Source organism: Thamnophis sirtalis, unplaced genomic scaffold (genome assembly GCF_051295495.1).
Source record: "Thamnophis sirtalis isolate CommonGarterSnake01/CBP01778 unplaced genomic scaffold, rThaSir2_p1.2 scaffold_4, whole genome shotgun sequence".
In the NCBI taxonomy this organism is placed as follows: Eukaryota; Metazoa; Chordata; class Lepidosauria; order Squamata; family Natricidae; genus Thamnophis; species Thamnophis sirtalis.
The window spans coordinates 89,151,037-89,223,125 of NW_028261384.1; the positions used below are offsets into that span (position 1 = coordinate 89,151,037).

A 72,089-nucleotide genomic window follows, 5' to 3' on the forward strand; every position below is an offset into this window, starting at 1 on the left:
TTGAGACATCCCTGTAGCCATAACATACAGTCAGGATTGAGACAACTAATATGAGATCTCTCCTTTACCAATTGTATCAAACAGTTGGTACTATGAGGCCAGGGTACTGTTGAAAGAAATGTCTATCTGGGTTCAGTTCCAAGTGGGGAAAAAGACACTGGAAATATGGAGGCTGTTTGGGAAGATGGTTTAACGGTGGACAGGATCACATGCCTTGGTGCTCCTGGGTGAAAAGGGGAGAGATGATGAGAGTCCCTGGGTTTTATGCCCTCTCTGGGCTTTGAACTTCCTGGGGGACAGGAAGAATATGCTGTCAGAGGTCATAGCTAGCTTTGTAGGTTGTCTGTGTGCCAAGTTTGGTTGAAATTTGGTGGGTGGTGCAATGAAATGGCTCTGCCTGAAGGGGGTAGATCTTTTTTATGTAGAATAAACTGGCTCAGGCCTTAATGACACATCGACCAAGGTGGGGGGCTATTAAGAGTAAGTCTGTTTCCTGCCTAAAAACATTTTTCTCCATTTCTCCAGGGAAATATAACATTCTGCCTTTTAATATTTCCTAGGATATTCCATTCGTCTAGGAGAGGGGTGGGTGCTAACTTCCTACAGTACTTGGGGCAATTCCTTGTGCTCTTCATCCACCATGGCATACAAGTTTAATAAACTGAAACTGAACTCTTAAAAAGCAACCCAGGGATATTATCCAGTAGTACACCCACCTCAGGATATCTCCAAAAGCATGATGGCTAGCTAATTACAGTGCAGCAGAATATTGACCACTATTATAACATTCTTTTTGTTATTCTACATGATAACCTTCATGAATTGATTTTCATGATTTTCAGCTTGTCGGCCTCCAATTGCCAAATTAGTAGAAAGCTTTCTCATACATTTTTTTCGTATGGTCCAAGTTGCAGCATGGATTTCTGGCTAGGAAATTCGGGGAGTTGAAGTCCACAAGTTTTAAAGTTGCCAAATTTGGAAACTCCAGAGGTAGATAATTACAATCTCCCAAGTCTTCTGCCATTTCTTATGTGCATGGACTTGGATTGGAAGAAGTATGTACTCCATTCTTCATGGTGCTATAGGGTGAATGGGGTAGAGTTAGTATTGTGCTATGAGATTTGATAGCAAGAAGACTATTTACTGGTTGTTTCCCTTGCCTCATTTATGGGGAAGGCAGTTATAACTATTATGGGGCAGAGTGATCTTGCAACAGAAGAAAGCTTTTATTTTATATTTGGGGTTTTGAGTGCCATGATTGTATCCATATTCCAATATTCTTTAGTTAAATTTGGAAGTATGTGAGATTCAGTCTCACATTTAGTTAGTGATGCTACTCTAAGTTTATTGTTTTTTCCTCCTTCATTTGCTTTCTCATTACTGCATGTGCTTTCAAGCATCTGATAGAAAAGATTGGTTCTTATGCAAGCATACAGGATGTATTCAGTGCCTTTTGGGTTCTACTGCTGTCTGATAAAATGTTTACCATGGCTTTTCTATCTTTTTCTATCTCTTTGCATCAACTCATTTTCAAATGGGCCAATGCATAACTAGGCATTTGGGAGTCAACTGGGAGTCAGCGGGTGTTAGTTTACCTTGTGTATGACTGGATTTTGGTGTGTGTGTTAAATCTACTGGATCAAGTGATAGTTTACAACAGACATATATCTGCACACCTTCCCAATCTATTTATGTGTGTCATGAGAATAAGGCTAAAGAGTAATATTTCCTGGTGGTTTTTTTTAAAAGCTTTTAGAAGAAAAACCCAAATCTGCCACCTTTTCTTTTACTTTTGATAGAATTTAATAAAACACCAAGGCAAGAATTACATTTCTTTCCCACTGTCTAGTAATCATCAGATTTTTGCAGTTCTGATCTGGTAGGCTTAGATTAACTCCAGAAATGATATAAGGCCTGAGTAACCTGGGGATTTAATGATTGGTGCCAGAGGTGGTATTCAGCCGGTTCTGACTGGTTCTAACGAACCGGTAGCGGAAATTTTGAGTAGTTCAGAGAACCAGCAAATACCACCTCTGGTTGACTAGGGTAGTTAAAGTCCCGCATTACTACTGTGGTGTGTTTCCTACATATTGGTTAGCAAAATTTCATCTTTTTCTTCTATTTGGTTGGGTGGCCTATAGTATTCTACCTACAACAATAATGTTTCCTTTTATATTGACAAATATGCATTCTAGGTTTTCATTCTTGTTTTGTGCATTTTTATAGATTTCTTATACATAATGCAACTGCATTTTCTCTTTTGTTAGATCTGTTTCTTTTGAACATTTATATCCTTCCAACAGTACATTCCAGTCATGAGTTTCATCCTATCAAGGTTCGGTAATAGCAACTATATCATAAATGTTTGACAAAATATTTATATTCCTAAATATTTAGCAAAATAGAAATGCCTGTTCCACAAAGACAACAATTTGAGATTTGTTTTCAAAGTGTTCTAGATAAGTAACCCAACACCATTACTAGATAAAAATTACAACTGATAATTGGGAAAAATGTTAACTACTGCTTGAATAACAGCTCCATTCCTTCCAAAATCTTATTCAGCAACAAAACCCACATCAAAGAGATGGTGAGTGAAGCTTCTGCTCCTGAAGTTTATAATTACTCAGACTGCTACAATCTTGAACCTGCTCCCTAATATACCTCCTGCATTTATATTGGAAACACACTACAGAAAGAACAGATTAATTCATGGATAGCTCATGTAGTTGTCTTTGCTAATAGTTTTGGTTCAAGTAACCCAACATTCATTCTATTCCTGGGCAAAGCTGGATTTGACTGTCTCAATTCTAGCTGCATCTTGGAGAAATGGATACTCCAAATGAGCATATCTGTCAGCCAGCATTTAGTTGTACATCTTCTATTGATCCTTGAATTACAATACTTACTTGGTTCTGCAAGCTGAATGTCCAGACTGTTCCCCCCTCCGCCCCCCGGAGGAAAGTGGAAAGCAATGGTAAGAGGAAAGAATGTCCCAAGGTGGAACACTCAAGCATTCCTTTCCACTGCTTCCATTATGGGACTGGAGGAAAGGGATCAAAATGAAAAATAGGAAACTGTTCTCCTAAGAAACCTTTGACTTTATATGCACTGATTAAATCTACTGATTGAAACCACTGCCTTGGTTTCAATGAATCATGTGAAGCAAACTGTCGATAACGGGATTAAGAACTATGAGTTGAAAGAGTAATGATACAATAATGTTTGTTTCAAACAATCAGGAATGCTATGTAATAGTTCCAGTCTAATAGATCTTTTTGATTTTCATATTCACTTTTATAATAGTCAAAGATTACTGAGGCTGAAATTAATCATTTAAAAAATGCTATAGCTTTTCCAAACATATGAGATCAAGCAGTGTTTTTAACTGCATATTTCATTCTTTGGGAAATAATATATTTTTCCATGAAACCAGGAAAAGGTGCCTCTGTTGAAGCTATATTAATGCATAATAAGGATCATTCATTGATATTTTTTTTGTCCTCTGTATTGTTGAAGGTGTGCAATAATGTTCTTTTCCTGATTTCCTTCAAGGTTCAGATAAATGGAGGTTGAAAGCTGGTTATAGATCCAGCTTCCTTATTAAATGCTGATACTAATACATTTAGATATATAGATTTATAGAAAATATGACTTTTGATTGACCATAGAGTGAAATCCAATTTTATAAAATGGTCAATAATTTTAGACTATTAATTGATATTTAGTAGAATTCAGGCCTCTGATTTCATCCTGAAATCAAGTTGATGCAATTATCTTATGAGATGGCATTTATGTATATGTGTGTGTGATGTTTTAAAGGATTAGCTATCACTTGTGCTGGAATTATAAAATGATGGAGTATATGTTTCTTATGGGCTTGCCTCACAATTTGATTTAATATCAATGTTATCAAATATTGCTCTAGGAAGAGAAATGTAGTTTAAGTTGATACTTAGGAACAATATTGAGTAGAAAGATCTTCCAAGGTAAAAGTCTCCTTCCACTCCCATTTGATTGCAGTCTCCATTGCTAATTTGGTTGGCTAAAAAATGGTACAGCAAGAAACATTTACAACTGAAGCCATTTTCAACCTTTCAGTTTGCTTATACAAAGACTAAAGCAGAAAGATGCATGTGGATGCCGAGACACATATTTAAATGAGTAACAAAGATCTGTAAGAATATTAAGTGACTGATAACTTGAAACAGGCACATACATCAGAAGATACGTATTTTCAGGGCAGACCTGTCCAGGTATTAGTAAATGCCCCAATCAAGGATGGGAAATGGTGATACTTCCCTACATAGAGAAAAGGAATTGTTCCCTCAGAATCCTGATTTACCCAATTTTGAATTCACTTTGTGAGCCTTTACAAATGGCCATTAGGGGGAGCAGGCTAGTGGATGAAGGGGCCCACTTATTTCAGCTCTTTCCCCGATTAAATGCAGATGCTCCCCACTTTTAGTCATATTAAGGAAAAGTAGGTCCTGTGGAATTATTGTCTGGGAAACCTAAAAAGCTGGCACAATGCTGCTTCTCACTTATTTCAAGGTATTAACTCACCCTCTTAAGTCACTTGTTTCTGCTTTACTATCACTGATTTTTAATCTCTGTTCAAACACGAGATAGACATTTAATTAACATTTTAACTACACAATGAGAAATACAGGTTTGAACATTGCAAAGCCACAGAGTTTAGAAATTATAGGTTAGTTAAATGTTGAAATCAGAATGGTATTTTGTGGTAGCGTAAAAGAGAGGTCAGTATTTGGATAAAAATGATAGCATTTATGTTTTTGTTCATCTGAAATCAAGCATAAATATTAGCCTACACACTACCCAATAATGACAGTTTTTTTCAAAGGCCAGTTATTTCTTCTACAAACATAATTATGTTCATGTGCCATAAACTGTAGCAGCAAAATCACATATACAAAGTTCACATATGAAAAAATGCCTTCAGCAAATTAATTAAAACTAGATAGAAAAATGTCTCTGGACAGCAGATGCACTTTAATATAGATATATATTTTCTAATCTCTGAATTGTTTTATTCACATCATTTAACAAATAATCAGTCACATGCATCAATGAAAAGTTATTTCAACAGTAAACGATAATATTTCTATTTGATACAGGAGATAAGACTGAAGATAATAATTAAGTATTTCCTCTTATGCAAAAAATAAGTCATATAAAAGTCAATTAGGGAAAAAAAAACCATGCAATTAAATCTCCATTAATTAATTACATCCTCCTTTTGAATTCAAGGGATATACTCTTAAGAAAACCAAAGTATGTATCTTTTCGCATATTAGCCATTGGGTTGAGCATTCCTAATTTAAATACTAGGGTATAAGAAGAGAAAGGAAAGGTCTGGGGGGAAATTAGAGACAGGGAATTGCAATCAAGGGATGAAATGAATAATAAGGATGAGCAAAAGAGGAGAAAATAGGAAATATGTAGAAATTGTACACTTTGGGCTCTTAACACCTATTTGTTTTTCTGGAAACTTTCCCTCTCTTGATCACCAACTTGCCATACCTCTCCAGTCCAAATTATATCCCAATGTCCTCACTATAGATCCGTGTCAGGTAGTAGATCATTGAGTTGATGTCTCATTCACTCTTAGCATACAACTTGATGTAATTTATGTAGATGAAGTAACTGATAATAGTTCCACTCTTGAACTTGAATCTATATCCAGTCCCTGTGATTATCTGGCTAAAGAAGTTCAAGTCTCTGCCGAACAGCAGTGGAAACAGTACATCACCTTGGTAAGTTCTGCATTTGATGATCACTTATGTGAACTGTCTTGAGCTGATTTCCAATATTGTCTTCCATTGTCCCATTGAGTTTTTGAGGGAAGTCCTTGGTGTCCTGTTGATTTGATGTATCCCCAAGTATTCACATATCCATGTGGGTGGCATTAAGTCGTAGGTTTTCCTGTTTACTGTTTACTGTTTATTAAATTTATAGGCCGCCCAATCCCGGAGGACTCCGGGCGGCTTACAGAAACAAAAATTAAGAAAGATTAAAAACAGATAAAACACGACAAATTTAAAAAAGACACAACATGCACCCAATCTAAGCGGGGCTGGACCTCAATCCAGAGGTCAACAGCCCCAGGCCTGCCGGAATAGCCAGGTTTTAATAGCTTTTCGGAAGGCCATGAGAGTGGGTAGAGTCTGGATCTCTGGGGGTAGCTCATTCCATAGGGCCGGAGCGGCAACAGAAAAGGCCCTACTCCGAGGCATCGGCAGCCGGCATTGTCCAGCTGATGGTACCTGGAGAAGGCCCATCCTGTGTGATCTTATTGGTCTTAGGGAGGTGTGCGGCAGAAGACGGTCTCATAGATATTCGTGTCCTAGGCCATGTAGGGCTTTAAAGGTAATAACCAGCACCTTGAATCATTCTCGGAGACCAATAGGAAGCCAGTGCAGCTCACGGAGGTTAGGTGTAGTGTGGGTGTACTTAGGTACACCCAGTATTGCTCACGCGGCTGCATTCTGGACTAATTGTAGTCTCCAAACACTTTTCAGGGGCAGCCCCATGTAGAGGGCATTACAATAATCCAGTCTTGAGGTGACGAGGGCGTGAGTGACTGTTTGCAGTGCCTCCCGGTCCAAATAGGGCCGCAACTGGTGCACCAGGTGAACCTGGGCAAAGCCCCCCCCCCCTGGTCACAATCAGTCAGGCTGTACTTGGTCTGTCTAGATTTGATTCTTGGGCAACTGCTCTACCTAGGAGCATCAGATGTTTGGAGCATCTGATGTTGTTCTCAATGCTCTTCTGAGCTGAGCTCATATATTGGCCCATATGGTTCTGTAGTTTGGTGGCCATAATGTATGATAGAACTTTATATGTTGTGTGGAGGCAGGTTATTGGCAAGTGGCCTTTGCTGTTCCCTGGTGGGGATCTTTCAAGATCAACATTGTCTTCCTGCCAGTCTGGGTGGGAATCCGCTGCTAGCTGATACATTTGTGATGCTAGGCATTCATGCCCTGCTGTTACTTTCCTTAGTCAGTTGGTGTGGATCATATCTGGACCCGGTGCTATTCAGTTCTTCATGTTCTTAACCTGCTGCTGAATGTCTGCAATTGTGATGGTGTCTGGTTCTTGTTCTGGAAGACTGCTTTGGTATGCTGCAGATCCTGCAACCACTTTACACTGATGTTTTATGTCTTCTCTTTCTCCCATGTTCTTCCAGTACTGTTCAGTTTCTGCTAATGGTAGCTCTGTTGTTACTATTATTGCACTTCAGTTGGGAGCACTTTGTATAGTTCTTTGGAGAACGAGTTTTCTTGACCTCTGCTTCTCTATCTTTTAGGCCTGGTAGCCAGTATTGTAAGCCGTTGTTTATCCATCTGAAGGACTTCAGATAGAGTCACGCTTTGTATGTTTTCAGAAGCCTAATCTTATCCCTAATCTTTATACCTTTCTGTAATTCCACCAGTTAACTAGCCTCTTTCAGAGTTATCTTAATTTTAGCCTCTAACCTCATTTTCCAGAGAGTATGTATTACTGTTTTTCTAGTTGTGAAGCCAAATATAGGATTACAATAACTGTAGAATATACCAATTCATTCGATTTATTGTGATGTCAGGGATTGTTGTGAAGGCTTCTAATAGATTATCTGATGGTATTTCTCTACTGAGCTTTGGTAACAACTCTCAGGAGGTGATTGTAGCTAGTTTATCTGTGATCTTATGAGGGGGTGAAAATGACATTCCACTTCAGGTGTTGGCTATATGTCCAGTTCTTCTTCCAAGTCTTCTTGAATTTGGGATGTAATGCATAGCTGATATATCTCAAATTGTGAGATAGATCAGCTACATGCTTCACAATATGTTGAAGTGTTCGGTAACTAGCTTTTCTGTGTAGTTGAAGTTCCCTCATGCATTTCATATACTCCCTCTCATTAGGTCTATGTTATGGTAGCATTCCATCAATTCCAGGTTCTCTTGTCATCTCCATTAATGGTTTGTTTCAGTAGCCCAACTGTTATCACATTCTCCTATTCCTCAATAACTAATGTGGACCATGTGAATCCAGATAACATCCATGCCAGCATGACTCTTCTAGTTTATATAACTCTTATTTTGAGATAGACAGATGAAGCATTAGGGTTTATTTTTCCAAGGACTCCTACTGGTAAGAAGGTACCAGCCAGGATTGGAACACCAGTCTCTCATATCAACAATGGTTTTCTACTAAGCTATCCAGCTGTTATAAAGAGCTCTTTCATCACTGATCTGGCTATGATTCAATATACCGGTTTTTAATTAATAAACAATTGTATCCATGGGGGGGGGGCATGATGGCTCAACAGTTAAAGAATCTGAGCTTGTCAGCTGGAAAGCTGACAGCACAGGCTCAAGACCTGGGCGGTGATCAACAAGGTGAACTCCTTGCCCCAGTTCTTAGCAGTTAGAAAGCCTGCAAATGCAAATGAATAAATAGGTATCACTTCGGTAGGAAGGTAACACTGTTCCATGCGCCTCGGCATATAGTCATGCTGGCTACATGACCATGGAAATGTCTTTGGACAATGAAAGCTCCCTCAGCTAGGAAATGCAGATGAGCACTGTCCCTAGAATATAATATCCATCCATATTTTAATAGAATTGATTTGTTTTCATTAAAATGCTGAAGACAAAATAGATAATACTTTCTCATAAAAATTTCATCCAAACATCAAGTCCTTTGCTGTAGTTGCAGAACGCCACTTACTTCATTACGTTTTACAAAGCTTTTAGTGGCAAGTAAGAGAAACATCATATTGCCAAATCAGTATATTCAATATCACATAAAATAAATCTGTATTTCTTATGATGCCTTTACAATTAAAGTAGCAAACACAAAGGACACATCTACAAATCAAATTTAAGTGCCTTTTTAAAAATTCTAGCTTGTGGAGTGCTAAATATACAGCAATGTAGTGAATCCGTTTTTGGTATTTCCTAGAAAGAAGGAATCAGTATTAACTTACTGCAAGTTTATGTTGCAGACTAGATTTGGTATTATTTTTTGGCTTGCTGGGAGTTTCAGGAGATACAACCAGTAATATATATCTTCTTTAGTGAAAGGTTAAGACTTGGATTGTGATCTTAAGTTTGTGAAGACCATTTCTGTACAAAGTTATGTATGCATGGGGAGGAGAGATACAGGCGTTTTTAAGCAATGTAGTTGGTACTACAAAACATTGGATTTGTTTTAAAATTTACATATATCACCAAAATGGAAGAATGTTGGGACTGTAATGTTCAATTTTGTTCAAGCTGGAAAGGCGATCAATGGAAATTAGTGTGTGAGTGTAGGTGTATAGGCAACCCACATAGTGCTCAGATTGCCCACTATTGCTGTAGATATGAAATATCACTGGTATTCTAATAATTACAATTACTACAATTTTATTATTATCTGGAAGCTAAAAATGTTAGATATCTGTTTAGTCAAAACAGTAACAATACTCAGCATTTCCAAATGCGTTGGAGCATTATAAGAGCAAATACATACAAACACTGATATTCACAACACACTTTTTAAGCATCTTTAATAACATGTCTTATAAAGAATGCTTTAAAATGATCAATTCATATTATTTGGGTGCAATGATAGAAAAAAGTACTACTCAAATAACATTAACTTCAATTTCATACAAGGCTCATGGTATTAAAGAATTGGGAACATATAATTTAGTGAGATCTACGACCCAAGGGTAATTAAAGTGTAAATGGAGATCAAGGGTAGTTTATAGAGACCCAATTTTCAAACATAATGTTTAGGAGTGCTGATTTTCCTTGAATGCATGCTTGTAAATACATGAAGATAATTCAGTGAAAATGAATAGAGAGACATAGAGCTATGAATAACTGCAAGCATTCTCTCAATCTTGATAGAAAGCTTATACAAAGAAAAGCATCCCTTGAATTGAGTTTGACTTCCGGTGACTTCAATGCTGAGCGCTTGACTGGTGATTTTTTTTTTCTTTTCAAATTTCCAGGATCTACAAACTTGAAATGTCTTGATCTTTTATCCAAGAACTAATCAGGTCATATCATGTTAGTATTTTTCTAATTCATCCAAGTTAATTTATTATGGGAGGAAAGTGTTTGTCATAGACATTGCAAATACAAGCTGTAACTCATGAATTTTAACCAAAAGCATAAAAATAATATTAAACAATAGTTTATCTTTTACCAAAGTGTTGTTTTCTCTTTTTCTTAAAATACTATTACTAGGTCTGTTTGTGTACTGTTTCTACTTACAGTTAACATAACCATGCTCTCTTGAATAAACCACAACTGCCAGGGTTCATACAAAATGCTAATATTATGGCTATATATATCGAGGGCTGCATCAGGGTTGTGTTTGAAATCTGGGGGGTGGGGGGGGCAGAAGGGGAATGGCCAGGGTGTGTGTGGCCAGCTCGATATCACTTGTGTCAGGGGCACCTGTGGTGGCACGAGTGCTCTGCCAGCAAAAACAGGCTCTCGAGCTCCATTTTCGATTGCAACAGCCTCCTGCAACCCTCTGCCAATGAAACGGATGCGGCCAGATGCAGACCTTTCAAACTCCATTTTCGTTGGCAGAGGCACCGTGGCCCAGTCCTCCAAGTTCCCTGTGGGCCAGATCTAAGCGTGTTCTGGATCCTGCCCATGGGCCTTGAGTTTGACACACCTGATTGTCAGAATCAACCTATAGTTTCACTGATATGAATTCACAGATTTATGTCAATGAAAAGTATACTAATTTTGTTTTGCTTTAGGAGTTTATAAAAGATTTTATTTACTTATATTTTGCACTTCTATACCACCACCTCCCTCTCCCTGCTAGATCAGAGTTAAGGCTTTTAAGCCCAAAATTCTGGTTTTCACAGGACTGAATTTGATACTCAAAAGAAAGTTAAAGAATAAGATATCAAAGTCAATGGTCTTCCCCTGGTTTCTTTATGACTTCAATTCAATTTGCAACTTGCATAGCAAGGAATTTGAAATAAAAAGGAAAAAAATGTACCTATTAGAGTAAGACAATTTTGTAAAATATGCCTTCTCTGTCTAAATTTCTTACATGCTTGAATTCATACTTAGTGCTAAGTCATACACAATTTCACAGGCATGTACGAATAGCAATGAAGATGCCAAAATTATGAAATATGTGTTGAGATCTCTGCCCTTTCATATTTATCTTGCAATGGTGAATGAAAGTATGTAAGGGCTGAAGTTTGTGTTGCAATATTTTGATATATGTTTCATCACTGGTTCTGTTTTGGCCCCATGGATACCTGCGTCTGTTTGCCATTTTTCATAATATGTGAACAGTCAGTAAGATAGATTCTTTCAAAGCCTGACTTACTGTATAATGATGGACAGCTTTTCTATAGAAAATGTGAATCAGCATTGAGGAAATGGAGAATTTCCTTTAAATGGTTAAATCTGTTTAATTGTTATCTTCAACTGTTAGAGATATGCAAGATCACTGAAATGATTAATTGTAGATTATTTTCTTCATGCACAACACATTATAAAAGAAATAGCAGCCTTAGTACCATAGTGCTAATTAACATAAAATCATTTTTGCCTTTTATTGCCATTATGTTAGCTACAGCAAAATACTATCAACTGCCTCTCCTTCCCCAATTTCAAAGTACCTCCATAAGGGTGTAAAAGTGATGCAGATGTGTGATCAATGGGAATCACGTAAGAGTTGACAATTCCGCTTGTTACTAAAGCTCCACCTTGGGGAAGGTGGCTTCTGAGGTATCTTGCAAGGAGCTTCCAGATATCTGCAAATCAAGTAAATTTTGACTGAATTTCAAGCATGCTGATGCTTGAGCAGCAGTCAGTGTTACCAAAAACATCAGTAAGAAATAACAATAACTAGAATCTATTATCATGTTTGATCGTATTAAGATAATTTTTAAAACTTTTATTATGTTCCCCTAAGTCATCTTTTTACATATTAAAAATTCCAGCTTCATAAATATTTCTGTTACCTTTCTCTAAAGATTCTCTCTCATATTTCTTCTCAGATAATATTGATATAATGGTATTCTAACTGAGCTGTATGAAATATACTTATGATATTCTCTGCTTTATTTCAATACATTTATTAATAAATACGAAGATGAAAAGCAATAAGTTTTTTCTTCTTAAGGAACACCCTACATACTTCACAGGTAATAATGATAAGAAAAATAAATGCCATAAATTGTGTATGCATTTTTTTTACACCCCAAATAAAAGGAACTGAATACCTGATACAGAGCCAGATTTGGATTCTGAAGATCTATTGTGGCAAGAGATGGCATGCGAGACTCTGGAACAATTTTGTTTTCTTTCTTTAGAAATCTGGAATTCCAAACTATTTATGAAGGAAACATTTGATTTTTGTTTAACAGAAGTTACTCTTTGCAAAAGTACCAGACTCCCTAAAATGTACAATGCAACATAGGACTTTTTATTTTGATTTGACTGTTTCAACTATTATTTTCTAGCCACTGATTTATAATAAGGTGAAAAACATGTGGCCCTCCTCGATTGTTTGACTACAGTTCACATTATCATTGCATTTGGTCATGCTGGCTTGGTAGGAAGATAATTGAAGCTTAACAGAATCTAGGCAGCTACACGGTATCTTTTAAATGAGGTTTTTTTTCAAGTTTGCTTGCTTAGAAATATTTAGCTCAAATATTTTCCATTCCCTTAATTAAAAAATTAATAAGGACTAAAATAATTCCAGACAAATGGGCAGGTTAATATCAACTACAGTCATCCACATCTGCAGCAAAGACAGAACGCATGTTTATTATGGGCTGAACATCTGTGCACAACATATGCATAATGAATTTTAGGATATATCATGTACAGAACTTGCATGCATAGAAATGAATTGAAAAAACACTAAAAATACAAAACATTAATGTTTCTAGTTTAGATAGAGTAGTTAAAATTTCATCAATATTTCGATTTTGCTTAGAATTATCACATTTCAGAAAAATGTAATGGGCAATGATACATTGAGCTGTACTTTTTAGCTTTGAATGTTATCATTATTCAATAAATTCTGAACTATAAAATGTAAAAGACTGACTTCTTTTATAAACTTTTTGCTGAAAGTGGTTAAAAATGAACAAATGATTTAAAAGGTTTGTTTATTAGAAGGAACTATAATATGCAATATGAGATGGTAGAGATGTAATTGCTATGCTAACTGCTACAAAGGAGACCAGAAACTGCTTCTTCAGGTATCTTTCTTTTTCTTATTCTCTTGATAGTCTTTATCTTTTCTTTATTTATTAAATAGGTTTATATGGCCGCACAATGACTTTCTCCTTCTATGTTTCTGTAGGTTTTAAAAAATCTTTTAATAAAAATTGGCCATAAACATTCTAAAACCATACACAAATCCTTACCATCCACGCCTTTGAGTTCAGGGAGATGGCTGTAATTAAGCTCTGGCAAATGGACCTCTGCTTTAGAAAACTCCCACTTTTTCTTGAGGGACTGAAGAGCATTGTTTTCTTTTGGCATCTATTACCAAGCAAATAAAATGTGAAGGTTTTGCAAAAAATAAAGTCTAAATTGAAACACTGTATGCAGAAATTATATAAGCAGTAGTAAATATTTACTATATCGTATACAAATAGCAAGCCCACTCTCAAACACCAAAAGAACTTTCACCCACAAAATAGAGAGAGTTGGGGTATCTCCAGAAAGAAGTGATAGCTATTGAAAATATAATGTTGGGATATTGGCTGGGAAATAATGCTATGGTGAAATCAGTTAAAGTTAAGTTAAATCAGGCTCTTCTTTATTAAGAAAAGTTGAAAGCTTGAGCAGCATCTAATAGTAGGAGATAAGACTTTCTAGGTAAAAATAAAGTCTCTCCCTGTTAAGAAGACACAAAAAGAAAAAAGCATTAATTACAAATTTGTAACTGAAAGGGATTATAAAAACTCTTCTCTCCCGCCCCCACTACAAATGTTTTGTACTTGAAAAAATGCTTATTTTTTTCCCTTCTTTCTTCCTTGTGTTTTTTTCTTCTACTTGGTACTGTGTATGTTTCACTATAGGTTTGCTGGTAGGATTCCTTTATTTTTATTGATTTTATTTAAATCATCGGAACATTTTTGGCTGATGAGTATAGTAGAATATTTTAACTGAACAACAGGATATCAAAATAGCAAGGAGATATAACATGTTAAGAGAAAGGCCCTACTTTCTTGTGCATGTGGAAGAAGTATAGGGAACTTCACTTCTAACGCTTCTGCCCACTTTCCAAGATATATATTTTCTAAATAGAAATGGGTAAAGTGTAAAATGAGTAAAGTGTAAAGCTCATCCTATGTTATCCCAAATTCTCACAAGATGCGGCTACATAAATGCCAAATGTCAGGAACGCTCAAATATTTTCGAAGAGAGCTTACCGATGCTGTTAAGTTCATATTATAGTGACCTGCTGGTGATTTTTTCCCTTGCTTGATACAAGGATTCAAATATGTTTTGGTTTTCTCATCAATTCTAGAAATAAACACACAGAGAATGGGCATCCTTAAATTTAAAAGCCAGCTCCAAGACTATATTATTGAAAAATACAATTGTCCCAGACTGATCTACAGGCAGAATAGGTTGAGACTTTGCAGAAATTAATTAGATCTACATCTGTGTTCTGGACCCGGTGTGTAACCATGCCAGGGGCCCAGTAAGTTTTCAACTTCACGCTTTAGGATTAATGTCTCTCAGATCAATTTATTAATAGGAATTCTTAGAAGCAAACATAAAGTTCAATATTAAGATACTTCTGACCTTAGATCTGTCCATTGTGCGATGTGAAAAAACTATACTTTTCCATTTTTCTGATGAAGCGGGGGTGAGGAAACATGCGTTTATCCCATTGTTCTCAATTAACACCAAAAACTCTTCACAGAGCATCTGGTCATAAATCAATTTTCCCGGGAGGAGAGAGGCCCAGCATCCAATTAGGGAACACAGATGTGGTCACATGTCATGGAACTACATTTCCCACAAGGCATCCCTGCCTATATTTCCCATAAAGGATTTGTATCTCCCATGAGGTACTTTCTTAAAGAAGACATTCTTACAATAGTTATATACTGTTTAACCTGAGTCAGCACACTCCCGACCTGGAATTATAAATTCCACTACTTACTAACTTTTAACTAAAGGCAAACAAAAATATGGCATAAAAAATGCAAACTTGACTATCTAATTAACTGAGTTACACAAGGCATAGCATGACTAGCTAATTAACTGAGATAAACAAAGGCATAACATCAAACATGTAACTAATTGACTAATTATCCGAGCATGCAAACCTAACTAACTGATTAACTGGGTTACACAAGGCATAGCATCAAACAGTGCAAACAGTCACCTAAACACAAAGCATGCAAAGCTTGAAGTTCAATCTTCTAGTTCAGTCTTCCATAACAGGTCGCAGGTCGCAGATTGATCTGGTGTAGAGCTTCTTGGTGGAAGTCTGCTTTGCAACCTGAGCTTCCATTTGGCAAACTAGTTCATCATTACTAGGTAGGGCTTGGTGCACAAGTCCGTGAGTTCCAGTGGACACAAGTCCCTTAGGCCATAAGTTCCAATACATGTCTTTGGGAACGAAGTTCCCTGCTGGTTCCCAGTCACTTGTCTTCTGGGTCAGTAAGGTGGCTGGGATGAGGACAGTTGGTTTTTCAGGATCCAAAAACTCTGGAACCAAGACTTGAGAGTTGATGACAGCTGCCCCCTCTGCCACGAGGGTGGTGAAGACGATCACTGCTAAGCCCAACATGAGAGGCTTCCGGCTGGAGAGGTGTTTGAAACGAGTTGGTTCTTGGGACTGGTTGATGGGTATTTGTGGTGCTAGTTTCACCATTCCCCTGATGAGACTGATTGTTCTCCCTGCCGTAGATGATGTGAACATTTTTCTCCCCGCCGTGGACGATGTGAACGCTGTTCTCCCCGCCATAGACCTTGATGTATCCTACGGCTGCTATTGCCTTCGTTGTGGCAGTAGGCAAGATGGGGACGTACTTGGACAGGAACTCTTTGGACAACTCAGGAAGGCATACCACATTTGCCATTCTTGCTTCCGTTGGTTGTGCTGTTTGTCACTGGACCACATGAAATATAGATAGCTTTGATGGTCTTCTCTGACAAGGAATAAGTAGAACATCTGCTGGATGTTGTACAGGATGGCTTTTGTTTCCTTTCTGAAGTGATTAAGCATGATGAACAGACTGTTGGTGAGGTCAGGACCTTTGAGAAGCACTTTGTTCAGAGAGGGGCCTTGGGATTGCACGCTGGTATTGAAAACTGCTCGAATCTGGCCTGGCTCTTGTGGTTGGTACTTTCTAAAGGATAGCAGGTGCCAGCATTCCTCATCAATTCTCAGAGGTGAAGCAAGTTCTGCATGTCCGTTCTAGACTATTTTGTTTCGGAACTCCATTAAATGAGCTTTCATGTTTATGATTTGTCTCAGATTGAAGAGGCGAGAGAAAGGTTGCTCATAGTTATTTGGAAACCGCTGTCTTGGTATGCGAAAGGGTATTGGAGCCATCCAATTCTTGGTGGCCTCCTGTTGGAATTCCTTGACCATGAGCCTCAGAAATTCTTTGTTCTCTATCAACAAAGTCAAGTCATTGTCTTCTTTGCTGGTCTGGAACACTGTTGCCCCTAAAACTGGTTTGATTGAGGAAGTCGTGAAGTGTTCTTGGCATGGTTTCAACTGAGATGCTCTCCCATTACTAACAATGGAGGCCGTGAAGACAGTCGCCTGGGTTGGGACTCCTAGCCTATCTACACACACTGTTCCAAAGATGACCCAACCGAGTCTTGTCTTCTGGGCAAATGGGGCATCCATTGGGCCTTCAACTACTTCCTGCAGAAGAAAGGCTGCGGAGGGGTCTGCTCCCAGCAGGAGCAGGATTTTGGCTTCAGGATCTGGGGGGGGGGGAGTGATTGGCTATGTGTTTCAGGTGAGGTCTGTTATTTGCTAACTCTGATGTCGCAATCTGGTTGTGATCATTTGGTAGGTCGTCCCATTCTAGTAATGGCGGCAATGAGAACTGTGCGCTTCCGTCTAATGCTTCTATGTAGAATACTTTGACTTCTCTCCCCACCGTGCACTGGGACCCAGTGCACCCTGATATTGTGAATTCTATCTCTTCACTTTGGACGTCGAAGAGATCAAAAAATGCTGACCTTGCTCACGACCTGGTGCTTTGCCTATCCAGAATTATGTACATCTTTACGGCCTGTTCTGGGTGTGTCGCAAGATAGACTTTGGCTAGGCAGATCTTATGGCATGTGCGAGGCGTGGAGGAATCACCACATACTGTGGTACACCTGACATACCTGTGTTAGCTTCTGGGTGCGTTTTAGCGTCTTGTGGAGGGTCAGTCATTGGTCGATGCATCACCATGGAGTTTTGATGGAGGGCGCCAGGGTGTCTGTTACTCTTGCAAAGGTGACATTGCACTTTGGCTGTGCACATTTTGGGTATGTGCTCTGTGGAATCACAACATTTAAAGCAGATTTGGTAAGCCGATTAGAGCTTTCCTCTCTTCCATGGGCTTTATTCTGAACACTCTACATACGTTCAAAGAGTGGGAAGTTTTGTGGAATGGACAGAATGGGACTTCGTTGTTGATAGTTTAATTGGAACTGCCCTTGGTAGTAGCACATCTGTCATGTTCCTGGTGGAGTTGAAGACTTGGGTTTTGCAGGCAGTCGCAAAGGTTCTTTCCCTTGTGTCTTGTATGGGATTGTTAATCGGTCCGTGGTTCAGAACATGTTTTTTGCTCCCTGGGGACTCTGGACTTCTAAAAGCTTGCGCTTGGGAATTGGTATATGTCATTGTCTGCTGGTGGACAAAATCTGCAAGAAAAGCAAAGGGGGGGATCTTGTCTTTGATTGTTCGCCTTGTAATGCGAATAAACTTTGATCCATTTTTCAATTAACAGTTCTGGTAACTTTCAAACGATATGTAGCTGCATTGCGTATTGGTCGAGGCATGACATACCATTTAGTTTGGGGGCCTGTTGAGCTACCCATAGTTGCTTAATGAGTATGGAGAATGACCACAATATCATGGTCGTGCCGACCGATATTAGGGAAATTGTTGATCTGCTTCAAGAGTGTGTCTTCGGTCATCGCAGATGTGCCATACCGCCGATTAAGTTCTTCCCAAGCCTCTTTACAGGCTGTGACTGGATCCTTCAGATAGGTGTGGTAGATACCTGTAACCATTTGTGCAGACTTTGGGCCTAGCCAGGCCATCATATGTATGATCTCTCCATCTGGCTGTACGTTCTCGGCACGAACAGCCCTTAGGAAGATATGCTTCCATATTTGATAGGGTTGGCCTGGCGTGTCAGAGAACTTCTGTGTTCCTTGAGATCCCAAGTCCACCTTCCTCCAGCAGGACTGCCATTCTACTCTGGTCTTGCATGCTGGGGGAAATGGTACAGTGTGCTCCAAGACTTTGGTGGGTTCAGGCCAGCGGTCTCCTGTTGGTTCAGGCCATTGCGATCTGTGGGTGTAAACACGGTTGCCGACAACAGCTGATATTTTCCTGTGGAAAGATACTGTGTGGCTTCATCTTGCCACAGCGTGGGCATAGGTTGCTTTCGATGTTGCTCTGTCAGTTGTTCATGTTGATTACTCTGTTCGTTGATGTTCAAGTTGCCTTGCCATATTGACTGGAAATCTTTTGCTTTGGCATTGAGGTTGCTACTTGTGGCTACTTGTGTTCCTACTGGTTGAGGATTATTCACCATCACTGGAAAATTGTTGTGGGCACCTCATGTGGCTGGATTTGTCGGGGTAAATTCTCCCATTCCAAGGGAGGGGTCAAGTGATACAACTTGAACGATGTGATCCACCTCATTAGTTTGTTGGTTTGGTGATTGTCTCTGTTGTACCACGCATTAGTCGTCTATGTAAGCTTTCACATGTGCATCAGGGGTTTCTTCTTCTAGATTTCCAGGATCAAAGTCAGGGAAGCCGCCATCAGCCTCAGCATGTACAGCTTTGGCCCGTATTAGTCTTCCTTTCGCTTCCCGCTAGAATTGAAGATATTCTAATCGAACCTGAACTTTAACTTTCTTAGTTGCCCTCTCTGCTTCCGCAGATGCTCTCTCTCCTTGAGCTCTGGCTTCTGCAGCTGCTCTCTCTGCTTGAGCTCTGGCTTCCAAGATTGCCATCTCTGCTTGAGCTGTGGCTCCCAAGGTTGCCATCTCTTCCTTCAGCAGCTGCTCTTCTTTAGCTGTCTGTAGATCTGCTTTGGCCATCTCAGTTTCCATTTGTGCTTTTGCAACTAGAGATGCCCGTGACCTTTGACTGTAATGGGAAGATTGTTGCGAGATGCTGCTACCCGCTCGAGATTGGATTGATTTTGGTTGGAAAGATAAGGCTATTCTGGAGATGTGGAGGAAGCTGCTTGAGACTGCCATAGTAACCTGTGTGAACGATGAGATACCACAGATGTGGCCTCTCCTCCTTGTGTATCCTTGGGACTAGATGAGGACGCTTTCTTAGAAGCGTGAGAGGAGGCTTTGTGTGGCCGCTGAGATGATGCATGCGAAGGATGAGGCACATCGGACTCAGCCTTCTTGCCCAGGGCGGTCTCCCTCCTCAGGCTGGTTTGGATAAGACCTTTGCCATAACGAAACTGCTCTACGCGTTCCTCTTTTAATGTCTGAATGAACAGTATTTTATCCTGGATTTCTTCATCATCCTTTAGTTGTCTCTGGGTGTTGCAGAGGCATTCTCCATATAGTGCCCCTTGTGCATAGAATACATCCATGTCCTCACTTAAGGTTTGGAGACGTTCAGGTGGTAAATTGTCTTTGAGTTCATCGCAGAAGTGTTGCAACCACTCCCAACAACTCTCGTACCTTTGATAGATGCTGTCCCATTCCTCCAAGAGGTTTGACTGCTTAATCTGTGTAGGCTTTCTGTACTGCCTAAAGTCATAGGATATCTGAGGTGCCTCTAACCCTTCTGCTAGCTGGACATCTAAATCTGAGCTTTGGTCAACTAATACCGAATCTGTATTGGGTTCAAGCATGGGGTTCGGCAAGTCTGATCCTTCTGTCATCATCACTAGAAAGATTCAATAATTCTATGACCAGGATTAATTCAGAGAATTTCTTTAAATTCTTTGAGTTCAATTCACTTGTCGGCCACTAGGGGGTGCATTGGTGTTCTTGCAAACTCAGGTTATTCACGTGTCAGCCGTTAGAATGCGTTCCGATACTTTGCAAACACAGGCTCTTTTGTTGACCACCAGGCTGCGTTGCAATACTTTGCAGATGCAGGTGCAATTCACTTATTAACCACTAGGGTGCGTTGTGGTACTGTTTGGAGTTATTGGCAATGGCGTTATCCCTTCTGAGCTCACCCAGTTCCTCTTCAGCTTTGTCATTCCTAAGGAATTTTCACCCAAACTCGGAATCCGTCTGGTAACCTGGCTGGACGTGGAATTTCTCAAAGGGCTTGACCGTCTTTCAATAACTTATAAACAAAAGGTAGCGAAATAGTAAGTTGCACTTGCTTACGGCTTGTACTCAAAGATAAGCTGTATTTTTGGCTGGACTGCAATTTGCAGATGGCCCACTGGAGATCACTGCTTGCACACACAGATTGAATTGTCTTGGGGGTGATGGGCCCTTTATGGCTTTCATTGCCTTGACAACATGCAATAAAATTTCATAGGAATTTGGTCTGGCTGACTCTCACTCATTCAAATACCGTTTCTATGGAAACTTTTCTAAATGCTATGAAGCTGAATTACACGGAGGGAAACTTGAGTTTTCAAATAAGGAGAGAGAAAAACACGCTGTTCTTAATTCTGTAGGAAACCCTCAGTAAGACATACAGGCCTTTCAGGGTAAATTGATCTTGTTTTGTCATGCAAACTAACTCATTAAAGTCTCTTGTCTCACTGTTCAGGTTCAATCTGGGTCATTGTTTGTATAGAAGACTGCTAACATGAATTAATATTGAAGTTGTCATGCTATATAGTGATTATGTGGTAACATTTGCTAATAGCTAGGTAAGAGTTTTCTTTTCCTACCTCTTCAACCTTCACTCTATAATGTATATACAGTTATAGGTCTTTTTTTCCCCACTACTTCACAATTGAGTGTGTATTTTTAAACGAATACTAACTATGAGGCGTAAACTTAAGAAAAAATACTGTTGGAGCAATTTCCAAGTAGGATCTTCATCCTATTTGGAAATTGGTTTGGTTTGGTTTGGTTTGGTTTTATTAGAATTTGTAGGCCGCCCTTTTCCCTGAGGGGACTCAGGGCGGCTCACATAAAACTGGGAATGGGGGGATACAAACATCAAGATAGAGACATATAATAAAATGGTAGGCAACATACATTCATCATTCGGGAGGGGTAACTATCCTTATCCCCAGGCCTGACGGGCGAGCCAGTTCTTCAAGGCTATGCGGAAGGCTTGGACGGTGGAGAGGGTACGAATCTCCACAGGGAGCTCGTTCCAAAGGGCCGGGGCTACTGCTGAGAAGGCCCTCCTCCTTGTGGTTGCCAGCCGACACTGGCTGGCCGATGGAATACGGAGGAGGCCTAGTCTATGGGATCTTATTGGTCGCAGGGATGTAAGGGAAATAAGTACATTATACAATAGAATACAATACAATAGAAATAATGTAATACTACTAATGTATGAATTGGTCCTTAAGTAACATTAGATAATATGCAACAATATATATTTTCTAAATACTGATACCAATTGGATAGTTTACTCTGACTGTGTACCTGTAATTATGGCTTGCCAATGTTGTCCCCATTGTGGGGGTCCCATCGATGCTGGATTGTGTGGTGGAATAATTCTGTGCAATGGGAGGAATTACTATGCTTGGATTCTTCACATATTCTAGGCTACTGCTTGAATCCTTTAGATATATTGGAATTGTATTAAATTGTCCAACACTGTTATCATACAGGAAACTCATACATGATGATCTTTCAGATTTCAGTATGTCAGCCTTAGATACTTTCATTCTGAATAGCTTGGAGTTTTTGAGCTTTGAATTAACACCTAGATCCTGTTATAAGACACAAACCAAATACCACAAATGAACTGAACACAAGTGAAAATTAAAAGGCAGTGTTATATGAAGGTTACAGAAAACTGTAATTCTGTCAACATTTGCACCTGTCAAACCGGCCTTCCTCAGCAACCAAGAAAGAAATCACTTAACTCCATTTTGCAGAATTAAGAGTACTTTTACTGGTTATGAAAAGATAGAGGGCTAAGCAAAGCAAGGTCTGAGGCAAAAGTGCGCAAAATCATACATATCAATATTTGTCCAACCCCCTCCCCCTCCCAGTAACCCCCATCCCATTGTCCAATCTGCAAATCCCTCAGGCATCATGTGGGTTTCATCTCCAAGGAGCATCATCAGGTTGGTATGCAGGATGGTTGGCTTTGACCAACTCTAAACACCAGTCTTCAGCATGCGCAGTAGAGGGTGAGAACAAAACTCCCTTTTAACAATCTCTCCTGTACCAAATATTCCCCTCCCAAATACCACCACCCACTTTCAATGGCAGCCGAAAGCAAATAGCGAAACAGAGGCTGACATCACCATTTAGTGACACTAGGAGAACTACATGGGGAAAAATATTATTTCTATCTGCAAGAGGCAACCAATCACATCCAAATCCACAGTACTGTTATATATATACAATTATCCTGATTCAACTATGGAAGAATTCAGCTTCTATATTATCTCAATGAAACACAGAAAAAGTCACATTTATAATAAGAATTTGACAGAGATGGCAATAAATCAAGTCTGTTGTCAAGTGTACACTAGACAAACAGCTAACGCCAATCATGGTTCTCGAATGAGTTTTCCTGCATGATAAATACATAAATTTCCAATTATTTCTGTATTCAAATTGTCCATCATCATCTGAGTCAAACTTGACAGCGAAAATGACAGCAAAAAAGTTATTTCATTTTTGAAATGCAATTTCTAAACACTTCTGTATGCAGGAGTTTCTATGGTATACATATATATTTTAAAAAGTCTTATATTACTCTGGAAGAACAATTATTAAGAATTTCTCAGTAACAAAAAAATCTTAATACAGTGTCTGATTTACTACAAGAATTATTCTGTTTATTTTTTAATGACATTACTTTCTTTTGTCTACTTTTCAAATGTGCTGAATACATTTGGGGTGGGGGACTTTGAGGCAACAAATATTACCCCTGAGAGGAAAGCTATATCCCATTCTGATGAGAAAGTAGTTAGCTTTGATGTTACCTCGGACTGGAGGAGATTGGAAAAGTTAACATTCATAAATCAGCAGGCCTGGATAAATATCCCTGGGTGTTTTCTTAGCAAGTATCCAGATGAATTGATTTGTATTCTTACAAATATTTTTACTTTTTCATTGCAGCAGCCAGTGTTTCATCATGTTTTAAAATTTTGCAAGTGCCAAAAAAGTATTTAATCACGTTTGATGGTTATTATCCAGTTGCAATTTTGTCAATCATTATGAAATGTTTTGAAAGACTGATAAAATACTTTATTGTATTCAACCTCCTTCCAGCATTTGAGTCACTTCAGTTTGCTTATCATCCAAATCATTTCACTACTTCTCCATCTGAGCTTGATGCACTTAGAGTAGTGATGGCGAACCTTTTAGGGACCAAGTGCCCAAACGGCAATCCAAAACCCAGTTATTTATCGCAAAATACCAACATGGCAATTTAACCTGAATAAGGTTTTGCTACCAAATAATTTAACAACCAGTTCTTCCTAATGACTGGGTGGGCATGGCTTGGAGGAGTGTCGTGTCACTGAGTAGGCATGGCCTACTCATGTGAGTGGTGCCTCTATGAGACAGGCAGGGTTGGGGAGGGAATCCAGGTGTTTCTGGTGGTGCGGTAGAGGAAAGAAAGGTAGGTGTGTGTGAGAGAGAGAGGGAGGGAGGAAGGGAGGGAGAGAGACAGACAAACAGACAGACAGAAAACTGCTGCCCCCTTCTCCCTCTCTGTTCATGCTGCTGAGCGATCCCATGTGAAGAAGGCGGGTAGCAGAGAAGGGAGGCTGCAAAATTGCTGCTTCTGGAACGAGAGGACCCGGGATATGTCTGGGAGGGCTCTGCGTGCCATGTCTGGCATACGTGCCATAGATTTGCCATCACGGACTTAGGGGAAAGAAATATTCATGTGCGAATACTGTTTGTCAATTTTAGTTCAGCATTTAATATGATTATTTCTCAGCATTTAGTAGATAAATTTAGCCCTTTTAGGCTTAAATACTCCTTTGTTCAACTGAGTTCTTGATTTTTTTCATTGATAGGCCCCAGTGTGTGTGAGTTGGGACTAATATTTTTAACCCCATGTTCTTGAGCACATGTTCTCCTCAGAGCTGTGTTCTAATTCTGCTATTACCCTGTTGACCCATGATTGTTGTGCAAGGTTTGCTATCAGCCATATTGTCAACAGTGAAGAGCCATTTCTCATAGGACAGATTAAACGTGGCTTTAAAATAATTTTTATACATATATTCATATACAATTGTAAAGAAGAAAAAATCTAGAATTCCACAAACCTGGATTAAAAGCATTTTTCTTTCATCACCTATATCATCTTTGTCCTTTTTATTTATTTTTGGTTTCTTGGGTACAGAATGTTCTTTTTCTTTTTGAATCTTGACTTTAAGTTCTTGAACAAATCTTATGTTCCATGTTAAAATGAGAATATAAAAATGAAACTTTTATTAATAAGCAAAAGCATTTATCCATCACATTCACATTTAAACCCCCTTCTCTTATGTTTCTATTTTTATTAAACATTCTTAAAAAACATAAATTAAAAACAATCTTTATCATATTAGTAAGTAAAGACATTTCAATATAGTTCTGGAAATACTGGCCTTTTATTTATCATTTCTTAAAGTAGCTAGAAATACAATAACAAATAAAACTGCTACTTAAACAAGTCTAAAGAAAAATATAGGACAATATATGTGACTCACGGCTGAACTATGGCGTCCTTGATGCTCTCTGAGCTTGTGTGTACCAATGATTGTTATTCATTCAGGTAATGAAACTGCAAGCAAACAACTAAGCTTAGAGGGCATAAAGGACTTCACAAAACTCTGTAAAGCTATAAACTTTGACACAGACCTAGTGCTGAGTGCTCTATACAATGGCCATCTTGGGGTTTCTCTGCTGTCATTCTGTGGGGGTTTCTGATAGCTGAACAGATATTTGTTATCATCTTGCTTAGTATATTATGTTTTTGTGTTTCTCTTTAAATCTATCTGATAAAGTTAATAAAGCTTATTTTTTATCATGTATAAATTATACTATTATTTCAACAGGATGATTGCAATCCTATGTTGCGAAGTTTTGATTTGCTGGTCAAAAATGAAATAAATAAATCAACTAGAATACAAAAAACAGATTAAAAATTATAAGTAGTCCTCAAGATACAACTGATCACTTAGCAACCATTCTCTCAAAAGCTACTCATTTCAAAGTTACAGTTGCTGAAGCATTCCAGTAGTTATTCATCCTTACAACTGCAGGAAGCGTCTTCATCATTTGAGCTAGTGCCTGAGGGAATCATCATACTTGGGGCAAGTCAAGTGGACCTGTGCTAGGCCTTTCAGAGCCTCTCCTATTCAAGACACCCTTGATCCTCTTATTGATCTGCACCTTCAAGTCTGCACCAGGAAGAGCAAGGGTAATTAAGCAAGGTCATCTGTCTTAATGACCATAATGACATGCAAGATTCATTATGGCTATATCTCAAGGACTATCTATATGGATTTAATACCATGTCTTTTTTGCTCGTCCCCAAATTCCATTTGTTTTTTAGTTAATGTTAGTTATATACTCACATGAATAACATAAAGATTTTCGCATATAGATTTCCACTGAAACTACATTCCAAGAAATCAGCAGGAACATTTAAAAAAATTCTCTCTGTAGAGAGAAACACTGAGCACTGAATACTGTTTTATATTGTTTAATTGTTCATAAACTCCATGTTTATGAACAATTGAACACATATGTGATTATCAAAGATGTGCAAGAGACAGTCTCTAATATGAATTAAGAATCATTTGAAAGGTCACTTCCTGTTAAAAAGAAATTATGGGTATTATTCCGGTTAGTCATATAGAACTAGCACTAAACATTTGGTAGCAAACAAAGAGCAACTAGTTTGCATTTGATACAGAAATGGGAAGAAATAAAATTCTTCTGCAATGAAGAATTAGCTGGTCAGATCATGTCCTTTGCCACTTTGTCTTCCCGAGTTGTACTTAGACTAAATCTGTTATCAGTTTTCTGAGTTTAAAGCTAAAGGTTCCCTTTGCACATGTGTGCTAGTCGTTTCCGACTCTAGAACAGTGCTCATCTCTGTTTCAAAGCTGAAGAGCCAGTACTGTCTGAAGACATCTCCGTGGTCATGTGGCTGGCATGACTAAATGCCAAAGGTGCACAGAGCACTGTTACCTTCCCACCTTCCTATTTTTCTACTTGCATTTTTACATGCTTTCAAACTGCTAGGTTGGCAGAAGCTGCGACAAGTAACAGGAACTCATTCCGTTACGCAGCACTAGGGACTCCAACAGCCGATTTTCTGATCAACAAACTCAGAATCTTAGCCACTGAGTCACCGCATCCTCTTTTCTAAGATTAGAATGTAGCAAAGAAAAGGAAGCAGATAAGAAGTGTCATTATTCCAATCCATGATTTTCACTTACTGACTGTGTAAGTCTTTTGCAGCTCCAGAAGCAACCAATATCTTGTATATGCTAAAGGGAGAATTTATTATATACACAGAACTTCTCATTATTCTTTCTTTTTAACAGATACTTTGATAAAACCAGAAAACTTACCTTTCAGCAAACCCATCTCTAGTGAAGAGGTTGCATTGCAGCAGTTCATTACAAGATGGCCTCTTTTCTGGATTAGTTTGCAGGCATTGCTGAAGTAAGATTAAAACTTCATCTTGTTAAACAATGGAATCATACAAAATGATTCAAGCTCTATTGAACAAGACACAATATCAGTACATCCAATCTACATACTTTAGAAGAATATAGCCTGGATTTTATGAAATCCCTTTCATATTATTTATATTATATATATATATATATATATATATATATATATATATATATATATATATATATATATATATATATATATATATATATATATATGTTTTTATTTGTGCTGATAACACAAATATAACAAAGGCAACAGTAAAAATATTGGGTTTCTGTATATATATATATATATATATATATATATATATATATATATATATATATATATATATATATATATATATATATATATATATATATATATATATATATATATATATATATATATATATATATATATATATATATATAATGGCAAACCATTTCTGAAGCAGATGGACTTTAAAAAAAAGGTATACAATACAGTGGATATTGGGAGGAGAGCAATGATAGAAGCTAAAATGTCAAAAATTCCATTGAGCACTCCAGTCTTTTAAATCTAAACTAGCTTTTTGTACTTTTGTAGTTAAATGAAGCAAAGCAATCTAGCATTTTACAGAATATGTTCAAAGGGTAATCACACAAACCTAATCACACTATTGCCAGGAAGAAGTTCTATATCTGAAACTAGGACACCACATCACAAAATATAAAGTAGATTTTGGAAACAGTACAAAAAATTGAGAAAATTCTACTCCCACTTGAGGCATGAAACTGGGCTGGGTATCTTTGTCTCAGTTACTCTTCCTTCAGCCCAACCACATCACAGGGCTGTTATAGAGGAAATAGGAGGAGGAAGAAATATTAGGTATGTTCATCACTTTGAATGCGTCCCATCAGATCGCATAAAGTTGGCCTCCTCCGTATTCCATCCGCCAGTCAGTGCCGACTGGCGACTACTCGGAGGAGAGCCTTCTCTGTTGCGGCTCCGACGCTATGGAATAATCTCCCCGTGGAGATTCGTACCCTCACCACCGTCCAGGCCTTCCGCACAGCCCTCAAGAACTGGCTAGCCCGTCAGGCCTGGGGATAAGTCTACTTTCGCCCCTCCCGAATGCCGAGTGAATGTTGTGTTTTACTGTTTAATTTACTTTTGTTCACATCTCTTTTTGTATTTGTCCTACACTCCCTTTCCCCTTTGATTGTAAGCCGCCCTGAGTCCCCTCAGGGAAAAGGGCGGCCTATAAATGTGCAATAAATACAAATACAAATACAAAAAATAATAAAAGCAGGATAAAAATCTAATAACCCTAATAAATCCTCTATAAAAGTCATTCAGAACGCACATTAGCATCTTAAAAAAAAAAAGAAAATAGAGATGTTTCTCTAAAAATATACAGGTAGCCCTAAACTTACAACTATAATGGAATCTGCTCACTAAGGTTACAAGCCATTGTTAAGCGAGACTATTTCGTTCAAAGACTCCAAAATCAACCATATACCAATTGTAGTCACTAACTTAGTGTATGGGTCATTAAGCAATGTCCAGCATGAGACGCCATGGGGATGCAGGGGAGGGTCGGCACAGGACTTAAGCGAGTTGGACAGGATGTTGAAGTACAGCTCAAATGCAAGGAGACTGGGAAAGAAGCCCAGTCTGCCCTGGAATGGGAACCCCAGCTCTCCAGCCCAGCCTCACTCAGGAAGGGGAAATCAGAGACAGGAAGATAGAAAGCAGGCAGATCCCAGGAAAGGAACAGCCATTAAAGCCATTTCAATCTAAGTCTTTCCTCATACACGGTAACAACAATCAAACTGTCCCAATGATGGCTTCTGTCTTACTGGTGGCTCTCCATAGCATACAGCACTTATCACAGTCTTTGTTCACCCCCCTACCACTGCCAAAGTTGGGTTTAGCTCCCCAGCTCTACCATGTAGGCCCCAATCCTACCTGTTTACAGTTGAAAGGACTATGGCTGAGGGAGCTCCCTCTCTGTTGTGTGGCCTAGCTTTCTAAAGGGCTACCAGTTCAAAGAATTGGGGCTGCCCAGCAGAGAGAGTGCCCTCTCTGGGAGGGAAACAGTGGTGGTGGGGGGGCAGTAATCAACTAAGTTGCTGTTTCATAATGGCACTTGGAAAATGGCACACACTTCTGGAATGGAGCCAAGTAGTCCAGAGTCACTGAGTAGCACAATCAATGTTGGGTGGGTTCTGGGCCAGGTGAGGTAGAAAACAGATTCAAGGGCTGCAGCAATCTAGTGGGAGGGATATGAGAGAGAAATAGGCGGCGGGGAGGGAGCGCTGCAGCATCCCTGCATTTGGTTGTAAGGGCAAAGAAGAGCCGAGGTGGCGCAGTGGTTAGGGTGCAGTACTGCAGGCCACTTCAGCTGACTGCTAGATCAGCAGTTCAGCGGTTCAAATCTCACCGGCTCAGGGTTGACTCAGCCTTCCATCCTTCCGAGGTGGGTAAAATGAGGACCCGGATTGTTGTTGGGGGCAATATGCTGACTCTGTAAACTGCTTAGAGAGGGCTGAAAGCCCTATGAAGCGGTATATAAAAATCTGCTATTGCTATTGCTATTGCTATTAAATGACTGTAAGAATGCCGTAGCAGCCCTAATTTTGAAACTGGGGCGTAAGTAGCTTTTGAAGGGTTTGTAATATATCTGGATGGTCACTAAATTGAGGACTAGACATCTGTCTTGCAATTGTTTTCATAGGCATATATAAATACAGAGTCTTCATTCTGTTTTTTTCTCCCTGAAAAGCAAAATATGGCGTGTGCATACATACTAAGATAGTTAGAAAAAGTTTCTAAAGCAGTCATGTGAATTTGGGAAAAGATCACTGATATTGAAATAATTGATTTTCTTATCACCACTTAAGTTTCACAGAAACTTGAAGATTCCCCAAGGCATGATTCTGTTAATAGAAACAGACTAGAAAGGTAAGAGACCTCAAAATTACCTTTGCAAATTCTATGACTGCAATGGAGAGCTTTGAGTATCGTTTTTCAAGAGGTTCTAACTCTTTGATTTCAGGCAATCTCACTCCAGCAAAGAGAGGATTTTTGTAGAACAACTCCTGGTGCTTTGGAATTAAGTTACCTAAAATTTATAATTGTTTATATCAATAACAAGACTTTAAAAGTATAACCTTGCATAAAAAATGAATAACTGGTTAGCCAGACAGATAAAAGCATAAACAAAAAGGCAGGATGCATTCTTACCTAGACTTTTCATAATATGGAATAATTGATCAATATCAGAGTCTCCAGGGAAAAGGGGCTCTCCTGTAAGCATTTCAGTTACCAGGCAGCCAATGGCCCACACATCAACCGCCCTGCAAATAAAACATACTTATGAAGAATTAGCTCTGCTCTAATATTCTATTTATGACAATAGAAAAAGAAGTTTATTCTTTTGATTTTCTCCAAACAGAGTATATTACAACAATAATAATACTTTCTAAATTCTGCTTAGGCTACAATTCATCATAATGCTTATCCATTAATTTCCTTTTTCTTGTAAATGTATTTTAAAAATCTTTTAAAAAAAAAAAGGTCCTCCTTTTCAAGCTGGCTGCTGCTTGCTATGGTTTTATTTTTTCTTTTATCGATGATCTGCTGAATTCACTACTAAAGTTGGTTTTTTTGTAGTGCTGCTTCCTGGTTTTGAATGGAAACACTTAGGACGATCGGTGACCCGGCGTGGAAGGGGGTCTTAAAGATGCCAATTCCATCTGGAAATGATTGAAAAGTCACTGGGCATATCCATCTTCTTGTCAAGCAGTTTCATTTTCTAGGCATGCAGGAATTATAACTTTCACTTTTTGACTTTGTTTTATTTTGTTTTTTGTTTAAAAGTTGATCAGTGATTGAATGCTAATTTATTTTAACTCCTTGCCAGAATATAATTGCTTTTTCTCTTTTTTCCTTCTGATAACTAATTTCGTTGTATTTATTTTGTACCATGACAATAAAGACTATACTATAAAGTTCTGGATAACCTCAGTCCCTTCCACTCAATCCACCACTGGATTCTGTATTTTTTGAATTTGCAAAATACCTGGGGTTAATTTCTGTTGAAATTTTCTTATAATTATGGATTGAAATATAGAGGGAAATATTTCTTTGTTCATTTGTTCCCTGAGTTAAGTTCCACTGATTAAAATGGCTGAACAGTGTCTGAAAACTATGAATGGTGGGGAAATGTGCAGTTTATACCTGGTTTTCTCTTACATATACATAATCATACTTTAATGATTCTTCAAAGAACGTTACCACTTGAAGTTTTATCTTTCGATAAAGATACACAAAAAGACTTTGATCCAGTTCTAGAACACAGAGATAGTCTCATGCCTGAAGAACCAGAAAAGTGGCTGTTGTTCAGAAGTCTGTCTGAAGTCTTATGGCCTCAGCTAGAAGAGAGGGAGACAACTTCCTTTCTTCTATGAAAGAATCCCTTTCCTATATGAAAACAGAGGAATACTGGATGATTTTATTACAGTTTAGTGATAACTACTTCTGCTTGCACGCTGGCTCAAAGACAGACATATTCTGGAGACTGAATTTACTACATTTAATTAAACAACAGTTGACAAGAGAGGATATTAAGTAACAGACATATGACTCAGGACAATCTTTTGGGATGATCCGGGATAGTTAAGATACTGTGGTAAATTTTCTACGAGTGGATTTCAATAACAGCTTGTTAACAGAAAGATTTGGAACTTTAATTTTGTTCTGTTTTACTGTTAGTTTTTCCAGTTAACTACTTTATCACTAATATAACATATAGAAGACAGATTAACGTTGCTAATGGATTTAGTAGTTTAAAAATTTGGGAGAGCCTGTTTTGCAAGGGATAGGAAGTAATTGTAGTAATATATTAATCAGTATTCAGCTAGAGGGGAATAATGTGTGTATAATGTGTGTTGTTGATACACCCTTTTTAATGTTCTGTTTTATGTTTTCTTCTCTTTTATGTCTTGTATTTTATTGAGTTTTGTATTTTAATGTTGTTCTGAATAAAATAAAAATATTTTTAAAAATCTAAGAATATTTTAATAATAAATTCTAAATTTCCTTACTTGCCATATTTGATATCACCAACTAACAGCTCAGGAGCTCGATACCAACGTGTTGCTACATAATCTGTATAAACTTCACCAGGAGCTGCCAGCGTTCGAGCAAATCCAAAATCACAGAGTTTGATAATTCCCGAACAGGAGACCAATATGTTTTCAGGTTTAATATCCCTGTGTATGATCTAAAAATATATATTCATAGATATGTTAGCAAAGTCACTATAAACCCATCATGGAAAACCTTCCATAGAAAACATGTAGTTCTGCCAGCTAACCTAGAGGACAGCCTACTTCACATTATTTGACAAATGGACTATTTGCAAAAAGTCCATCACAGATGGTCTGTGATGTTATATATCCACACACTGAATAATTTTTTTAAAAAAAGTTATTTTTCTAGAAGTACAAAAAAATCATACAACAAAATGTCTGCTAAAGAACTGTCTCTCTATTCCCATAACTGTAAAATATTGTGCTATCTCAAAGGAAGAATATGTAAATTTACTCACTTTATATGAGCCTACAAGTGATAAACATGCAGGATGTTCAGAAAATATTCACACAAGTATAATAATCTATCCTTGTCTTTGAAAGAATAGCTTTGTATACTAACCCTGAAGCAACTATTACATCACCAACTAATGAGGAAAAATATGACACTAATGTGTCATGTTTTCCACTTTCCACAAAGAATAGAAATCGAAAAAGGCACTTTTTTCATTTCATTATTAGCTTATAGTTTCATACCTATATGTAAGAAACATGAAAATACAATTATCGGAACATTTTAAATCCTTGAAAATGTACATTTATTCTGAGATATAGAACTAGCATTTTTCTCAAAAATCCTATCAAGAAAATGGACAAACACAATTAAATAGATGCAGCAATTTACTTACATTATGACTATGACAAAATCCTACCCCTTTTATAATTTGAAATAAGTATTTTCGAACTCTATTATAATCCAAGCCGTTGGGAAACATCTCAAGATCATCAAGGATTGTGTGATCTACAAATTCAAACACCAGATACCATCGTTTTTTCTTCTTACAGACTTCCAGCAAGTTCACCAAGTTCTCATGCCTTAATTGCTATCAGGAGACAGAGAGTGCGTCATAAAATTACAGTAACAGGCAGTATGTTGAGTGGGAACATTCACAATAATTGTCTATTGAAGAATATGTACATGAATATATAAATCATATAAATACTTCCAAATACTGTTCTGTGCATGTTTACTAGGTAATGGTACTAATGATTACTAATATTCACAAGTTATTATAGTCTCAATATTTACACAATCTCTTTTCCCTATCACTTTATAAATAATTTAACTAAGCAATCCATTACAACCAAAGTACATTTCCCCCCCAGAGATGATTCCCTAAAGGTAGAAATTTACTCCATTTATTTATTCAGCAAAATCTAACTGATAGAACAAACTTAAATACTTCTTTAATTCTGTGCCCTATTTATATTAGGCTATGACAATAAAATAAAATTATACAATATAATATAAAATAATATGCATTTTAAAATGTTTTCATTTTCCAAATATTAGATTTCTCCAAATATTAGAACTAGATCTTGAAATCTATAGATAGTTTGGTACTATACAGTTATAATAAATAAAAGAGAAATGTTTTTTTTTCTCTAACTAGCTAATAACTCTACAGCAACAAAATCATATCTCAGTAATTATTTAAAGACCAAACAAAACCCAGCTTTTTAAAATTTATGCTTTCTAGTTGAATAAATAGCGTATTTTCTATTAACTAGTTCTTTCTTACTAGCTCATTCTTACTGTTATGCTTGTAATTCCCTTTAGTAATACTAATCTCCTTTCTCTAAAACAGTTTTCTATATACCTTTGTTTAATATTTCACCTGCTGGAGACCTATTCACACTACATATTAATCATATTAATCATCATGTAGTTTGGATTTTGGTTTTAACAATTATGGTTAATAAACTATTATGACTTTTTTTGTTCTGGGAATCTAGCCAATGGAAATCAGACAAATGATGTATGAAACCAATCTAAACTAAACATAAGTAATAGCATTTGCATACATCCTTTTGGTGTTACTTTACCTCTGCTATCTTCTGTATTTTTAATTTTAAATAAACATCACGAATGACATTATAACAAAGACAAAAGGTCTGTAAGATTACATAAATTGATATAAGTTGAAAGGCACTACAGATTTAAAAATATGAACTTATCATACATTATCTTACCTTGAGAAATTTTATTTCTCTCAGGGCAATTTTTTTAACCATTTTATCATCTTCACTTTCCAAAAATTTTTTGATGGCAACAACTCTGCCATTCTCCTTGTTTCTGCATTTCATCACCATTCCATAACTTCCTTCTCCCACAAGTCCAAGGATCTCATATTTTTCCATCTGTATTCAAACAAATGGGTAGTCTATAGCATACAATCAATACTCAGGGTACATTAGTTAATATAGCAATTATCACTGCAAGTTTCTCATCGTGGTGGCTTCAAAAAGTACATTATATCCTTATAAGAAGGTAATTAATATTATAAGGAAAAGCCAAGGATTAAATATAAAATCCTGTAAGACTCCAAGGAATGAGGACTGCCTGATTTTGTGGCCTATTGCTTGGTTTGGATAAAGAAGTGGGTACTGTTGAGAAATAAAAAAAATTTAGAACTAGAAGAGCACAACCTTTCTGTTACAGTAAAATATAAAATGTACTTGTAACTCCTATTTAAGAAGACCTGAAACCACTTCTTTATAACTTTTTCTTTTCTTTTTCCTTTCTATTTCTTTTCTACTTATTACTTTCCTTTATATTCCTTATTTTTATCTTTCAAACTTTATATTGTCTATTGTGCTTATTTTTTAAAAAAAGTACTTATTTAATAAAAAAATATATTTAAAAGAGAAAATAATTAACATTGTTAGCTAGGACTCAAATTTTTATACTTAGTATCTAATAAAGGTAAAGGTTCCCCTGGCACATATGTGCTAGTCATCGACTTTAGAGGGTAGTACTTATCTCCGTTTCAAAACTGAAGAGCCAGTGCTGTCCGAAGACATCTCTATGGTCATGTGGCTGGCATAACTAAATGCCAAAGGCGCACGGAACGCTGTTACCTTCCCACCAAAGGTGGTCCCTATTTTTCTACTTGCATTTTTACGTGCTTTCTAACTGCTAGGTTGGCAGAAACTGAGACAAGTAATGGGAGCTCACACCGTTACATGGCACTAAGGATTTGAACCACCAAACTGCCCACCTTTCTGATCAACAAGCTTAGCATCTTAGCCACTGAGCCACTCTTACAGTATCTAATAAGAAAAGCAATTATTTTAAAAGTCACTAGAAACACAAATATACATCCTTGGTTAAATAAAGTTGATTTTAGAAACATACAAAGGTAATACATATCATTAATCTTCACTTTGCAAGAAAAAAAGAGAAGTAATCAAACAATGAGTATATGAGGAAAACATAATGGTATAATTATAGACACTTGCCAATAGATGTTGAACATTTAATGAACTAAACTAGAATTGAAATATGTTTTAAGATTTCTACCAAAGGGGGGAACTGTTTTTACCTTGTTCACTTCAGTAGACTGATCTGAACACAATGAAATAAATGGAACAAATCATAATGTCTCCTTGACTTTATCTGGTTCAGCTTCATTAGTTTTACAAACACCGTGTGTTCACAGTGCAAATATTATGTCACATTTTGTATTTATATTCAATATTTCTATTTTTTGTTTAATTAAAATAATGCTGAGGACAATTTACAACAAAAAAATTAGGGACACATTAAAAAAATCCTAATTAAAAAAACAAATAGATGAAAGTCTGAAATTTCATCATAAAATCATACTATTAAGGGGGGGGGAGGGAGCAAGTAAACTATGCTTCATATATACTACAAAGATATGAGTGAAAAATGTGTGAATCCATATGAAATTTATTTTGTCATTCCCATAAATTCTGATTTAGCCTGACTGTACTCTCACAGGGCAGCAGCTACAATACAAATTGTAATACAAATGTTTTACCTATGTTTAAAAGTATGTCATTTCAAAGGCACTTCCAATAAAAATATGCAGTCCAAAATGTCTAGCAATGTGTTTTTTAACCAATATTGAATGGAATGCAAAAGTACAGTTTTAGCAGAGTTTTCATCGGAAGGGAGTCTTTCCTACTATCTCCCTTAATAAAACCCAATCGCCATTGAAAATAAGCATTATACAAACAAGATATGTATCTTTGGTTTAGATGTTTTTATCCCACCTATTTTTTAATAAATAAACTTAAGAGGGGGAACATACCAAATACTACTCATTCTTCTTCCTATTTGCTCCACAAAAATACCCTGCAATGTGAGTGGGACAGAGAGATATTGGCCATGAGGCAGCCAGCCAGTTTTCTTGCCTATGTTGAGCTAAAGCTCGGTTTCTTTGTTTTTTACCCAGGTGCCTTAACTGAATCAAATTGACTCAAGCCATGGTTTTATGTCCAAGAAAGCTGGATCACTACTATGAAAGGCTGTATGAAAAAAAAATGTTCCTTTGAATTAGGAATCTAGATAGTGGAATTTAGAAAGTGGGGAGAGTAAACAATCAGCAAGATGATGGATGGAGTGAGATTTGCCGTTTGGAGCATTCATGAAATGGCACACCTACGAAGGCGGCAACAGGAAGTGTTATGATGCAAGCCCCATTTTACTGATTATAACTTCACCCCCTCCCCGCACGTATCTAATTGCAGCTCCTGAAGAAAACTGAAAAATGACTTCGAAAAATAGTTTAATATCCGGAGAAGTAAAATTAAGCGATCTGGAAGCATATTATAGTGCCTGTCGCAATCACTGCAGTACTGTGATAGGTTTAGAAGATACACAAAATACAAAACAAAATGACAAACTAGCCTCTAGTATTTTTTTTAAAAAAGTCCATTTCTATCTTGAGCCACCAATAGGAGGTCCTAAAATACCAGCCTTAGTAGGACTTCCAAAACAGCAAAGCTATTGTTTAAATCACATGCCATCTTGGTTACTTGCTGTCAGCCAGACTCACCATCCACGTAGGGTACGATTTTCAAGTGGACATTCCACGTTTGATTTGAGAGACTGGAGAACCGCAATCTCCTAATTAAACTACAAAACTGAAAGGATCTCATCCCATATTTTCACGTAGATATTTAAAGCGGGGAGCGGTATAAATTCCTACAGGATTACCACTCTATTAGAGCTCCGTCTAGAGCCCGCTCTTCCGGAGCCACTCTCCGAGTTGCCTTTCTGGCAGGACTGGGGTGTCCGGGATAGGAAGGTCAGTGAGGAGTTAAGAGTACGCTGTCGAAAAGACCTACACCATAAATCTTACTGCAGGCCTTGTTACATCACTGTCCTAAAGCCGCCTTCCTCTTGGCAAAACAGTAACACTATCTGAATATAAAATCCAGATTGCACTATTTCTGATTCTGGAGTTATTTGCACCTGCAGCTGTGGACGCAACTCACCGAGCCTGTTCCGCTTGCAAAGTTCCCTGGCGAAGCTTGCCCGTGCCTACCACCATCACCCACTCAGCTGCAAGGCTTCTTGGGGAGCCACAAATCAATGGAAAGAAGTGTGGGATCCGCACAACGCGAATTTAGCGGCGGCTGCGAGAATGGAACGCAAAGGCCCAGGCAGTAACCAATGGCAACAGTCTGCTTGCTCTTGCACAACACATAGCAAGAGCAGGAGCCGATGCACGCCGCCAGGGAAGGAGGGGCAACTCCAGACTCTGATGGAAGAGGTATCAGTGAAGATTCTGGTCTTCCTATGCTCTGAGGCAAATATGCAGTTAATAATAAGGTTGAAGGATCTTTAGTCAATATAAAAGCAAGTGCCGTTTTACAAGGATGGAGAGTAGATCAGTCAGAAAAAGGGATCCCAAGACGTGAGGAAGAAAAATTAGCCAGGGACATGTAACAAAATCTAGACTTCGTGGTTAATGACAAAGGAATACCTTTCCCTGTTTCTCTTTTCCCTCTCCTTTTTACTTTGCGGCAGAGACAATGGTAGGATATGGCTGCGCAAAACTTGGGCTCGGACAAGTTGGAAGAAGGGGAAGGGAATTGCCGGTGGTTTGAAGGATGCTCCAATTCTTTTAGTGATGAAAAGTTCAGAGACTCGAAGGCAGGATAGATGCAATTGCCCCGAGCGTGGCACTATCGCCTTTTCCTTCTTTTCCTCTTCGGAGCAGAAGTTTTTTTTAACTGTGCCTCGTTTCTCCCAAGGCTACTGTTTCCCCAAGATGGAACATCATAATAGAAATGGGGCTCTGAGAATTTAAATGGGGGGATCTCACTGTTCCTAAGGGTAGAAACAACCCACTATAGCTTAAAAAACATCCAACAGCTATTTCGGTCCCTGATCATCTTAATACAAAATCAGGTCTGACCTCATTTGAAGTGAGAAAATAACTCATTCCTTTTGGTGCCAAAGCCCGAGAACTCTGGCTGGCATTTGGAACGTGAGAAGGTTTCTATTTCCCCAATATGCCCTTTTAATACATTAAAGTGCCTAAAACAACCATATAAATTACAAGAGATTAAACAAGGTTTGTGCAGATCAGCTGCAATCCACCTTGACAAAGCAATTCACTTTGAGAGCATGAGCTCTTCCTCAGACAGTCTTATCCCCTCTTGTATATTACCACTGAACCATCATGTGATACTAACAATCCCAGTCTTCCTAAATAGGTCTGATCTCATTCCCAGTCCATGATTTGAACCTCCCTAAATTGTCAGTAACCGAAGAATACCTATATAAAACTAGTTTCCTCCCCAACAAAACAATGTTAGCATCACCGATTACACTTTCTGAAGTTATATTGTGTAAATGTGTAATTCTTCAAAGGAAAACCAGCATATTTTTTGTTTTGTTTTTAACCCTTCTTGTGTTTCTGGGTGGTTTTTTTAATGTGTAACTTTTCCATTACTTGTTCTCAGACCACAAATAAATAAAGTTGTACCTGCTGCTGCTATTATTATATTTAATGCTTTACCAGACATTATTTTAGAGGCTAGATCAGGAGATCTCTTCTAACTATAAGCAGAGAGGAAGCAGTGTGCTCTGTCCCATTGTTGGGTAGGCCAGGTTGCGCTGATAGACTGGCCTCACTAGGGGAAAAACACTTATAAGCTGAGGGGTGCTTGGGAAACATTGGGAGTTGCAGGCATCCTCCTTCCCTTCTGATCACTAGCATGCCTCTATCATTTTGCTCACCTTGTTCAGCAGCACTTTGTGTACTTCTACAGATGATTTCTTCCACTTTCTGTGTTTTGAAAAAAAAACTTTTCCAAAAGGTATGGAGAGCAGTATTTTATTATATTTAATTTGATAACATTGTAGTAGCATTGTTCCAGTTCCAGCAGCATTCTAAAACAGAATCCAGATTGTCCCTACTTGGTGGCATCTGGAAAATAATAATCTAGCTCAGCATCTAGCCACTAATAAAAACAAATATCTGTCTAGTTCAGCAACTTTTGACAGCTTCCTTATATTTGCCACTTTTACTCACTTCTTTTATTGTATAGTAAGAAATGATTATTTAGCAACTAGTCAATTTCAGTTTCCTGTCTATTGACCAAGATAATTGCAGAACTTGCCTCCCTCTTCTTTGGAACCATTTCTGCCTTGACGTTTTCCCATATTTTACTATTCCCATCTCTTATTTCTACCTCTATTCTAACTTTTAGGCCTCAGTCAGTTCACCATTAAATTAAAAGACCTTTCCTTTCTATCCCTCATCTCTTGCCCGTTTTAATGCTTCAATTCTTATTCATTTTTTGGATTACCTTCCATACTTCTCTCTTGGATCTTTGTCTCTATCGACTTCTACATCTTTCCTATTCAGTCTATATATTTCTCCCATCTCCAGAGCAGTTATCAGTCCAAGAGAATCCCCAGGTTGTGCACCAGGTTTGTGGGGCAGTGCAGCTGCATCCAGAACAATGTTAACCACATCCAAATGTTAAAAATCCTATTTCCCAAAGCAACCCCAAAGCAACATGATCTTATCAGGATGCAGCCAAAGTCTATTGTCCTCCATCCCAACCTCCACAGCCTCCAGGGTTAGGGTTACCCTAAGAGGGCAGCAATAACATCACTTAGGTCACCAGGGATGGAGATATAAATTTCAGTATCATCAATGTACTGATGGTACTCATGTTTGTATCTGGTGACTGATAATATCTCATCCCATGATGGCAGATCTCCCATCGATTTCATGTATGTTAAAAGGAGGAGAGTGAGTACCAAGCCGTTTGGCACACCGCAAAGGAATGGCCATGGATTGTGCTGCCCAGCCATGACTTCAGCTGGCTCTAAAGGATACCATGGTTAATAATATTGAAAGCCATTAAGAGGTTGAGAGCAAAGATGGATCTTACACTCACCAGAGATCATCAACATGTGACCAGTGCTGTTTCTGTTTCATATTGAGATCTGAAACCTGATTGGAAAGAGTCCAGATAATATATAGCCGGAGTCCTTCGGGATTGGGCGGCCTAGAAATTTATTAAATCTAATCTAATCTAATCTATTTTGATTAGCCACTTTATTTTTGCTTCTGCATTATGTGCACAGAAACGTCTATTATCAAGGAAAGAAAATGAACCTGCCATTCTGCTGACACCAAGTAGGCACTGCTTTGTGATGTTACTTCAGAAAAATGCTTTGCTCATATCTCTGACACAGCAACAAACCTCTTTAAAGCTATGCACAACCCTAGTTAAAGTTATGTCACAAGATAAGCGTAAGAACTATAACAACCAACGAAAGATGCACATGAACCCTTTTATCATGCACTGAGAAAAAAAATCTTCAGGTGGTGATCCTGTCAATAAAAGTAGGGAGGAAATTCCATATAGTAATTGGATTCTTGTATCGAGAACTTCTCTTACGTTGACTCATTTCTGCAGTGGTGTTACGGTGACATCTTTATTAGATTGTAATTTTTCAGAGAAAAATGATTATCCACTAAATAACAAAGTACCAATTTATATTACTAATGGGAAAAGATGGCAAGGAAGTGATGGGCAGCAGAGAAAAAGCAGAGCTGCTTAATTCATTCTTTGTATCTGTCATGCAAATGGAAAAAAATAGCCCAGCCTGCCAAAACAGAACCTTAAAAGACGGACTAATTAAAATAGGCAAGAAAATAGAATGCCTGTTCATTCTAGATGGATTCAAATCACCAGGACCAGATGGATTATACCCCAAAGTTCTGAAGAAACTAGCAGATGTGATCTTAGAACCACTGAATCATATCTTTCAAAGATCTTGTAGCACTGGGGAACTACCAAAGGACTGGAAAAGAGTTGGTGTAGTTCCCATCTTCAAAAAAAGGGGGAAAACAAACCCAGAAAACTACAATCTATCAGCCTGACATCAAAACCTGGAAAGATTCTGGAAAAAATAATCAAGCAATGAATCTGTGAACAGATATAGACAAACAATGTCATAATTAAAAGCCAATATGGGTTTATCAAAAACAGATCATGCAAGACAAATTTTATTGCATTCTTTGACAAAGTGACAAAATTAGTGGATCAGTGAATTATTATTATTTTATTATTATTATTTATTTGTCTTGTATGCTGCCCACTCCCGGAGGACTCCGGGCAGCTCACAAAAGACAAGGGAAAGGGGGAAACAAGACAAAGACAACATATTAAAAACAAAACCAACATTCACAATTTCTGTGGAGGTAGATGCTTCTCAGCTCCCCCCAGCCTGCTGGAACAGCCAGGACTTGGTGGCTTTGCGGAAGGCCGGGAGGGTAGTAAGGATCCGGATCTCAACAGGGAGCTCGTTCCAGAGGGCCGGAGCTGCAACAGAGAAGGCTCTCCCCCGGGGAGTTGCCAGCCGACATTGGCTGGCAGATGGAATCCGGAGGAGACCCAACCTGTGCGATCTAATTGGTCTGAGAGAGGTAATCGGCAGGAGGCGGTCTCTCAGGTACCCAGGTCGGATGCCATGTAGGGCTTTATAGGTAGCGACCAGCTGTGGATTCTTAGATTTCAGTAAAAGCATTTGACAAAGTAGACAACCTAAAAGAAGCAATGAATGGAAACTAATCACGACTTAGAAATAAGAAGAAAATTCCTGATAATGAGAACAATTAACCATTGGAACAGCTTGCCTCCAGAAGCTGTAGATGAGAGGGTCTCAACTTTCCTAATGCCGCAACCCTTTAATACAGTTCCTCATGTTGTGGTGACTCCCAACCATAAAATTATTTTATGTTTTCCGTATTTTTTTTGAAAATATGTGTTTTCCAATGGTCTTAGGTGACTCCTGTAAAAGGGTTGTTCGACCCCCAAAGGGGTTGCGACCCACAGGTTGAGAACCATTGCTGTAGATGCTCAATGACTGGAGGTTTTTAAGAAGAGATTGGACAGCCATTTGACCAGAATGATATAGGTACTCCTGCTTGAGCAAGGGATTGACTAGAAAACTTCCAAAATTCCTTATAACTGTTACTCTATGAACACATAAGCTTGATGATAACAGAACACCCTGCATTTGATTTGATAACATAATCTCTTAAAAATAGATTTAATATATTCATACTGTATATTCACTTTAGAGTCAAATAGTAAAAATGGTAGCTTCCATATCCATAAAAATGGTAGCTTCCAGAGCCAAGGTGGCGCAGTGGTTAAATGCAGCACTGCAGGCTACTGCTAGATCAGCGGTTCAAATCTCACCGGCTCAGGGTTGACTCAGCCTTCCATCCTTCCGAGGTGGGTAAAATGAGGACCCAGATTGTTGGGGGCAATATGCTGACTCTCTGTAAACCGCTTAGAGATGAAGCGGTATATAAGTCTACTGCTATTTGAAAACTAGTCCTGCACAAAGCATATTGTAATAATGTCTAGTTCATTAATACATTAATTATTTTGTCAGGCTATTCCTATCTAGAAATAGCTGGTGCTATATATTTCCACTGATAATGATGGATTTAGGAGGTTGTCTAACTTCACCTGTTCCCTGTGTCATTGTGTTCCCTTCTTTTCCTTCTTGTTAATTTAAATTAATGTACATTAATTTCAGTGTTAATAGTTTTAATGTTTTACATGTTGTTTTCATGATTACAAGTTGCCTACAGACCCCTCTAGCCAAGAGGGGCAGCATATAAATTTAATAAAATATTCAATATTTTACATGCTTTTAATAACTGAATGGACTTTTCTGTTGAATGGATTTCCAAAATTCATCACAGTAAAATTGAATGAGTTGAGTATCATACTATTTTGGAAAAAAAAATACTGTATTACATATACAAATTTTGATGCCACTTTATTCACTTGTGCCTTTCACTTTTAAAATTGTGCCAATAGTTTTATTTATATATATATATATATACACACACACACACACACATACACATATATATGTTTTCTGAGGTTTTCGCGGGTGTTAGTATGTAGGTCTCTAGTTGTTCGGGTTTTCTCCCGCGTAGAATTGGAGATGTCTTGGCGACGTTTCGACGAAGTCACATTCGTCATCTTCAGGCTGCTGCTGACTACTTCAGGTTTGGTGTTTCCAGGAGTAGTGGAAACACCAAACCTGAAGTAGTCAGCTCCTGGAAACACCAAACCTGAAGTAGTCAGCAGCAGCCTGAAGATGACGAATGTGACTTCGTCGAAACGTCGCCAAGACATCTCCAATTCTACGCGGGAGAAAACCCGAACAACTAGAGACCTACATACATACATACATACATTTGAGATTTGAGATTTTATTAGCATTTGTAGGCCGCCCTTTTCCCTGAGGGGACTCAGGGCGGCTCACACAAAATCAGGGAAGGGGGATACAAACAGTAACATAGACACATATAATAAAAGTAATAAGCAACATACATTCATCATTCGGGAGGGGCAACTATCCTTGTCCCCAGGCCTGACGGGCTAGCCAGTTCTTGAGGGCTGTGCGGAAGGCCTGGACGGTGGTGAGGGTACGAATCTCCACGGGGAGTTCGTTCCAAAGGGTCGGGGCAACTACTGAGAAGGCCCTCCTCCTTGTAGTTGCCAGCCGACACTGGCTGGCTGATGGAATACGGAGGAGGCCCAATCTGTGTGATCTAATTGGTCGCAGGGAGGTAATTGGCAGGAGGCGGTCTCTCAAGTATCCGGATCCACTACCATGCAGGGCTTTATGGGTATGTATGTATACATACATACACACACACACACACACACACACACACACACACACACACACACACACACACACATATATATATATATATAAAGTCACAACCCCTGGTATGCCCCAATTATGGGAGGAAGCTAACTGCTTCCATTCTGTGTCCATTGGCTCGTCACAAGAGACCATCCACACAGAAAGCCCAATATTTTACTGTTGCCTTTTGTTACATTTGTGTAGTATTTGTGCTGATAAATAAATATTGGGTTTGAATCCCAATAAGGGTATGGCTAGCTGATGAGAGCTAAATAGCTTGAAATAGATCTATACTAGTCTCCCTTTATTTATTTATCAGCACAAATACTACACACACACACACACATTCATCCAACTTTATAGATGACTAAAATCTTATTATCACAGTTCTATCTTGCTTGAAGAAATAGAGGAGACAATAAGGATCCGGTTTCAAGCAAATACTCATATTGCATTTCAACCTAAAAGGAAACGGAACTGAAAATTGGTGTTTTTATAAAGGCTTTGCCATATACAGTAATTGTATTAACTCTTTCCATAGATGTTTGTTTCCAAAAGTACATTACTTTGACAAGAGGATATAGGATTTGCAGGGATCTAATGCAATCTAAGTAGATGATTGACATGGGGAAATTGAATAGAAAATAGAAAATATATATCACCTTATTACACGTAAGTATTTCAGGCCTGATGTCAAATTACTGAAGCATCTTGCTTTATTTCAGAGCCTTTATATTGCTTTAAAATAACTGCTAATCATCTGGAGAGCTGATCTGGTCCCCACTCAAATATTGTTGCTGCTGTGTTATTTTAAATAAGCTTTAATATACCTTCTTGGAAGAACTACATTTTTAATCAGAATTTCTTCTACTCAAAAGACCAGAAATTTAATTTTATACAAGGAGACAGTGATGTACATCTATTGTTTCAGAGTTTAACATCAGTACTCTATACAATGAAAAAGAATATGTATTGTAGTTCAATTTACATCTTCTGATGAGATGCAGAGAGCATGTTGGTGGAAGATGTACAAGCTTACTTGCCTAAATTCCTTATTCAAACCTTGAAAATGACATATACATGAATTTAACATGTTAAAGACTAAGTGATATGTTGGTTGTAGCTCTTTATGACTGCTTTCAATATTTGTTCAGCGTGTGGTTTGTGATGTTATGTTCATTAGATACAGATTTTGAATGATGCTCTACCTGTCTTCCAAATTTGTGCATTATCTTTGGACATCATGCCTTATGATAGAAATAATGATCAACAGCACAAATTCCCTCTGCAATGTTTTTCAAAAAAAATTGTTTATATTTATCACAGAATAAGAGAGTTTTACATTTTTTTCCTTTTCATTGTGCTTCATTTTCTCGCTATGTTCTCAGTGGCAGAATACCTACTTACTTTCCAGGTATGAAAGATTTGAATGTTCTTAAAGTATGCAGTTAAGTCTAGGCAAAACCATCCATACCGTCTATTATTTAGCTTCAGGATATGGTTAATTTTCCATTGTTTAAATATTGTTTTGGCTGCCCTTGAGAGATAAGGATGGGCAGGCCAGATTAAATACTTAAATGAGACATCACCATGAAATTCCACAGGATGGTATAAGGTCTCTTGCTTTGTGTAGTGGGTTAGAGTAGAAGACCTCCAAAGTTCCTTCCAGCCCTATGATTCTATATCTATGTCTATCTGCAAACTAGACTAGGAGATTAGGAGCAGACCATATTTATATAATTGCCAGAAAACTAAACTGAGCACAATGAAAAAAAACATGCAAGACAAACCAGTGAAGCAAAACAAAACTCAACTATAGTGAGTATATGAAGCAAGTCTTATGCAATAAAAATAATAAGTGCAACTCAGAGTTAAATTGTGGAGTCCTTGCTTCTGAGCTTGGTTACTTGCAGATGTTTCATTACCCAATTAGCTAACATCTTCAGTGTTACTGAATGTGGGATTTGCTTCTTGTTTGTATATAGTTCTCCTTGCTAGTTTTGGTGCAGTGTTGTTTCTCCTTGGTTGTTCCTTGTTTAGGCTGTTAACACTCAGATATTACCTAGCTGAGTAATGTCTGCAAGGAAACAACCAAACTCAGATAACACCAAACATTCCATATGCAGCTATAAAGCATAAGATATACAAATAGTCCTTAACATATGACTGTAATGAAGCCTTCTCATTACAAACATGTCATGATAGGCATTGAGACAGGCTTGCTTAATGGCCATTATTCTTTGCTCTTTCCCCCGATGAAGCTGTTAAATGAACATGTGGGTCACTGAGTGGAGTACAGGTGCTTCCCCCTCAGGGAGAGGCCCCCTAAGGCTTAGTGCAGGCCACTTCCCTGGGCTCTCTAAGGCCTCTCCCAACCCAAGACACCCTGTGTTCTGCTTCCCAACTCTTAGGCCACAGCAGGCCTCCCCCTCTCCTCCCTCTCCTCTAGAGGACTGTCCTAGATGAGTGTATGGGGATTGGCGAGGTAGGAATCAGATTTAAGGCTGGAAAGATCTGGTGGGGTAGGAAGGCCTGAGGTGACCCGTATGGGGGAAAGCCTATAGGGATCCAGTGAAGGAAAATTTTGTAGGGCATAATGGGGGAAAGGCCTGAGTAAAGGCTTTCCCCGGTATAAGGGGAAAGGCTTGAGTACACTATGTGGAGGCAGCTAAGCAGGGAGGAGGCACTTGGTCATAAAGGCAAATGACTGTGGGAGGGCTGCAGCCGCCTTAACCTCAGAACTGAGTTGTAAGTTCGTTGTCACTTTGAATAGCTATTAAGCACCCAGTCATAAATTGAGGACTATTTGTAATCAATTTCATAGACCTCGTGAAATATAATTTAATTTCTTATTGAATAGATTTTTAGTTTTTCTTGGCAAAGATGTATCTATTAAAATGATTCTCATCTAAAGAAACAATTTTGCATGCCATTTTAAATACACATAATCAGTCACGGTTTCATCAGGTGCCAAACATATATTGCAATCCCACAAGAATCAAGGTGTCAAACAATAGAATTAAAGAACTGCTTTAGCTACTCATCTTCTGTGAAGTGGAAAAATATATCATTTAACAGCCAGTGAAAACTCACAAAAACTCCCTCAAGGCCCAAATGATGAAGGTCAAATTATCATATTTTCAACACATTATGGGAAGGTCTAGCTCTCTTGAGAATTTTACAGTGTTGAGAAAGACATGGTGATGATCAATTCAAGATGGATGGACTCAACTACAGCAGCAAATGCACCTTTACAAAATCTAAAGAATCAGGCTGGGAATAGATTATACTCTGTTCCAAGAACAGTGTGTATAGCCTCAGGGACGTTACAGATTACTTGGGAAAAATCCATGTAGTTGATCACTAAATACTGATACAAACTGGATGGCACATCATCAAAAACATACAAACTAATCATATGAAATAACCACAGCAATACAGAAATGAGAGCTCACCAGCACAAGTGATATGCAGTGTAGAATAATTAAGTGATCATTTTGTACCTGCTTTGGTTTTTAAAGTCAAGGTTCGGCTGTTTTATCATTGCAAAGCATCTAGTAAATTTGAAAAGATGCCTGATTTTATTGAAGAAAATAAAAACAGTAAATTGTAAGCAGCAATGAGTTAATAAAAAAGAAATATTTTAGCATTTGTGTTAAATATAGAATGAAATGTCTGCAATCAACAGGAATTTAGACAGATAGTTCTTGTTGACAACCAGCTGAATAAGATGTCCTTGTGAAGGGGTCTCATAGTTATTGTCTTCGTGTCCCTGTGATTACATGATCACAATCTAGGCATTTGACAACTGGCTTGGATTTATTATGGTTGTCGATTCCACATTCATACGATCACATTTTATGGTTGTCACTGCCAACATCTGACACAAACAATGGGGAAATCAGAGATATGGTGGGATGCTGCAACCATTAGGATTTATATAACAGTAGCCGAGACTGCTACAACTGCCACTATAAATCAGGCACAGACATATGATGTTATGCTTTAAAGACTGTTGCTTAGCAACAGAGTTGCCCGTCCCAATTACCATTGTTAAGCTGTACCATAGTTCAGAATTAAATGATGTGGATGAGGCAGTTTTGTACATCACCAAAGCATGACTACCTGCCAGAGAGTTGCTAAACTGGAATACTAAATCACATTGAGAGAGAATTCTGGACCATTTGTAAATGCTGCAGACATCAGTAGTTTATTAGTATGTTTAGTCAAAACACATTCAAAAATGGAAACTTAAAAGTAAATATTTTCCACCTGCAACAATTAAACTAGGTTCTACTAGCATATAATGCTCAACACATTACAGCAATAAAGAGGGTAATTCCATTTGTTTGCATACCTATTAAAGCCAAAAGATGATTAAAGCAAGTTTGTTGACATAGGACTATAACAATAGCAATATTACCTATATCAACAAATCAGCAATAAAATAGGTCAAAGAGATCTGTTCTTTTCTTCTAGAGGTACATTTATTGAAAAGAGGGACAAGAACACTATGTATCCACTATTAAGTAGGTGAACAATCACCATGTAAACATCTGTGTATGCTTCCAATAGTTATTTCATGGCATTCAAAGAAGCAAACTGTAAAGCTCAATGGCTCGGTAGCTCCTCTAATTGTCATTACATTATTTATCATTATTCCATTAGTGCTGTTTGCCTTAACAGTTTTACAGAAGATGGTAGGGCAATATTATAGCACTAAAAAGCCAAATATAAATACTGAAACACTGGTACAGAACTGCCTGTTGAGAAAAGCAGTTTAAAAAAAGGTTTCGAATTCAACGTAGTTCATGGAGAAGCATTCAAGTACTACATATCCAGGTATCATCTGAAAATGAAACAATTCAGCACGGCCCCTCCCCTCACATAAACATGGAAATAGAGAAATGTACCCCAGAAAGTGTATGAAAATAGTGCAAGACTTACCATCAAACATGGAAGATCTCAATTTGGGGAGTAAAAAACAATATAAACTTACTCCACACCTCAACCTACAGGCAAAATTTTCCACATTTTTGGGAAACAACAAATGGTTAGTTTCACCAAATGCTTCTTGCATTACAGGTTTTTGTTACATCGTAGCATATGAGGTCTTCCATGTTTAGAGCAGTTCTGAACGGTCACAAGCTTTTATCTCCCCTCTTCAAGAATAAACCTGAGTGAGGGTTTGTTGAACTGTCTAGCATGAAGCTGGGGAGTTCTGTTCGCTACATCTGCGGTTTTCTGGAATGTGCTATCTATGCAAACAGGAACTGGAAACAGCAAACCTCTCACCCAAACGCAAGATGCTCCACCAAGTCCAAATACATAAGAAGAGATCTTCCCTCTATGTACAAATCTGAGCCTTGTAGGCAAAGTCACTTCAAAGTTTGTGCAAAATGGGTGATAGTTCAAAAATTGAAAGTAGCAAGTATTTGAGCGATTTCCCTGCTCTATGAAAATTGCAGTATCCTTGAGTGTAACAAGTTGTATGTTAAATATGTTATCTGGAGTACACTTAAAACAAACCCCCCCCCCACTTAATTAACTTTGGACTTGTCTATGCAAAAGGAATACTCAATTCCATAACCAAACTTCAATTTTTAAAAAGCATCTACCACTTAATACCTCTTTTGTTCAAAGGCTTCAAAAACTTAACTATAGAGCTAGGCAAGTAATATTCCAGTAGCCTTTACTGATTTAAAGATACTGCAATTTTATACAATGATTTTATAAACATTTTTACAGCTGTTAAAGTTTTGCAGCACAGCCATTCATACACTATACTGTACAAAATCACCAGCAAGACTGGAATGATGTATTTAATAGAAGGCACCATCATGCTTATTACATTACCAGAGACCTCAATACAGTAAAGACAATTTTTCACTGTACACTGCTTACAGAAAGGGAAAAGGTAAGAGGAGTGTGTTGAGCAATCAACCATCCCCGTTTACAGAGAGGCAGAAAGCTCATAAGACTTTTACAAAAGAAAAAACCTTTTTTTTTCTATTCAGGACTATGATTTTTGAAGTTTTACATTTGTGTTTACAGCTAAATGGTTTCCTTCTGGAACATATTTTTAGTCTTGTTAAGTTTACGTGTACATATATTGGTCACAGCAAGCAGAGCAGATGCCCGCATCGTTTCACAAGCTATTATTTTTCCTTGCTGCTTTCAGCAGATGTCAATGTAAGATGAGGCAGGTACCCATTAGTGCGTTTAAAGTTCACAAAACATGAGTTGTTTGGAATCAAGAGTTCTAAAAGAAAAAAAGAGGGGGGGGGCAAGCTTTTCCAATTCAAAGATTGCACTATTTGCATTTCCAACAGTAACACTTAAACAAAATGTGCAGCAGAAAGATTTTAACACATTGGAAAGACCTTAACTCAATTAGTCATACCCTCTGTCCTTTGTTGTTGCTGCAGAAAGTTTAAATGATCATTTCTCGGTCCCTAATCCCCAAGTCTAATTTATAAATTAACATTATGACTTGTCATGAAATTAGGAAAAGAATGTCCACCACAATTTACCTGGTGATCAAAGGATGTCGTTCACATCAAAGAAATGATAAAAAAAAAAGGCTATGTTACATTCCAAAGCCAGAAAATTAACAAAAATGCAAACATGACGAATAACGTATCACTGTCAAGACTGCCTGCCAACAATGGATCTTCAGCGACGTTGACCTGTGAATCGGCCTTCCATCTGCCCTGTTCCTCTTCCAGAGCCAAGCTTCTGGGCCATGGCTCCTCTCAGAGGTGGCCCTCTGCCTTCACGGTCTCGCATCATTCCACCACCCACCATGCCACGTGAACCCCCTCTGTCACTGCGTCGAATATCCTTGCGATCATCACCACCACCTCGAGTTTCTCTTTCACGAGCAGCTCTGGTCTTTTTTTCTTCTACGTTCAAACGCACCTCACCCCGGAACATTATAGGCTTTTAAATAGAGAGGGAAGAATGGTAATACCAAAAAGCTTAGTTAGTTGTATATCCAAAAGCCACAGGCCAATAATAGTTTATATGAAAAACATGTTCTAGCTCAAAATTTATCAATGCCATATTTAAACTTGAAACAATGGATCTAGGAAAACATTCACTCCATCCTGCAATCAATTATTTCTCAAGAATAGATATTTCAATTTCACTATTTTTTCTTCATCTAGAGAAATCTGCTAATAGAAGACCAATATAGGACTTGTAAACAAATTTCAGAACTGATTCAAACTAAATTCCCTATGGTAATCACTATCCAGTGACTATAGTCAAGTTACTTACTTTGGCCAATAAAATTTTCTGAACTGGTTCAGAGTCATCAAAAACCACAAAGCCAAAGTTTGGAAGTTTTCCTCCAACACCTTTTGTATTGATACGAAGTTCCACAACATTCCCAAAACCTGTAAAAGTATAACGTTGGTGATTAGGGAAAATGCATTTCATGGATTAGACAGAAATGACATGTTACTTATAGAAGCAGTTTAATATTTCAATTATAATAGGGCTTAAAAATCTCTCCACTAGGCTTCATAGCAAAATAAAAGAGAAATTACTTACTCATAAAGAATTCTTTCAGTTCATTTTCATCAATGTCATGTGGCAGATTGCCAACAAAGAGCTGGTGACTATCTGGATATCGAATTATTCGACGACTATCTGATTCATTTTGATCCATATCCCCCCGGCCTATGGTAATGAAAACATGAAAAATTAATGTAAAATCTTATCTTTTAACAAGCATACAAAATGGTAATTTTATATTTCAATCATATAATTCTTGTTTTAGACTCAAATATGTTTTAGAAAAACTTCCGAAAATCTCAAAAGAGAATAATAATGAAGATATAATTTTACTGGTTTCCTAATAAATTTAAATCTACCCAAAACAATTGCTCCACCAGCTATCAGCCCCTAGATCAGCATAGATTAACATCAGATCAATAATCAAGTAAGCAATATCCCAATCAAGAAACTGCCAAAGAAGCCAACATTAAACAGCTCAATCAACACTGACAGGGCAAGACACTAGAATATAAACTGATAGCTAACCCCAATTCTTGCTAGCACTGATGGTGTTACCTAGTTTGGATAATGAAACATCTGCAAGAAAACAAGCAAGCTCAGACCCCTCATTTCAACCCTGAGCTACAAATATTTTCCTTTATTGATAGCCAAAACAAGTATTGCCAAGGAATTCTATAAGCTTCTTTTTGTTCTACTTAATAATTGTATCTTGTAGATAGAATCAGCCATGAAATTACAAGAAATAAAATGCCACAGAAGAGGGGGAAAATCAGGAAAACTTTGGAAGAGGATTTATTTTCTTTTCGGCAGTAGAACACTACACATGCTCCCTCAAAGTAAGGGCTTATTACCATACATAAAACATATGTGGCTAAATCTTTTTGGTTACAAATAAACTTATGGGTGTGTAGAAAATATCTGGCTTTGTAGTTCCCAAGGACAATTACTAGTAGAATAGAAAAAAAATATGTTTAGCTCTTGAGAGCTGCTGCCTGTAAGTATAATGAGATGGACCAATAGACAAATCAGGAGACAAAATTTTATGCATATCTGCTTCAAACCTTATTGGCCATGATTCAAATAGCTACTTTAGCAGCAGCCAAACCTGACAGCCTGTAAAAAGTTTAGCTTCATTTATTCAAAATTGATTGATTTGCTTAAATACATTGTTAGTCTACTAAAGTTAAATAGGAAGTATAATTTATATACAAGGATATGAAGAATATAAATGAAAATGTTTGTCCAATTTCAGCCCAATTTCTATTTTTACAGGAATTATTTAGTTCTTATAACTGCGAGCTTAAAATTAAACATTTCTAATTTTTGGAGGGCCGAATAATGTTCACTGGAAATAATTAGGGAGGGTAGACCTTCATAATTCCTGTCCCTTTCATAACTTTCACTGCCAGAATCATGTAAAATCTAAAACAAAAATATTATATTTTTAACTGTAAAAGTTGTTGAACTCAGCTTTTTCTAAGCATATGGTGCATATAATCATTGTGAGCCTCCCCTGGTATTTTTTTATAAAAATGTTTTATACATATTCTGTAAAAATATGTTTAATAGACTTGCTTATTTTGTTATCAATGAAAAAAGCTATAAAGGTCATTAAAAAAGATACCTATCTAGCAGTGCAGCCTAATTTTTCTGATACAGAAAAATTCTTATGAACCTACAGTATATTTTATCTGCTATTAGAGATTTTTATTGCAGTTTTTACTTAGCCTCACAAGTTGCAGTTTACGCACTTTGATTACACAAAGGGCCATAAAACTATATTCCCTAATATTTCAACAACTGAATTGTTCTTTTCTCTTATATTTTTATCTCATTTTTATTATTTCTATGAATAGCAAGGTGATAAACATAACCAATACTCCTTCCTCCTCCTAGTTTCCTATTTTCTCCACAGCAACAACATGAAGTGAACTGGACTGATGACAGTGACTCACCCAGTGACTCAGCTGGCTTTCAGATCTAAGGCAGGACTAGATTTCTAGTCTGGCACCTTAACCAGTATACCAAATAGGGTCCTAACTGTTCCAGTAAACATAGATATAGTTACATGAATATATTTGTTCCATATATTTATGCAGAACAATTCTGTGCAGTTCATATAGCATTCATGTGATTTTCACTGTCAATTTCATTTGACATCTAATGCAAGTTTGTTACTCAGAAACAACATTATTTAAGGCTCTGTTCAGCTGTTGCATAAGATTATAAATCTGAACTATGTTCACAAAGGAAATTTTTAAAAGAGCCAAGGTGGCGCAGTGGTTAAATGCAGCACTGCAGGCTACTGCTAGATCAGCAGTTCAGCGGTTCAAATCTCACCGGCTCAGGGTTGACTCAGCCTTCCATCCTTCCGAGGTGGGTAAAATGAGGACCCAGATTGTTGGGGGCAATATGCTGACTCTCTGTAAACCGCTTAGAGAGGGCTGAAAGCCCTATGAAGCGGTATATAAGTCTACTGCTATTGCTATAACTCAAAAATTTATTATAGGTAGTCCTCATTATTGACCAAAACTGGGATTGGTAACTTGGTCATTAAGTAAAGCAGCTGCTAAATGAAACCACCAATATGCTTGTGTTCTTATTTCAGCTTTCCTTTGTTTTACAGATCTGAAAAGATTATTTTTTTCATTACTGTTGTAACTGTGAACTGTTGTTAAATGAAGCAATCACTAAACAAGGACTTCCTGAATTATCACAATATTTTTAAAAATCACTATATTGTTAGATTAGGGTCACTCAAGTTATGTTTACAAAAGGTTCATTTTGAAATGTTTTATGAATTAAATTTCATGGAACATCTGGCAAAATCAAGTTGTCATGAGTGCAAAGTGTTCTGGGGGAACTACAAACATGATGTAACACATATTAAACTTGGAATGCTTCCAAACGCATGAAACAAACCGTTTGATACTCAGAACACTGATTCTATCTTCAGATTCTAAGTTTCATAAAATTATAGATTGAAAGTAAAATTGAAAAGTGCTTTGCATAGCCCTATTTATTTTTCTTATCTAGCATACTTATTTACTTAATAATATTTTGTTTTATATTCTTTCATTCTAGCACATTTAATTCTCACCTAATCTCCAATGATCCATGAACAGTCCTTACCCCCCACCTAATTTTAAAAGCCCTACATGGTATTGGACCTGGGTACTTGAGAGACCGCCTCCTGCCGATTACCCCCCTACGACCTATTAGATCCCACAGACTAGGCCTCCTCCGAATTCCATCTGCCAGCCAGTGTCGGCTGGCAACTCCTCAGGGGAGGGCCTTCTCTGTGGCTGCTCTGGTTCTCTGGAACGATCTCCCCGTTGAGATCAGGACCCTCACCACCCTTCCGGCTTTCCGCAAAGCCACTAAGACCTGGTTGTTCCGGCAGGCCTGGGGCTGAAGAATCTTCCGGCCCCACTCGAATGTTGCGACTGTTGTTTATATTTTAATTTGTTTGTCTGTAATTGTTGTTATTTGTACCCCTTCCCCCATGGTTGTTCTCCGCCCTGAGTCTCTCGGGAATAGGGCGGCATACAAGTTGAATAAACCTAACCTAACCTAACCTAAAAGGTACTTCTATGTTGTTGTTGTTTTTTTACTTGCATGTATTCAGTCTATAATCTTTAAGTGAAAATTCATAACTTGATCTTCATGGAAATCTAGGAAATTCACAACGAATTGAAAGAATACCTGGCCTGGGTCCCCTTGATGGAAAACCTGGTCTCTCCCTTGGACGCTGTTCACGTACACGAGGTGATTGGGATTGGTTTTCGGATTTTGTTTCGATTCTTTGCTGAAAAAAAATATTAGAATTTAAGATAATAAAATTCAAAACATGAGCATTGTGTATTATGTGGTACTACAACCCCCCTATTAACTATTTATTCTACATTTTCAATACTTAGATGGTTTGTTGCTCTACAAGCTAAGAAAATCATAAACAAAATGCCTGATAACCCATGTCTAATGTATATTTTATTCATATTGATTGGAACTAAAATATTAGCCTTATGAGAAATTTTTACATTTTTCCCATTATTGCCCATTATTTTGCCCTATAGGCAAGTAGTTATGAAGTATTGCTTTCAGAAGAAAAATATTAATCATCCCGTACATGTACAAAATGGGTATATGAAGTATTTGGAATCATACATTTTTTTCAGTCCAGAGTGAAACTGAAACTTGTAAAAGCCAAATTATCTATCACAAAGGCAAGAAACCAATATAAAAATAGGAAGAAGCAATTACATTACACTAGAACCAAGTTAAAGCCAGTCAGAGGGAATGGGAAGATATTAAGGAGAAGAAATTTCAGAAGTTGGGAGTATTTTCTTTCTTATCCTCCTGCTAATAAATTTGGAATTTTATAGTTGCAAATACCTTCTTTCTAGAAATTCTGAAGTTGAGGAAGAGGAGGGATTTTTTTTTCTAATCTCATTGCAGATTATTTCTTCTCTTTTGGGATATTTACTTTAAACAATTAGACTCTAGATCAAGCAACTTGTATATCCTCAGGTCATCCAGGCATATTATTTGTTAAAAACAACTATATTTCCACCATGTATAATTACATTGCTCTTTGGTTACATTAATTTTCAGATTAATACATGAAATAACATACAAATAATTCTCAATTTACTACCATAGTGGAGCCTGCTATGATTATTGTAAAGCAAGTCACCACATGAGCAGATACATTTTTACTTTTATGACAATCATAAAGCAAATCCATTGTTTGCTATGGGCTGTTTCTGCTGAAAACTGGAAGTAAATGGAATGCTGGAATGGGATGCTTCAAATGACCATAAAAGCCTGTTTGTTGAGTGCTCAAAATGCAGTCATGCGATCGTGGGGCATGTGAGAAATGGACACTGGACCTTTGGTACCAGGTAGTAAGTAGCTTTTAGGTGGTCCCTTGGGGGTGGTGGAATAGGGAATGGTTCCATGTGAGTAGCAGGAAAGCATGCACGCAGCTCCATTTGCTCAAGCTGTGGGCACTTGCGCCTGCCACTTGTTCAAATGGAGCATATACACAGGTGTTTGCCTGCTGCTCATGCAAATGGGGATGCTTGCGCAAGGACGTTCACCTCTTCCATGGCCCAGTACCAAATGGCTCAAGGCCCAGTAGTGTGCTATGATGAGGAAGTTTGGGACACCTTATTATACATAATATTCAATACACACACACACACGTTTTAGATTAATTATAGATTATTTAGAGGTCAGAAAAATGTTGTTTACTATTAATCCCAAACCATAAAATCCTAAGTCATCAAACAGAATTAACTCATTGGTATAAACATTACCTGTAACATATAGTAGACAATCAGTAGTAATCTAAATTCTAATCTAGGTTTGTCAATGGCTACTTGTTTTTCTTTCTGAAAATGATCAAAAATGCAAACAAAGCCTTCTAACTCAGAACTAATTCCCTCCTGTACTAACATCATAAAAGAGACCTTATGCAAACTAGTTATTAGGGATGATTTTTTTTTAAAAAAACTTCATCTCTGTTGGTTGTGCTAAGACAGCATGATTGACGCAAAATCAGCTTAGCAGGGGCCTAATACTCAGTGTTTAAGTGCTGATTTTTAGGCCAGCACCCTAACTATTAGACCAAACTGTATCTTTTTATCAGGAAATTCTAATATTTTTTGTTGGAAAAATATACTATTAACTTCATTCACACAAACATTTCGCTTGCAGAGGATATGTAGAAAATACAGATTTTGCTTTGCTATTTCCAGAACTATTATAGGAAATAAACAGCAACAATGATATAAACCATAACTCTGTTTTTTCTAATAAGAAAAATATTTTTCAAATATTAAATATGAATATATGAAGATCAATATTTAGCCACAAATCTTTATTTAAGTATTTTGCTAAATAATCTGTTGGGAATTACTGTATGTGCACAGTTTTCTAACTTTCTTCAAATTGCTTGAGATATATTTAAAGATATGAGGAATTCTGAATTATGTAAATTGTTCCTGGAATATGTTAGCTAGATTTCTATTAAGGCAGTTTATTCCCTCCCTAATATTTCCAGATATCTTCCACTACTCTTTCACAAGCATTTTTGAAATGTTCACAATGACTGTGCTATCAGATCATTAGTGCAGCCTGCAAACAAATACAGGAGAGTCAGCTGTATATGAAAAATAATATAGCTTTGTTAATGAAAGCGTTTTCAGACATAAACAAGAAAATAATCTAAGGCATCCACAGATTGGTTACCTGTGAGGCTGGTGCTTTAACATGACTTGGAATTCCAGAAGAAGAAATAGTACCACTAGGAGGCAGGTTTTTACTGGTCACTGAAGCCCAGGAGAAAGCCTACGGGAAATGCAACAAACTTGGTCTACTGATTATGGCAGACTATTGGCATTCCTCAAGTAAAATCTGGTTTATGAAAACATTCCTGTTCTAATCCACAACTGACAAAATTAATTAGAACAATGTATTTTCAGTGTATTCACTGTGCAAGATAAACAAGCATCATTGTTAGGTTCATCACATAAGGTTACAAATGTTCTTACTAATATATGTTGATGTCAATTACTCAATTATTTTTATGATTTTTTAAGTAGTACAGACTTAATATTTGCACATTTAAAAATATAAAAATATAATGTGAAAAACACTTTCTCAATCTCTTATCTTCCTGAACTGAAAGCAAACAAAGTATCAGCACTCAATTAACGTAAGCAAAATTAATCAAGAGGTTTTTATCACTAACAGGAAACTTTAGAAAAGTATTAGGTATAGCTTGTTGTTAATACCTATACCCTTAGCATTTATACTATAAACAATTTATGAGCTGATGTTGCATTAAACAATCTACCAGAAGATGCTGTACCAGGGGAAAAAATGTATATCATCTAGAGCAATGTATTTCAAACTTGGCAACTTTAAGCTGCATGGACTTGAAGTCCATGCTTAAGATATTAAGCATAAAGTTGCCATGCTGAGAAGCACTTATCTAGGCTTACAAACTGTGACATGTCAAACTTTGAGGAATCTGTTGTGATACTCTGGCTTTGGAATATTCTTGCCTGAAGGTAAAGATAAACTATCTTTACCTATTTGATTGTTACTATCTGATTGTTACTACTATCTGATTGTTACTACTAAATGAAAACCTTTCTTTTTACCCTTGCACTTTTGACTTCATGTCCACAGTTAATTTTACCTCTTAAGTGCCTTTGTTAGTGTCACATTCATTATTTCATTGTTTATTGCGTTTGCACCGGTTTGGCTTTTCCTCCCCAAACTATTACCCAACCAAAGATAATCTGGAGAATGAGTAGCACCAAAAATAATTTAAACGAATACATTTAAACAACAGTACTATTAATTATCTTCAACCAAATGTGAAATCTGAATTAGAAGAGATCCTGAGCTAATATTAAAGTTAACTTTGATTAACGTAAGAATCAATAAAGGTAGCTAAATTCAATAATAGAAAGTTGTATTCACCCTACACTCCTGATGTTTTATCTTTCTTTAAGATGGCAACAATATTATGTTCTGTAGCAGACAAAAATATAGCATGTAATCTTCAATTACCAAAACCAAGATGCACATATTTAAGAATTTAAGGACTGTGTACAAAGTTCTTAAAGTTTTCCTGCAGACTGCACAGCCAAACAAAGTACTATTACTACCATTACAAACCAGATATTACAAACTATTACTCAACAAGAAGAGATTACTATTAGGACTGGATTATTTCAGACTAAATTAGTTAAAAATATGAAGTAATTATGATGATAATAAAAGCACATAATAGTATCCTAGGGTGTGTCAAATTATTCAACTTTCAATTTTAAACATTGGAGTGCTCAAAAATTGTGATATGCCTTGGGGATTATAAATATATTTTGATTACTTTAATATAATTTAGATGAGCTTGATAAATAGCTACATAAATATCATAACTTTTTAACATTTTTGTTTGTTTCATTTCACAGGTTCAGCTGTCTTTCTTTTTTTGTTTGACATTATTTTGTCTGAGAGTATTAATACTGCTGGCCTTGTTTCCTGTGAGTGTAATAACTGATATGTAATGGCTTCTAAAAAAAAGAACAAGACTGGAACATTCACTCAAATGAGCACACTAATTGGGACTGGCAGGGTTTTGTTGCCATCTGAACTCCCAATACGGTGATACATTCGCAGATCTGGCCTACTGTTAAGAGAACAAAGTAGTGATGACGCTAGAACCTATCCAGCAGCTAGTCTTATAAGAAACATATATTAAAAGTGCTTGAAAAGTGGGAATAGTGAACAATTCTTTTGTGTCCCCGGTTGAAAATTCATGAGTGACAATCTTGACAAGAACCAAGAGAGCTGGGATCAAGCCAAAAACATATTTCTTGGTAGAGGAAACTAGATGTAAAAGAGACTTTCACTATGAAACTTGACAAATTGTTTGACATCCTCAACTACAAATGTCAAATTGTTCTCTGTGCTGAATTTGGCTCTCTTGCTGGCTGCAAAAAAACTCACATTAACTGAACCCGCCTTAAGGAGATGAAGATAACACTGAAGGAATTTGCTTTTGTTTAAGGTCAAAGAGACAAGATGGGTTCTGTTGGATCATACCGGATTGGTTGCCAGATGTGCCCAAGCAGAAATGACTAATCAAAAGGCAAAAGTGGCAAGACGATGAGAGTGGAAGATATTTTTTATCATTTCACTCCAGAAAGGCTCAAAAACAAGAAAACCTGCTCAAGTGATTGCAAATAATCTGGGGTATTTCAAGAAAAAGAAAATTATTGACAAAATCTTAAAGGCCATTGGAGGAAATTCTACAAATTTTAATAATGGCTGTGAAAGTGGTAACATGCACTGGGGGTATAGATCAAGCTTGACTGGAATTTGATCTGGTTGGTGTGTGCACACCACACAAATGAGTTACCCCATGATACGTAATCACAAAATTGGATGGGAAAACTTTTTCTAACAAATGAGCAATTAAAATTGGCAACATGCTAGGCACTGCAACAGAACTTGACATTGATCCTTCATTCACCAGAATTTCAATTGGTGAGCCTCTCATTCCTCTCATTTTACTAAGCGACAGTGTTGTAAAGAATCTCTCTACTGATCAAATATATGGATATAGGATCACACAGGCAATAAGAACAGGAAAATTTTCCACAGAACTGGCTCTTTTGGAAATTGGCCCTACAAAACCTTCATGTTTGTTGACAACTGCAAATAGGTTTTGTCAAATATCGGTTTGAAAACATGGCTTTAAAGGCAAAACTCTTCAAAACCTAAGAATGATAGTGGAATACATTGTTGGTGTGTACTACTCTTGCTGTTTCGACATCTAAGTAAAATATTCCTGGATTGAAGGCCTGTGTTGTTCCAACTGCAGCAAGTCAAACTGCAAAAGAAGGCTGCAGTACATGCTGTTTAGCCAACAATTTAGCACTCAGCATGGTACACTTTCAATGAAATGATAATCCAGACACTCTTGTCTTCAGATGATATTCAAGAAAGAGCTGGTATGCAAAAGATCATTGACTTGAGGGATGCAGACAATAACGCGCTGGGAGATTCTTTTTCCTGTACATGCAGGAAAAACATCTTTAATCAATGTGAAAGCATCCACTCTGATGGACCTGACTAACTGGAGGTGTATATGAGCCACTTTGCCATGCAAATGGACTACAACGGAAATAAAGATGTTCATTGATGAATTAATGCAAGTATCACAGTGGCCCTGTCATGCCAAATGTATATACGAGAAAGTGAACGTTATATCAGGGGCCAAGAAGCAAGTCGTCGGCTGATATCAAAGAACGAATCAAAACAAAATTTGATAAAACTTGCTTAAACTTGTTTGTAACTTAGATAATTGCTTTCTGATAATAGTTTATGGTTGCAGAAGGCTAAGCTTAGCTAATATTTTTGAGTAATTTTTAGAAGATAAAGTTAACAGTATTTGGGTTACAAGAGACTTTTGTGGTACATGATCGGACGTGGATTTACCATACCAAGCTAAACATTGTGCAATTTTAAAAATAACAGCAGATTTGAATTCTTGGTGTAAAAACACATTTTTCTGGGGGGAGGGGGGATGCTAAAAAATTTCACCCAATTAAATGATATGCCTTAACATAATACTACATTCTAACAATACTAAATAATACTCCACATACTTATGAACCTCTATCAATTATATGTATGTACCTCTTGGATTTAGACAGTATGTAATTATAATCTCTGTTTGTACATGCTGGACAACTGCAATATAGCTGACAAACACTGAATTATCAATGTAAGCTACATTCTCTTTAGATTTATATGTGATTATAAATATTTAGAGCACCCTCATAATCAAGAGTTTTCTATCAGGTTCCATTTAATTACACAAACCATATTGACTTAACCAACCTTTGGTGGTTCTTGTGGTAGAGAAACAGTTTCTACAGGAGGTGGGGATGGAGATTTTACTTCTAGTTCTTCAAGGTTTTTTTCTTCCACTTCGGTTTTCAGTTCTTCAGTTTTTGATTCAGATTCTAACTCTGGTTCAGGCTCATGAGAAGGCTCTTCCAATGTTTCTTCTATTCCATTTCTGGAATAATCAGATATTTCAATGTTTCTATTAATGTAAAATTAGTATTATCCAATTTTCAGGGGGGAAAATACTACAATTTACTATACAATTCTGTATTTTTGGGAGTATAAGACACACCTTTTTTCCACAAAAAAAGAGGCTGAAAATCTGGGTGCATCTTACACATCAAATACAGCATTTTTTGCCTCCTGAAGCCCCGCCTCCTTCACCAAAATGGACATGCATAGCCTTATGGAGGCTTTCAGAGTGCTCCTGGGGGCTGGGGAGGGCAGAAATGAGCAAAAAATGGGCTGTTTATTGCCCTCCCAGCCCCAGGCAGCATTCTATATGCCTCCATAAGGCTATGCATGCAATTTCTTTTGACAAAAAATGGGCCTGTTTTTGCAAAAAAGGGGCTGTTTTTTGCTCATTTTTGCCCCCCCCCTCCCAGAAGCACTCTGCAAGCCCCCTCAAGGCTATTCATGCCTTTTTTTGGGGGGGGGGGGGACAGGACTATTTTCATGAAAAACAGGTCTTTTTAGGGAGGTTTGCAGAGTGCAAAAACTTTCCCCCCCCTTTTTGGAAAGCTTTTTAACTGATTGATGACAATTACATTGATCAAGTGCAGAAACACCTACCTATCTACTGTATTTCTCTATTTCTCTCTTTCTATCCCTCTACCTACCTACACATTCTCTCTCTCTTCCTACTTACCTACTGTATTTCTCTCTCTCCATTTCTCTCTCTGTCCCTTTATCTACCTACCTACTCTCTCTCTCCCCCTACCTACCTACTGTATTTCTCTATTTCTCTCTCTATCCCTCTACCTACCTACACACTCTCTCTCCCTACCTACCTACTGTATTTCTCTCTCTCTTTCTCTCTATCCCTTTCTCTCCCTACCTATCTAACTACTCTTTCTCCCTACCTATCTACTGTATTTCTTTCTCTCTATCCCTCTACCTACCAACCCACCTACTCTCTTCTATTTCTCTCCCTCTCCCTCTACCTACCTATCTACCTACCTACTCTCTCTCTCTCTCTCTCTCCCTTTATCTACCTTCCTATCTACTCTCTCTCTCCCTACCTACCTACTGTATTTCTCTCTTTCTCTCCCTCTCTATCCCTCTATCTACTTTTTTTTAATTTGCCTCTTCAAAACCTTGGTGTGTCCTATACTCCAGTGCGTCTTATACTCCAAAAATATGGTATGCATCTTATGCATCATTTAACATTAAGTTTTAGTTGAACTCCTTTTATTGATGCCCAATTTAAACACCTTTTTTTAAAAAAGCTGCAGAGGTCATTAGTATTTGAGACAGATGGACTGTTAACTTTTATGTTGTTCTCTTTTCAGGAAACATTTTTCTTCTGAGGAGAGGCCGCCTGTCAGGCCTGCAGTCATATTCCTTTTAAGGATCTTTGGCCTGCCACACATTTTCTCTCTTTCTTTACTATGCTGTTCCATTAGTGGGGAATTGGGAGGTGGGTAGGAGTAGAATGTTTTTTTTTTTCAAAATAAAAAAAATCCTTTCTAGAAATCAAGGTCATTATTTGCCTCTGCACCTCTGCATCTGACTGGAACTAGATGGGTGGAAATGCCAGCGTGGCAGAGGAAGATTGGACCATGTGATGGACTTGTGGGTGTGGGAACAAGTTCATGAACTTTCAACTGGGTGGAAACCCAGGAAGCCTTCAGATGTTTATCTTATTAAATTGGAACTTTGATGAAAGTTATGTCTTGAACTCTGATTTAATTCTGGATGATATTTGGAATGCTGACATGGACACTTCTAGATTTTTATATGAGAAAGTGACTATCATAATGAATCTGGCCATTCAGAAAACATATTCCACCCTTTCCAGCCACCCAGAAGGTGTTCTGCCTTTTTCTGGGCAGGTCCATTTACTCCATAACACTGAGCTGCAGACAGAATACAGGTAGCCCTCAACTTATAACAATTTGTTTAGAAACTGTTTTAAGTTAAAACAATATATTAACAATAAGCCAAGTAGAAAAGGAAGTTGGCTGGGTCTAAGGGCATCTCACAGGGCACATTACTCTTATATTGGGGATCTAGGCTATCACAAAGCAAAACAAGCAAGCATACAAACATACATAATTATCTTTTGTACATTTAGAAAACCTGTCAGGAAAATGCACCTCAAATGGTTTCAAAAGAACTGTTGATCATTTTAATACTGCCTGCTGCACTGAAAACATACTAGCTTGTTCTACTTTTATATACAAACCCCTTTACAAAGAACTTTAATAAAAGATAAGCATATCTTAAATGATTTCTATTTCATTTAGCAGTTAATGATCACTAAAGAAACCTTAATCTCATGAAATCTGAGGTAATTAATCAAGTTAACCATATAATTAACTGCCTACATCAAACATTTTAGAAAATATGAACAAGGTTTCATTTCACTTTGATTCTCATATCTTGTTTTATTATGGGCTAATGATAAAGCCATTAACCTACAGATTCATTGATTTTCAAACACATTTGCACAGACTGTCTGCAACATAACTATGGATAATTATCTTACGTTACAGGATGACTATCATAGTAAGCACTGCTGGTATTTTCTTGTACAGTTTCAGGTGATGTTTGTCTGTCTTCATTTTCCTCTTCTACTTCATCTTCTGATTCTAAAATATAATTCATCAATTCATAATTCATAAAAGTATGTTGCCCGCCACAGTAATTTCTTATATTTTTAGTTTTACTGAAAATGAAATGAAACTTATTTATTCCAGGAATTCACATGCAATATAATACATTTCTGTTTCCATAATGCTAAATGCCATACAAATTTGTAGATATAGTCTAATAAATTATCTTGGCCTTGTATAAGTATTCCAAATTCTGTCATTTTTTTTGCTCACGTCGTTTCTTTGAGGTAGCTTTTTATTTTTTCAGTTATTTGCAAATAAATTAATCATTGTAGATTCCTATCTTCATTAAGCAATTCTCATTAGGTCTTTGGTCTATTTCTTGATAATACGGATAGACTTCAACTTACCACCACAACTGAGCTCAACATTTCTGTTGCTGAAACATTTGTTAAGTGAAATTTGTCTCATTTTACAACCTTTTTTGGTACAATTGTTAACAAAATCACTGCAGTTGTTAAGTTAGTAACCTGGCTTCCTTAATACTTTTTTGTCAGAATGACCGTTGGCCTACCTGAATGGTTGTTCTCTAGGAGCTGCGGGAGTGTCCAAGCATGGGTTAACTTCAGCTTGCTGCCCAAGGAATGAGTTCAAAGTTCGTGTATACACGCCTCCTACTCCCTTGAGAGGCTCAGTTTAAAAAAATGAAGGTATGAGACCTAGAAGGATGCTGTAAGGGGTAAGTTCTATGCCATGGAGGTGATGATTCACACACCCGCAGGTGACCCCAGGGCGGGGTTGGACACTCCCGCAGCGCCTAGAGAATGACCATTCAGGTAAGCCAATGGTCATTCTTCTAGGCGCTGCTTGGATTGTCCAAGCATGGGACATACCCAAGCTATGTAGTCCTGGAGGGGGGGGGGAGGAAAGTCCTGGTTAGTAGGAGCCGCAAGGACCTGCTGTAAAACTCTGCAGATGCAAAGGAGTCCAGTCTGTAATTCCGAATGAACGTTAACAGCAAAACCAGGTAGCCACCCTACAGATCTCTTCAATAGGCTCTTGAGTGGCCCAAGTGGCCGTAGTCATAGCGCTCCTCATGGAGTGTGTTGTTATACGAGGAGGAACAGGCCTGGATTGTTGCTCGTAAGCTAGCTTAATGCATGTGCGCAGCCAACGATCTATGGTGGAAGATGATACCTTTTTGCCCATTGAGGTGGGCTGGAATGATATGAAGAATAATTCTGACTTGCGAAAAGAAGCTGTCCTCTTTTTGTAAACCTACACAGCGCGGCACACATCCAATTTGTGCTAAACACACTCCCTGGGATGACTGGGGTGCGGGCAGAAGCTGGGGAGGATGACCTCCTGTGTTCTGTGGAATAAATTGTTAATTTTTGGTAGAAATGCTGGATCCAATCGCAGAATAACTCTGTCCGAATGTATAACACAAATGTATAACTCTCTCTAACGGCTAGCTCTGAAATTCTGTGTGCTGAAGTGAGGGCTATGAGAAAAGCAGTTTTGAATGGCAAGTGCCATAGACTAACCAAGCAAATTGGTTCGAATGGTGGCGATGTTAGGGTTTGCAAGACAATCAATAAGTCCCAAGTTGGGTAATGCTGAACCATCGGAGGGTGTAGGTTGGTAGCCCCCTTTAGGAAACTGCGAACCATTGGGTGTCTGCTGAGTGGTTGAGAATCGTCTCTGGACAAGATGGTGGCTAGGGCTGTTGTCTGGCTCCGAAGTGTTTTGGGGGTGAAGCCCTTGTCCAACCCCTCCTGGAGGAAGTCCAGGATTTGCAGAATTGTCGCTGCTGTGGCACTGATGTGATGGGAGTGACACCAAGAGGAGAAGATAGTCCATGTTGCATCATAGATCCACACAGTAGAAGGTCCCCTGGACGCCTGGATGGTGCGGATGACCTTGTCAGAGAAGCTGTCCTGCCTCAGGAGGTCCCCCTCAAGTACCACACGGCTAATTGGAGCCATTGAGGGTCCGGGTGTGGGATGGTCCCTTGGCTGAGGGAGATCTGCTCTTGAGGTATGCGGCAGTGCTTGGTCACTGATAAGCTGATAAGGTCGGTGAACCAGGAACTCCTTGGCCAGTGCAGGGTGACTAGCAGTACTTCGGCTCCCTCCAGCAAGATCTTCCTAATCACCGGAGGGATCAGTGGGAGAGGCAGAAAGACGTATAACAGTCTGGGAGGCCAGCGGCACTGAAGAGCCTCCGTTCCTCCCATGTTGGAGCATTGGAATATTGAAAGGAACCGGAGGAGGTGTGTGTTCTCTGGACTGGAAAACAGGTCTATTATTGTCAGAAAGCTGAACTTTTAGGTCAGTTGGTGAAACAGCGACGGATGAAGCCGCCATTCCGAATTGCTGATGATCATTCTGCTGAGCCAGTCCGCTGTCAGGTTCCCCTCCCCATAAATGTGGTCCGCCCTTATGGACTGGAGATGGCGTTCTGTCCAACGCCCCAGGGCTTCTGCCTCCGACATCAGGGCCTTCAATCGAGTTCTGCCCTGGTGATTGACATAGGCCTTGGTGATGATATTGTCCATCAATATGAGACGTGAGACCCCTCGGTGAGCCACCAGAAGTGGCACAGGGCTAAACTGGCAGCCCTGAGCTCCAGCCAATTTATGTTGTGGGCGAGCTCCGCCGGAGACCATCTGCCCTGCGTCATGTGTGTTTGTAGATGCCCCAGCCGTACAAGCTGGAGTCTGTTGTTATCAGGCGTTCTGGTTCCTTGAAGAGGGATCCTTTCTTCAGTGCCGTTGTCTGCCACCATTTGAGTGACCAGAGCACTCGTGGAGGAATGCTCATCACCCTCTTGGGAGTTGCTGGCCTTGTGACATTGAATCAGAAGCAGGAAACATTGAAGTGCATGCAGCTGTGCCCAGGGTCCACTGTGATGCACAAGATCAACTTCCCCAGCAGCTGGGCTAGCGTGACGAGAGGCGCCGATCTGGACCTCCGGACTTGACACACAAGGGATGTGATGTTGTCCATTTTCTCTTGTGTGACGAACACCTTGCAGAGTCTGGAATTGATTACCATGCACAGATGCTGGATCGTGGTGGATGGCGACAGGTGGCTTTTCTCTAGATTTATGGAAAATCCATGTTATTCAAGCATGCATATGGTGACGCAGAGTTCCCGACACACCTGCTCCCTGGATGATGACATCAGCAAATGTCATCCAGATAACAAATGAGTCTCACTGGACGAAATCGAAGGCGTTCAACGACAGCGGCCAGAAGTTTGGTAAATGTCCTGGGGGTAGATGAAAGGTCAAAGGGAAGAGCCTTGTCTGCAAATTGGAACCTCAGAAACTTGTGATGCACTGGATGAATGGGAACATGCAGTTACGCCTCCTTCAGGTCAATTGACGTCTGAAAGTTGCCCTGCATGATGCAACCCAAGATGGTCTGGAGTGATTGCATCTTGAAGCACTTGTACACCAGATAGATGTTGAGTTTCTTGAGGTCCAGTATGCCTCTCACCCCTCCCAAGGACCTGGGGACCAGGAAAAGGATGGAGTAGAACCCCCTCTATTCCTCGCCCGCGGGAACTTGCTCTATGGCTGCTATCTTGAGCAAATGGCTGGTTTCTGCTCTGCCTGCATCAGCTGGCGTTTGTACGTTGATCTTGGGAATGGATAACGAACAAAGGTCCGAGGGGGTATTGAGAGTAGTCGGGTATTGAGTGGATTGTGTTCAAGACCCAAGTGTCCGTCGTTGTCTCCTCCCACTGGTTGGCATAGAGTTGAAGCCGACCCCTTATGGGAGGGGACTGGCGATGGTCACTTATTCCTACGAAAGGAACGGTTGGAACACCTATCCCGGAAGGACTTAGGACTATCCCGCTGTCTATTTTTGTCCCTGAACACTGACCTGTCCTGGGTACAGTTCTGCATCTAGGAATAGGAATGGTTAAATCCTCTAGAGGTGGCTGGAGGATCTGCATTCCGAAAGGACTGCCTGCGGAAGGAATGGCCCTTGCAGTACTCCACTGCAGCCATAATCTTATTGACATCCTGTCGCAGTCTAGTATCGCTCGCTGGCAATTTAGATTGCAGTTTTAGGAGTCAGGCATTCCCTTAGCTATGGGCTGCTTACCTTTAGATGGGTGCCCCTTAGCCACCCCCTTGCTTGCAGGCTCTGGCCTGCTACATTTAGGGGAGGAAGGACCTGCTGAAGCTATGTCTTCTGCTGTGCTGCCGAAGCTGGAACAGTCAGACCAACACTGCAGGACACTTGTCACTAGAAGAGCAATTGAGCTGAGTCCAATCTGCCAGTCTCTATCTGGGAGTGCTGAAATAAGCTGCAAAAGGTCAAAATGGCGTCCATTGAACAATTCCGGAACGCCTGCAGATCTGCACCAATTTTAAGCAAGGTATGGCCAGCTGGGAAGCCAAACTCCTTGCAGCCACTCTAATACTATCCTTGATGGGGGGGACCTGCCAGGTGCCCCAGAGCAAGGTCCTTGTGTAGGCAACCCCTCCCAGCGGCGATCTGCTGGAGACAGGCAGCGGCAATAAAATGGCTGAGAGAAATTTTCGCGCCACTTTAAATCATCCAAAATGGCTGCCACGTGACTCAGAATGGCACTGGGGGCTATCTGGAGGTTGGCAAGGCTTTTAACAGCCTCCGGAGCTCTTAATAAGTCCTCCGACAATTAGGTGGGCCCTCCTAACTACCTACCTGGCCCCAGGGCTCAACAGCAGCCGCTGAACAAGCCCCCCCCCCCCTGCAGTGAAGCCTCAGCCATGTGAGTGCAAACAGCAGGCTTGTTCCGAGCAGCCTGCTCCGCGTGAAGGTGATGAAAGGAAACTTATACCTTGTGAATAACTACCCTAATCTAATCTATACAAAAATAAGAAAAAAGGCTACATTAATCACACTGCTTATAGAGTCCAACTTGATGCTCAAGGACTGGGGCTTCCCAACTGCATCCTTTTAGGGCGACTGAGTTTTTTAAACTGAGCAGGAGGCGTGGCTACACAAACTTTGAACTCAGTCCTTGGGCAGCAAGCTGAAGTTAACCTGTGCTTGGACATTCCAAGCAGCGCCTAGGAGGAGGTTACAAAGATGATCACATGACTCTGGGACACTGCAACCATCATAAATATAAGTCAGTGGCCAAGCATTTGAATTTTGATTACGTGAGCATAGAAATAGTCATGTTAACCTTTTTCAGTGCCATTGTAACTTCAAACATTCACACTTGTGAATGGGTAGAGAAGGTAAGTGAATACTACCCCTGCTGCCTCACCTTCTGGCTGCGGCACCAACACCACTTGGCCTTCTGCTCCATTGCAGGCATGAGCAACCAGAAGTGGGCCAGCAGCCACATGTGCTCCTATTGCACATGGCTGCCAGTGCTGCTATCACGAAGTAGGGGTTGGGGTATGGATGGCCTGGCTGCAGATCCCCTGGGGTAAGCCGGTGTGGGGCACGTGGGGCAGACGCACAATCACCCCATCTCACCTTGGGGCTGTGACACCATGAGCAACCAGATGGAATGGGCAGCCGGTCGGTTGCGCAGGCTCTTTAGTCAGGCTTATTTGAGGGGAGGGGGTTAGGGCCTATATTAGGGACAGTTAACACACTAGAGTTAACTTTCAGGATAGGTCTTATTTTCAGGAAAACAGGATACCATTAGTTTTGGTAGATATTTGTTATCATAAAAATCAATTTGATATGCAGTTTTTTACAGATGAGTGAAATTAAAAGTAGAGATTTCTATATTGCCTAGATGATAGAAAAGTATCTTAACTTCTACAGTAAGAGTGTCAATGGACCTTAAACTACAACTTAAACAACAAAAATAATATTTAGTAATTTGGCTCAATTGTATTTGTATAGAAAAGGATTGTTTAGGAAATAATTTTGTTGGAAATGTAATGATGACAATACTTCTTTAAAATATATGCTGGGGCCCATAAAGCTGGCATAGAGAGCTGTTGTTAAAAGCTCCTTCTAAAGCTCCCTTTTAATTTTTAACTAGTTCTTTTTCTTTTACTTCATTCCATTTTATTTTATTTTCATCTCTTTTATCCTTTTTCTCCTGGAGACCTGTATTTTTAGTATTTTTTTTACCAGGAATCAATATTTTTTCAATTTGCTATGGAGAAAAGAAAGACAAGGCAGAGTTCACATTCTGCTTCTCGGATTTCACTTGAACCTACTAAGTAGCTCAACATAGACAGATACCTAAAAGGTAAACAGCTACATGCTAAAAATAACCAAACCTCTTGATAACCTCCCCAATAAATCTGATCCCCTGGAATAAAATCTGTAAGTGGAGACAGAGGGCTCCCAACTTTTACCGGTAGATATTTTCTCCTCTATCCCTAAGGAAGCTTCCCTTCTCAGATCACAGCCATTTGTCCAGCTGTTGCAAGGTTCAGGTGACAAGGAGATGAGGACTTAACAAAAATCACCTTATAACAAGACAATGTCTGTTGATGACACAAAGAGCATTGTCAACTTTTGAGCTTCTAACTATGGTTATAAAGTGGACATCCTGAAAGACACTTTTATTAAGCTTAAATAGTCATCAAATACTTCAGCTGAGTCAGTTAAAGCAAAAGCAGATAAAAATGGTGGAAATGTGGATCTGAATTTGGAACCTAAAAAGGGAGAGAGGAACATAGCAAGCCAGTTCTTTGTAGAACCTTTAGAAATAAATGTGATTAATTCTGCCAGAGTCTCTGGGAATAGTTCTCACTTCTGCTCCCTGATAAAGCATCACACCATGAGCTAAAGAGAAAATCATCATTGCCTAGTGGTAAGCTATCTTCCAGGACATTGATGCTATTCTAAGTTGTCAACCTGCAAAGGTACCCTACCCAAATTGCTTGCTTATCTCAAAACCTACTGGAGTTTACACAAGCACACAGTAGTGAAGATAGATACATTTCAAACCAGTAGGATTCCTCCCCCACCTCCCAACACTGGAGAATTTTGGATAGCATCATTTCTGTTGAATGACTGAAAA

At 38.3% G+C, this 72,089-nt stretch overlaps 2 protein-coding genes across 7 annotated transcripts in view; both read right to left on the reverse strand.

The window, feature by feature from the left end:
- Positions 1-9,399: 9,399 nt before the first annotated feature.
- Positions 9,400-37,787, reverse strand: CDKL2 (cyclin dependent kinase like 2). Of its 3 annotated transcripts, none has more exons than XM_014068227.2 (13): positions 37,630-37,787; positions 34,354-34,521; positions 33,009-33,203; positions 32,113-32,291; positions 30,251-30,363; positions 29,989-30,128; positions 26,929-27,017; positions 24,628-24,751; positions 21,812-22,101; positions 14,435-14,528; positions 13,421-13,538; positions 12,263-12,369; positions 9,400-11,791 (listed from the first exon to the last, which is right to left on the reverse strand). In XM_014068227.2, the coding sequence occupies exons 2-13, from the start codon at positions 34,519-34,521 to the stop codon at positions 11,732-11,734; spliced, it is 1,677 nt and encodes a 558-aa protein (XP_013923702.2). In that variant the 5' UTR covers positions 37,630-37,787; the 3' UTR covers positions 9,400-11,731. The 3 variants fall into 3 exon arrangements, with proteins under 3 accessions (XP_013923702.2, XP_087569467.1, XP_087569468.1); XM_087713341.1 differs by lacking the exon at positions 37,630-37,787 and adding an exon at positions 37,188-37,324; XM_087713342.1 differs by lacking the exons at positions 9,400-11,791; positions 12,263-12,369; positions 13,421-13,538; positions 37,630-37,787 and adding exons at positions 13,603-13,896; positions 37,188-37,321.
- A 10,751-nt stretch (positions 37,788-48,538) lies between these two features.
- Positions 48,539-72,089, reverse strand: part of G3BP2 (G3BP stress granule assembly factor 2) — a 44,349-nt gene continuing 20,798 nt past the window's right edge. For 3 of the 4 annotated variants that reach the window (XM_087713343.1, XM_087713344.1, XM_014068192.2), the window contains exons 6-12: positions 65,019-65,121; positions 62,300-62,480; positions 58,127-58,225; positions 55,577-55,679; positions 51,905-52,033; positions 51,629-51,747; positions 50,154-51,289 (exon numbers count right to left, since the gene is read on the reverse strand). In XM_087713343.1, coding sequence (XP_087569469.1) covers positions 51,023-51,289; positions 51,629-51,747; positions 51,905-52,033; positions 55,577-55,679; positions 58,127-58,225; positions 62,300-62,480; positions 65,019-65,121 — 1,001 coding nt within the window. In that variant the 3' untranslated portion in view covers positions 50,154-51,022. Of the gene's footprint in view, positions 51,290-51,628; positions 51,748-51,904; positions 52,034-55,576; positions 55,680-58,126; positions 58,226-62,299; positions 62,481-65,018; positions 65,122-72,089 lie in introns of all 4 variants that reach the window. The other variant, XM_087713345.1, reaches the window with a different exon arrangement.

Bases quoted from the DNA above. Each gene is read 5' to 3' on its own strand.
- CDKL2 (XM_087713341.1), bottom strand. The intron at 14,529-21,811 runs GTACACAGTCAG...GTTTATTTCTAG, and splicing joins TTGGCAAGCCATAATTACAG to AATTGATGAGAAAACCAAAA. The intron at 13,539-14,434 runs GTAAGCTCTCTT...GCTTGGTAATAG, and splicing joins ATATGAACTTAACAGCATCG to ATGCCAAAAGAAAACAATGC.